General features: G+C 49.2%; 4 protein-coding genes across 15 annotated transcripts in view; 1 reads left to right on the top strand and 3 right to left on the bottom strand.

The window, feature by feature from the left end:
• MEIS3 (Meis homeobox 3) overlaps positions 1 to 2,840 on the top strand; it is a 12,761-nt gene extending 9,921 nt beyond the window's left edge. For all 11 annotated transcript variants that reach the window (XM_061172827.1, XM_061172829.1, XM_061172836.1 and 8 more), the window contains one exon: positions 2,375 to 2,840. The gene's annotated coding sequence lies outside the window, so the exon portion shown is untranslated. The remainder of the gene's footprint in view (positions 1 to 2,374) is intronic.
• Positions 2,841 to 11,565: 8,725 nt separating this feature from the next.
• Positions 11,566 to 40,735, bottom strand: DHX34 (DExH-box helicase 34). Of its 2 annotated transcripts, none has more exons than XM_061173340.1 (17): positions 40,649 to 40,735; positions 36,486 to 37,478; positions 33,762 to 34,073; positions 32,254 to 32,508; positions 29,132 to 29,234; positions 27,959 to 28,176; positions 24,615 to 24,789; positions 23,078 to 23,271; positions 22,269 to 22,370; positions 20,444 to 20,686; positions 20,010 to 20,183; positions 19,518 to 19,650; positions 18,217 to 18,323; positions 15,570 to 15,851; positions 14,605 to 14,781; positions 14,251 to 14,389; positions 11,566 to 13,520 (listed from the first exon to the last, which is right to left on the bottom strand). In XM_061173340.1, exons 2-17 carry the CDS (start codon positions 37,188 to 37,190, stop codon positions 13,387 to 13,389), a joined length of 3,453 nt encoding a protein of 1,150 aa, XP_061029323.1. In that variant the 5' UTR covers positions 37,191 to 37,478; positions 40,649 to 40,735; the 3' UTR covers positions 11,566 to 13,386. The 2 variants fall into 2 exon arrangements, with proteins under 2 accessions (XP_061029323.1, XP_061029324.1); XM_061173341.1 differs by having other exon boundaries at positions 19,533 to 19,650.
• A 1,763-nt stretch (positions 40,736 to 42,498) lies between these two features.
• Positions 42,499 to 50,742, bottom strand: C5AR2 (complement C5a receptor 2). The gene is made up of 2 exons (XM_061173065.1): positions 50,553 to 50,742; positions 42,499 to 45,265 (listed from the first exon to the last, which is right to left on the bottom strand). Exon 2 carries the CDS (start codon positions 45,248 to 45,250, stop codon positions 44,237 to 44,239), a length of 1,014 nt encoding a protein of 337 aa, XP_061029048.1. The 5' UTR covers positions 45,251 to 45,265; positions 50,553 to 50,742; the 3' UTR covers positions 42,499 to 44,236.
• Positions 50,743 to 59,800: 9,058 nt separating this feature from the next.
• On the bottom strand, positions 59,801 to 69,861 carry C5AR1 (complement C5a receptor 1). Its single transcript, XM_061173507.1, has 2 exons — positions 69,819 to 69,861; positions 59,801 to 61,228 (listed from the first exon to the last, which is right to left on the bottom strand). The coding sequence occupies exons 1-2, from the start codon at positions 69,819 to 69,821 to the stop codon at positions 60,179 to 60,181; spliced, it is 1,053 nt and encodes a 350-aa protein (XP_061029490.1). The 5' UTR covers positions 69,822 to 69,861; the 3' UTR covers positions 59,801 to 60,178.
• Between the last annotated feature and the right edge of the window lie 492 nt (positions 69,862 to 70,353).

Below are 70,353 nucleotides of genomic sequence, written 5' to 3'. Positions count from 1 at the left end.
AGACTCCCAATAGTGAGCCCACACAGAGCAGGGTCAGCCTGTGTCCCTGAACTGAGGGTTCTCCAATTCATCCATCCATCCATCAATTCACCCATACATATATTTATCCATCCATCAATCATCCACCAACCCACCATCCATCCAAACATACATTCACCCACTCATTCATTCATCCATCCACCCACCTAGCCACTCATCCGTCCACCTCCAAACTGATCCACCGACCCACACATCCACTCACTTATTCATGCATTCATCCACCTACCTACCTACCTGCCTACCCATGGATCCATCCATGTATGTATCCACCACCCTTCATCCATCAGAAGATACATCTACCCACTCATTCACCCACCTCCACATTGATCCACCCACCCACATGTCCACCCACTTGTCAACTTACCCATGCATTCACCCACCTACCTACCCACCCATTCATCCACCTATCCACATATTACATACATTTCCAAACATATATTGACATGCCTCAGGTAGGGTCCAGCTCTTGAGAAGATTCTGGGCTCATGAGGAAGTGGACATCAGAAACCAATGGCAATCTAGTCCAACAGTTCAAACAATAAAACACAGCTATCATCAGCTATCTCTGAGATATCAGGGAAGACTTTGTAGAAGAAGTGGCTTCTGGGTAGGGCATTGAAGAATGAATAGGAGACCACTGGGCAGAAGGTTGGGGACAAGGTAGCAGGGTGCATTCTTTTACTCTCCCAGGTCTTAAGTCTAGAGTATCTTCTCAGTCTTTACAATAACCCCAAAAGAGAGAAGCTATTATTATTTTCATTTTACAGATAAGAAAACTGAGGCTCGGAGAGAAGAGTTCGCTTGTGCAGGTTCACTCAGCTTAGAAAAGCAGAGGGAACAGCATGTGCAAACGCCCAGGGTTGAGAGGCTGCCTGGAGTTTCTAAAGCACAGATCAGATCTTGACTCTCCTTGGATTAAAACCCTTCTGTGGCTCCCTAGTGCCCATTGGATGAGGTCCAAACTCCTTGGTTTGGCATCTATTCATTCACTCATTCCATACACATTCCCTGAGCAACTGTGTGCCCAGCCCTGTGCTGGGTGGTGATGGGGACACAGCAGTGACCATGACAGCCCAGCCCTGTGCCCATGAGGCTCACAATCCGGTGGGGGAGACAGATCTGTCCCCAGACAGTAATGACCTACAGTGGGCAGGGCTGGGAGGAGGGAACCCAGGAACTGGAAGAACCCAGAGGGGGCATCGGGCCCAGGCTGGGGGGTTCAGGGAGGACTTCCTGGAGGAGGGCACTTTGGAGCTGAGACCAGGAGAATAAGAGGAGTGAGACAGGAGAGGAAGGAACAGTATATGCAAAGGCTATGAGACAGTCCCTCACTACACACACACGTACATACAAAGAGACTGGGCTGGGCTGAGGCGGGTGAGTAATGAACTCAGGGCCCACAGAAAGGCTGGGAGATGAGAGTGGAGACCTGCGAGGGCTTAGGCTTGGAGAGCACTGGAGGCCTGAGCCTGGGAGGAGAGGTTTGTTCAGTGCCCGACAGGTCCATGGGGGGTCTCAGCTCTGCCCTGACCAATTGCAGACAGGTGAGCCCTGGTCCAGAGTCAGGGGACCTCTGGGACCAGGAGTGATGGAGGGAGCTTCTTATCCTGCTCCCCAAGCAAGCTGCCTTTTTTCCCTCCACTCTTTTCTGTCTCTCCCCAACCCCTGCCTTTTCCTCTTTGTCTCTCCCTTTATTTCTGTCTCTCTCATTCTTTCTCTTTCCACATCTCCATCTCTGATTATCTCAATGTCTCTTCTCTGTCCTGCTCTATCTGTCCCTCTTGCCTTATCTTTTTTTTTTTTTTAATTTATTTATTTTTGGCTGCGTTGGGTCTTTGTTGCTGCACGCGGACTTTCTCTAGTTGCAAGCGAGCGGGGGCTACTCTTCGTTGCGGTGCGCGGGCTTCTCATTGCGGTGGCTTCTCGTTGCGGAGCACAGGCTCTAGGTGCGCAGGCTTAGTAGTTGTGGCTCACAGGCTCTAGAACGCAGGCTCAGTAGTTGTGGCGCACGGGCTTAGTTGCTCCGCGGTATGTGGGATCTTCCCAGACTAGGGCTTGAACCCGTGTCCCCTGCATTGGCAGGCAGATTCTTAACCACTGCGCCACCAGAGAGGTCCTCCTTATCTCTTTCTTTGTCTTGACTGTCTCCTTGTCTTTTTTTCATCTCTGTCTGTCTCTTTCCCTCCATTTCTGTTCTGATTCTCTGCCTCTGTCTCTGCCTCTCTCTCTCTGTGTCCCTCTCACTGTGGGGCTGGTGGGGATAGCACAGAAGGCCTGATGTAGGTCCAGACCCCCTCCCCATCTCCTGACTTGGCCTCTCCTCTCCTCTCCACAGACCCCCACCTCTGGACTGTGGCTGCCAGGCTCATACCTGCTTCTGGTCGACACCTGGCCCTCTGGCTTCAGGACCCCACCTCCTACGGCCCCCCCCAACTCAATGCCTACCTCCCTGGGGCCCTGCCGGGACACGAGGGGCCTGAGCGCCCACTCAAGGGTCTCTCAAGGACAAAGACAAGGCCTCCAGGCCCTGTGCCCCACTTCTGCCCTCACCTCTGCCTGGAACCCGAGCTGAGATCCTGGGCCTGGGTGTTCAGAAGATGGCGGCTGGGTACCCCCACCACCACCCCTAGGACAGAGAAGGGATTGGGGGTGGGCTGGGGCCATCAGGGAAGGAGGGTCACCCAGATCCGACATTTAGAAAGGTTCCCTTCATCCTCCCAGCCCACCTTCTTTCCCCCTCCCCCACCTCCCTCTTGTGTTGTCTTCTACCTTTTTTTTTCAAGCATAAAGTCTTAAAAACAAAAGGCCACCAATCTGAGTTCGTGGGTCTCTTCCAAAATTCAAATTCTCATCAGTTTGAAGCTCATGAATCACTAATTATAATAATAATTGATGCTCTTTATCCTGCTCTCTCCTCAGGCCCTCTGTATGTATCAGTTAGCTATTGCTGTGTAACAAACCATACCAAAGCTTCATGGTTCAAAAGACCAATTAATTTTTAGCACATTAATCTACAGGTTGGTGTAGTAGGCTGAGCTGGGCAGTTCTCGTGGCTTCAAAAGGCCTCTCTTGTGTATCTGTGGACAGCCACAGGTCAGCAAGGGGGCTCTGCTGGCAGGCAGTGGGGACAACAGGAGTGACTGGGCTGCATGGTAACATACACCAGCAGGCTGACCTTGTTTGTGGAAAAGGACCAGCTCAGTCCCCCTTCGGGGTGTCTGTCCTGGCTGTTCCCTTTGCCTGGGACACCTTCCTGGCTCAGAGGTCACCTCTGCAAAGACACAGGAACAGCCAAACCAAAGCACCCCACTCTGTCCACCACTCTCTCTCACCTCATCCCCTGTCCCCCGTCACCCCCTCCCTGGAATTCTTTCCATCACTTATTTGCCTATTCATTATTGGCTGGAACCTCAGCACTTCCAGAAGGCAGGAGCTTGTCTCTCTCTGTCACCGTGGTGACCTGGGGCCTCAGACAGCAAGCACCCTATACCCAGCAGGTGCCTGGGAAACAGGTGGAGAACGGAGGAAGAAATTCCATAGTTCTGAGACTCAGCCGCCTTCACCTCGTCATTCATTCCTCCTGGCCACGGGTATGCCCTGGACATGCACCCTCTGCTCGTCCCTGCACTTGAGTGAACAAACCCAAGACCCTGCCCTGGGGGAGCTGACGTCCTAGTGGGGAAGACCCACGATGGACCAAATAAATGAGCACATCATTTAGTCTGTTAGAAGCTGACAGTGTCATAAAAAGCAGAGCAAGGTAGGGATGGGAGTACAGGTGCCTCTTTTACACATTTATTTACCCTTTCTCTAGTTCGTGCTGTGCCAGGCTCTGTTCCAGGAGCTTTATACCTATCAATCTGGTAAACGCTTACCACTAAGCCCCAGGAGGAGGTATGATCACTGGCCACATTTCCCAGATCAGGAAACTGAGGCCCAGAGAGGTGAAATCGTTCGCCCAGGGTCACAGAGCTGGAGAGCGGGTGTTCCCATTAGAACCCAGGCAGGCTGTGAGCTAACCACTTGCCTCACAACCTCTCATTTTTAAAAATAGAATTCTAAGAGTCTATGATTTCTAAAGGGCCTATATCACCAACTGTTTTCTGAGTTACATATTGTTTTGGTGACTATGATTACAGTTTGTCTCTCCCCAAACTCCCGGGGGCTGAAGTGGGATGGATGAGGGATATACAGCAAGAAGGACTTCCAACACCTCTTCTCCCCACTTTTAAAGGCGGGTGGGGGAGGGTTATGGGGGAGGGGGCAGGGCTGGGCCAAGGCCTGAGGTCTACATCAAGGGGAGGGCTTTGTATTCCTGCAACCTGGCCTGGCTGGCAAAGGGACACTGGCAAGTGGGGGAGGGGAAGCTCTCCTCTCCCCCTCCCCCACCTGGTTGAAAATACCTCTCATTTAATCCTCTCTAATTAAATCAATCGGCTGTGCCATGGGGGAGGAGGGAAACTGGGCGGGAGGTTAATTGTAACTAAAAATACCTCCCCCACTTCCTGGGGCGAGGGAACAGCTGAACCTGGAGTTCTGAGGCTGCCTGCGCAGTGGGTGGGTGTTGCTGAGTGGAAGGGGCAGAGAGGTGGGGACTCTGATGGGTCTGCAGGGTGGCCCGTGTGGGGCTGGGTGGCAGGGCCGGGTGGTCACCGGGGTTGGTGCATGTGCGTGTGTGTGACAACTGCATGACTGCTGAGGCCATGGACTTAGGATGCTGGGGTCGACGTGCCATTGTGGGGAGGGGCATCGGTGCAGCGGCCGCCTCCAGGAGTGTGTCCGCCACCGAGCCTACTACTGAATGGGACGTATGTCACTGAGGAAGGGCTGTGGCTGTCACGCTGTGCCTCATAGGTTGTATGTCTCCGTGTGAGTGCGTGTCCATGACTACAAGACAGTGGGTCTTTATAACTGGGGACCAGCTTGAGTGTGTCCAAAGCCTGGTTGTGTCTCCACGGCCGCTCTTCTCTCCAGACCAGACCTCACGGTGGCCGCGCCTGAACTGGGAAACAAGTGCAGTGGGGATCATCCGATCCCAGGGCGGCTGGGGCTAAGACGCGGCACTGAGCCGCCAAAGGCCAGGTGGGCGTGGCCACCACGCTGTGGGCGTGGCCACCACAAAGGACAGCCCTGCAAACAGCAATCAGAAGAGACCATGGCGCTGGGAGTTGATCATGGAGCTCCTAGGAGGGAAATAGATGTCCTCTCCACTAAGTTCTGGCTTGGTCTGTATACGCGGAAGAGTTCTGGGTCTAGTGAACGAAAGTCTAACCTGAATCCTAAAATCAGAGAGTCATGGGCCCTCCATCAATCCCCAGACTTGAGCCAGGTTACAGACCCAAGGCCCCTTGAATGAGGGGAGGCCGGGTCCCCTCGAGGAAGGACCCCAGTACACTGCCCAAAATTCATACTGTTAATCTTTCTACGGGTCTTCCCCAAAGGGACCTACAGCCTTTGACCAGGGTCACTGCGCACTGGGAAAAAGGAAATAATCAGACCTTTTGGGGACCGCCAGACACCGGCTCTGAACTCATGCTGATTCCCAAAGACCCCAAACTTCAATGTGGCCAACCAGTCAGATGGGGTGCTCATGGAGATCAGGTGACTAATGTTTTTTTTCCACTCAGGTCCGTCTCACCGTGGGCCCACGGCATCCCCGAATCCATCCTGTGATAACTTCCCCAATTCTGGAATGCACAATTGAGATAAACATACTCAACAGCTGACAGAATCCCTGACAGACACCACCTTGGTGTCTGGCTGGGATGGTGGGCGAGGCCACTGGGCCACCTGGTACGGTCTGGGGATGTGTCTGGGTGGGATCGTGTGTCAAAGTGAGTCATTATAACTGGGGGCCTCCTTATATGTGTCCATGGCAGTGTCTTCTGTGTGTGGCTTTGCAGCCTCTTGTGTTATGTGTCCACAACAGTGTGGGGTCATCCAGCGCGGATGCACCAGAACGTGGGGCCGGGCAATGAGGCAGGGCTCTTCCAGAGGGCGCTGGGGAGCCAGGGAAGTTGTTTGATAGCAGTTTTTTTGAGATATAATTCAAATACCATAAAATTCACCAATTTAAAGTGTGTAGTTCAGTGACTTTCTTATCTTCACAGAGTTATGCATCCATCACCACTATCGGTTCTAGAACATTTCCATCACACCCAAAATAAACCCTCTACCTCTTACCAGTCACTCCCGATTCCCCCTCCCCAACCCCAAACCCCAGGCAACCACCAATCCACTTTCTGGCTCTGTGGATTTGCCTGTTCTGGATGTTTCTTATACATGGAATTATACAATACGAGGTCTTTTGTGTCTGCCTTCTTTCACTCAGCATAATATTTTCAAGGTTCATCCGTGTCATGGCAGTGCTTCATTTCTTTTTAGGGCTGATAATATTCCATTATCTTGGAAGAACTTTGAGCAGAGAAAGGACAGAGTCGGTTTGTGCTTTGCCCCTCGGGCTGCCACATGGAGGGTGGAATAAAGGGGGGGTGTTATGAGTGGAATTCTGTCCCCCAAAGAGATATACTGAAGTCCAAACTCCAGGACCTGTGAATGTGACCTCATTTGGAAGTAGGGTCTTAGCAGATGGTCAAGTTCAGATGAGGTCATCGGGTGGGCCCTAATCCAATATGACTGTAAATATGTTCCTTATAAAAAGGGAACATTTGGACATGCCCAGACATGCCAGAAGGAAAAGACAGCCATGTGAAGACGGAGGACTGCAGTGATGTATCTACAAGCCAAGAAATGCCAAAGATCGCCAGCAAAGCACCAAAAGCTGGGAGAGACAAGGAAGGCTTCCCTTGTGGTTTCAGGGGTGACAGACCAAGGCAGGGACGTGGGGAAAGAATATGAGGAAACAGGGCCAGACTTTTTATTTTTTATTTTGTAAAATAAATTTATTTATTTATTTATTTATTTATTTTTGGCTGCGTTGGGTCTTCGTTGCTGCACGCGGGCTTTTCTCTTGTCGCGGCGAGCGGGGGCTACTCTTCGTTGCGGTGCGCGGGCTTCTCATTGCGGTGGCTTCTCTTGTTGCGGAGCACGGGCTCTAGAGCGCAGGCTCAGTAGTTGTGGTGCACGGGCTTAGTTGCTCCACGGCACGTGGGATCTTCCCGGACCAGGGCTCGAACCCGTGTCCCCTGCATTGGCAGGTGGATTCTTAACCACTGCGCCACCAGGGAAGTCCAGGGCCAGACTTTTTAGAGATGAGAGTGCCATCAAATTTCTACATGGTATCTCAGGATATCACTGTGCTCACCCCCACAGCTCATGGTGTAATTGCAAACACTCAACAATGCCTACTGTGTGCCAGGCACCGTTCTAAGCACTTTACATATATGGATTCACTTAATCTTTGAAACAACCCAGCAAGATAGATACTCTCATTAGCCTCCATTTTGCAGAGGGAGCAACTGACACCCAGAGAGATTGGGTAACCTGCCCAAGGTTGCACAGTGAGTATGTAGCAGAGCTGGGATTTGAATCCAGGCTGTCTGGCTCCTGAATCCATGCCCTTAAACATGATTCTATGCTGCGTGGAGAGCTTGCTTTTTCTACAGCCAAGGAGAGCTCCGAGGCATAACTTATTCAGCCATCACCCAACTGATGAGTGTCTTTGTGGCTTCCAATTTTCTGATATAATTGGGTGCATGCAGGTTTTGTGGGGCCTGAGGCTCATACAATTCGAGGGGCCCTCTTTTGGAAAAACTATAGAACTACCAACACATTAGGTGCAGGGTCTTGAAAAAGGCCTGAACAAGTGAGGGTCCTGAAGCCCCGGCGGCACCATCATCACAGTAAATCCCCCTCTGCTAACTGTACTACAGAAACAGTACTAGCTGTAGCAAATAGAAGCACAGAATAGCCACATGCAGTCTGCACGTGTGTGCGAGTGTTGGGGGAAAGCTTCCTAGAAGTGAAGTTTGGACTTTCCATCCCCAATGCCTAGAGCAGTCGTGCCTTCGACATAGCACGTGCTCAACAAATAGTTGTCAGATATCTTTAACAGGACACAAAAACACTAATTGTACAGAAAAACTGGACAAACTGAAGTATAAGATGAATAACTCCTGTTCGTCAGCAGACATCATTAAAATAGAAAGGCAAGCCACAAATAAGAAGATACTGGTAGTACAGACATTCAACAAGCATTTGTATGCAGGATATATAAAGAACTCCTACAAACCAGGAAGAAAAAGACAACGCAATAGAAAATAGATCAAACACTTAAATGGACACTTCACAAGAGACCATCCAAATAGCCAATAAGAACATGAAAAGATGCCCGAGTTCATTAGTCATCAGGGAAATGCAAATTAAAAACCATGAAGTGGATCTACCGGAACCTTTGAATTGTGAGCGGGAAGGTAAAGTGCATGAACCACTTTGGAAAACTGTTTAGCAGTTTCTTTTAAACATAAACATATACCTACCTAAGGCAGCAATTCTGCTCCTAGGTATTTACCCAAGAGAAATGAAAACATATCCACATAAAATCTTATACATGAATGTTCACAGCCACTTTATTTCATAAATAGCTCCCCACTGGAAACAACCCAAACATCTAGAGAATGAAGAGACTGCAGAATATTCAGACACTGGATTATCACAAAAAGGACATGCTGTATGATTCCATTTATGTGAAATTCTAGAAAAGGGAAATCTAATAAATGGTGACAGAGAGCAGATCAGTGATTGCCTGGGGCTGAGGCTGGGGTAGGGCATTGACCCGAAGAGGGGGAAACCATGAGACTTTCTGGAGTGTTGAAAATGTTCTGTGTCAAAACAGACTCACAGACTTAGAACAAACTTACGGTTACCAAAGGAGAAAGGTGTGGGGGAGGGATACATTAGGAGGTTGGGATTAACATATACACACTACTATATATAAAACGATAACCAACAAGGACCTACTGTATAGCACAGGGAACTCTACTTAATACTCTGTAATAACCTGTATGGGAAAAGAATCTGAAAAAGAATGGAGATATATATATGTATAATTAAATCACTTTGCCGTACACCTGAAACTAACACAACATTGTAAATCAACTATACTCCAATATAAAATAAAAATTAAAAAAAATAAAATGATGAAATAAAAAAAAGAAAGAAAATGTTGTGTCTTGATTGAGATGGTGGTTACACAGGTGTGTTTGCCAAAATGTATTGACATTTTATTATATGTAAACTAGACCTCAATAATTTTGATTTAAAAAGAAAAATCACCCTTTCCTGTCTTCCGTCCCCACCCCTCCTATCCCCTGCCCTTCCCTCCATAAAGATGACCATCATTCAAGTTTGCTGTGTATCTATTGTATCTGGTGTGTAATTCTATTCAATTATGTGAGCATATGGAAACATAAATGTCAATTTTTTAAAAATTGGGATATCACACATGGTTCTGCAACTTGCTTTTTTTCCACTTAGTATAATTTGGAAATATTGTTTGTATCAATACAGAGCCTGCTCGTTGTTTGGCATGGCTGCATAAGTGGTCCATTATATGGATGGGTTTTATTTAAGCAGATCCATATGGAGAGACGTTTACGCTGTTTCCCATATTTTGCTCCTACAAACATAGCTGGTGTGAATATCCTTACACACGTCATTTCCAGATATATGTGTATCTGTAGGATAAATTCCTGAAGGTGGAATCACTGGTCCAGGGGAAGGGGCATTTTTCACAGGTCATCTGATAGATTCTCCCAAATGTCTTTCCAAACAGGCTGTACTGATTTACATTAATTTCCCCTGATTGCCAGTGAGTCTGAGCATCTCTGCATATTATTCTGGGCCATTTCTATTTCCTCTTCTGTGTGGGTTCAAATCTTTTGACTGTGTCCTTCCTAGGCTCTTTATCATTTTCTCATTGGTTTGTAGCAGCTCTTTATATATTTTGGATTTTAAGCTTCATCATAGATATTACAAACACTTCTCCCAGTTTGCTGCTTGTCTTTTGGCTTTATGGTAACTTTACCCTCTCAAAATGTTTCCATTTTTTGGTTGTCAAATCTCTATCCCTTTTCTGTTACGGCCCCCGAAAATGACTTCCCAACTCAAGGTATTAAAAAGAGAAATAAATGGAAGAAGGGAGGAAACTCTAAATGCCCAGAGACAGCCATCAGGGCATCTGTCAGAATTGAGGGCCCAGAGGTCACAGCCCCTCAGGGGTGAATTCTATGGCCCTTAGCAGTTCCAGAAGCTCTTACTATCCATTAATTACCTGTGGAAACGTGTCTGTTCCAATACGTGCACAAAAATTCCAGGTGGGGCTGTGCCTTTGCCGTTCTCAACTGCCTTAAATAACCCTCGTTGTGACATTATTTTTCACCTATCAGATTGACCCAGGTTAAAAAGATGACGCTCACTGCTGGCGAGGCTGTTGGGGAAATGGGCACTTTCATCTTCCTTGAGGGGAATTTGTACAACTTCAATTTAGCAGGATCTTTCTAAATACAAAGTGGGTAGGCATTCATTCAATAACCTTTTAAAACTTTCTCTTGAAGCTTAATATACAGAAAAGTGCACAAATCATTAGTTGAGTTTCCCCAGAAAACGAAACATACCTGCGCCACCAGCATCCAGACCAAGAAACAAACCCTGAGCAGCCCCCGACAGCCAGGCTGGTGCTGCCCCCGCCCCCATTGCGTTGCACGGAGCTGTGGTTTAGTCCTTCTATTGTATGAATTCATCACAATTATTTAACTATTCGTCTGTCAATGGGCATTTGGCTGGGTTCCAGTTACAAATAATGCTGCTGCCAACACACCCTGGCTTTTGGTGGACACACGTGCATTTCTGTGGAGTGTGTGTCCACGAGCGGAACTGCCAGGTCACAGAACATGCCCAGGTTCGATTTTAGCAGATTCTTTGAATTTTTTCCCAGAGTCGTTTTACCAATTAATGCTCCCACCAGCAACATATGTGAGCTCTGATTGTGCCACATATTGACTTAGTATTGTATTTTTTTATGTTAGCCATTCTAATGAAATTTATTGTTATATTTATTGCAGTTTTAATTGCATCTCCATGACAGCTAATGATTGCAAGTATTTTTTCATGGGCTTATTAACCATTTGTTTATCTACTTTTTGTAGTTTATATTCAGTATTTTGCCTCTTATAAAGCAGTTGTCATTGATTTGAAAGAATTCTTTGTATAGTTTATATATTTATGTAATATATATAGTTATTATATATGTATTTGTTAAATATACATATACAGTGAATATTTTCTCCAAGTCTATACTTGCCTTTTCATTTTTTCTTTTTTTTTGTTGTTTTCTTAGTATCTTTTGCAAAACAGATTTTTAATTTTGATGACGTTCGATTACCATTACTTGCACTTTTAATTTTTATTATTTATTGATTTTAATTTAGTAATTTATCTATTTATTTTATATTTTATTTTTATATTTGTATTTCTATCTTATTTTTATATTTATTTTATTATTAAATAAAGTTAAACCCAAGATTTCTATATCAAAATGAAACCTCTGGGGAAAATAGCTTAGCTGCGTTCATTTGTCAGAGAAAAGAAATGTTGGAGCAGAGAGGTCAAGGGGGTTTACCCAAGGCCACAAGGTGTTGTTAAAATTTGTCAAACGCATTTTCTGTTTTTAATACGGTGAATCACACTGATTGACTTTCCAATGTTAAACCCACTTTGTACTCCTAGAATAAATGCCACTTGGCCATGACGCACGACTGGTCTTTTTATATGTTGCTGAACATGCTGCTAAACTTTTAGGAAGGAGTTTTGTGTCTGTGTGTCGTCTGAGTCAAGTTTTGCATTAGCGCAATGCTGGCCCAGAGGTGTCGCCTTCCACACTGTGAATGAGCCGTTGTTGAGTTCCTTCCCCGTCTGCTGGAGGTCACCAGTGAACCCACCCAAGCCTGTCCTCTGTGTTTGTAACTATGAATTAAATTTCCGAATAGGTTCATAGCATTGTGCAGTTTCTTCTTGAGTGAGCTTTGGTAGTTTGTGTCTTTCTCTGTTTCTCTCTTGCTGTGTCTCTTGTCTCTTGTTCTTTCCTCTATCCCGCAGCTGTCTCTGCCTTGGCCACGTCCATCCTGTTGTCACCCAGATTTCAACTGAGTCGTGGAATTTATTGGCATCATCATCGTTCACAGCGTTCCCTATCCTTTTCATGTCTGTCGGGGAGACGTGGCCAGGGAGTCCAGAGGGGACGGCTGAGGACTGCCCACGGATCCCGCAGCAGAACGACCCTGGTGAACAGGCAGCCTGTGGGTCCACAGGAACACTGAACCCACCCCGTCCAAGTCTCAAAGTGGCACATGTACATGGGCCAACGCAGCATCTCCCGGCTTCAAGGGAAAGCAGAGGCCACGAGTACAGACTCAGGAGAGAGCAGTCGCCAGGGCCGATCAGATCCTGTACCTGGAAGCTGAGGTCCCTGCTCAGCCTTAACTCCCCGGATCTACCCCAAAACACCTCAGATGGCCTGCTGCAGCAGGAGGGATGAGAGCCAGACCATGAGGAGGACCAACAAGAGGCAGCTGCTACTTTCTGGATGGGCAGGAGCAGGCTGAAAGATCTGAGTCCATCGGTGAGACTTTTTTTTTTTTTGGCTGCGTTGCGTCTTCCTTGCTGCGCGCGGGCTTTCTCTAGTTGCGGCAAGCGGGGGTTACTCTTAGTTGCGGTCCGTGGGCTTCTCATTGCGGTGGCTTTGCTTGTTGCGGAGCACGGGCTCTAGGCATGCGGGCTCGAAAGTTGTGGCACGCAGGCTCAGTAGTTGTGGCTCGCGGGCTCCAGAGCGCAGGCTCAGTAGTTGTGGCAAACGGGCTTAGTTGCTCCGCAGCATGTGGGATCTTCCCGGACCAGGGCTCGAACCTGTGTCCCCTGCATTGGCAGGTGGATTTTTTGTTTTTTTTAATAGAACTCTTTTTTTTTTTTTAATTTATTTATTTATTTATTTATTATTTATGGCTGTGTTGGGTCTTCGTTGCTGTGCGAGGGCTTTCTCTAGTTGCGGCGAGCGGGGGCCACTCTTCATCGCGGTGCGCGGGCCTCTCACTGTCGCGGCCTCTCTTGTTGCGGAGCACAGGCTCCAGACGCGCAGGCTCAGTAGTTGTGGCTCACGGGCCCAGCCGCTCCGCGGCATGTGGGATCCTCCCAGACCAGGGACCGAACCCGTGTCCCCTGCATTGGCAGGCGGATTCTTAACCACTGCGCCACCAGGGAAGTTCCATCAGTGAGACTTTATTCACATATTTATGCTCCCTCTCCGCGGGGCTGGGCCCAGACCACAGCTCCGCGTCTAGGCCGGGGGCTTGGGCGGGAGCCCTGGCCCTGGTCCTGGCCCAGGACTGGCTGGGCTCACACATGCTGCCTCCTGTGCCGCAGCACCTCCGTGGGCGTGAACGGAAAGTCCTTCTGGCAGGCCTCGCAGTGGTAGGGCCTCTGCAGGGCGGATGCCTTCTGGAGGGGCTCGGGGGCAGCTTCCTCAGCCCCTAAGGGAGAGGAGACGGGAGGCTGTGAGGGGCACGCGCCATTGCATGCTCTCACCCCCACCCAAATCCCAGAAACCTGGCAGGGTTAGGCTCTCTCCTGGCCTCTGGGGACTCCAGCTCTGTGTCCTCCAGGAAGCCCTCCTTGATCAATACACACACAGAGGCGAGTCTTTACTCTGTGTCCCAGGGGGTGAGAGAGACACAGAGAAAGACACAAGCAGAGACACAGAGACTGAAAGAGACAAATAGAGCCCAGGGGTGGGACCACGTGGCCCTACAGCCATCTCCCCAGCAAGTGCCAGCGTGTGGTGTGTGGGGCACCACAGCAGACTCTGTGCCCGGGTCTGCCCACTGCAGCGTCCCCTGGCTGACAACAGGATGGACGTGGCCAAGGCAGAGACAGCTGCAGGACAGAGGAAAGAACAAGAGATACGGCAAGAGAGAGACAGAGAAACAGACAGGAACACAGAGGCCGACCGGACAGGCGGAGACACAGAGACCAAAGAGAGACAGACACCACGACCTGAGAATGAGGTGGCTCCAGGGCCTCCTGGTCTCAGGCTCTGGGTCCTTGTGACGGAGTTCGCACGTGGCCCCAGCCAGGGCAGATGGCTGAGGTCGTGAGTCCCCAGAGTGTCGAGCAAGTGCCCAGAGGCACAGTCAACAACCACAGGCTGGACGGACAGCTGGGCAAACACAGGCGCCCCGGCCGCCACCGCCCCAGCCTCACCTGGGGAACCGTCCTGTGGGGCCTCGGGGCAGGTGTTCTCGTGGGCGATGCGCTCCAAGGGCGTGAAGGGCATGTGCAGGTCGCAGTGGGGGCAGGTCCAGAAGGTGCGGAGACAGTCGCTGTACAGGTCCGCGTCGCTCTGCGACAGGCAGGTTGTGTCAGGCCTGGCTCCCCCCCGCCCCCCGCCGCCAGCCTGGGACCTTCCCAAAACCCCTCGGGGCTGGCAGGCCCCTTTCTGAAACTGCATCCCTGGACTAAGCTGGAGTGTGGTTGGGGGCAGAGGGTGGGGGGAATCACTGAAGTCACATTTTCAGGGGCAGGAGGATGAGGGGCCAAGGTGGGGTCCGTGCTCACCGTGAGGCAGCTGTAGGTGAGGAAGTCAGTGACTGCGTAGCCCCCTTTGGTGGGATGGGGGGACGGGGTAGAGCAGCCAAAGAGGCCAGGGAGGCTGGGGGCAGCAGTGATGGTCTGGGGTCCCACATAGAGGTTCTGGATTTCCAGCCCTGTAAGCCGCCGGAGACTGTAGGAAACCTGAACAAAGAGAGACAGGAAATAGGGGAGAGAGACTCAGGCAGACATGATCGGAGCACCTGGATCCAGCCGTGCCGAAAGTCCACCCCTGGACTTTTCAGTTATGGGGGCCAATTGCTTAAGCCAATCACAACACGGTTTCAGATACTCATGACCACAGGCTTGTCTAGAACATTCCCTGATGCCCCATCCCCCATCTCACCTGCCTTCCCCAGACCCCTTCTCTCCTTATGACTGCTGGGAACACATCCAGACCTTAAGTCTGACCTGCAAGTCTGGCCACCTTGCCCCTTCTCCTCCAGCACATCAGCCTGTTCCTCTTTCCCTGGTCCACTGGGTCGCACCCCATCCACGGGTAATAGCAATAGAATCAGGAGCAATTCTCAACTCCCCACCACTTAAAGAGGTGGGAGATCAGTTTCAAATCTGCTCCGTCCGAATTCTTCCTGTCTGTCCTCCACAAATAGACAGATACCTTACAGCTTCCCTCTCACACCCTGCACGCCCTTAACTGCAAACGAAGGGTAACCTGCACCACACATGCAGTATGTATTCATGAATATCTGTTGAATGAGGGCCGCAGGGGTTAATGGCATGGCTCCTGGGGTCAAACCCTGGCTCCCCCCTTACCAGCTGTGTGACATTGGGCTTGTCATCAACCTCTCTGGTTTGAAAACCCCCAAATGTGTGCATACTGATGAGCTGGAAGCCAGGCCTTCCAGAGCTTTCATCCCTATGGCTGACGGCCCCTCTGGCCAAGGGGGTGCAGGTGCCCCGGAGGCGGGTACCTTGGACGCCGTGAACTGCAGCAGCTCCCTGCTCAGGGCCGCCACCTCCTTGCGGTTCACTGGGGCCTCCTCCTCCTCATCTCTGTCCTCCAGCCGCCACCGGGCCTGGTGGGCCAGCTGCCGGTCCAGGGCGCTTTCCCAGTGGGCCCGGAGCCGCAGGGAAGCCGCCAGGAGCCGGACAGCACTCTCACCGTCCGCAAGCTGGAGCTCCAGCCAGCCGTCGGCCACCAGACGGCAACAGTCACCACTGGTGTCCAGGGACCGGCTGAACAGCAGGAGGGACTGCAAGAGAAGGGGCAGGAGACGGGCAGTGGCAGGAGGGGCAGGACGCCATCGCAGAGAGGCCCCCCGCCCGGCTGGGCTCCTGCCCACCCCCCACTCTCCCACCCACCCATCCAGACGTCCACCTGTCTCTCCAAAGCATCCAGCCACCCGCGCAGCCGTCCACCCAGCCCTGCAACAAATACTGACCACACGCCTACTCTGTGCCAGACACTCTTCCGGGTGCCAGAGACACAACGTGAACAAGATGGACGCAGGCCTCGCCCCACGGAGCTGAAATTCTACTCGGAGAAAGAGACTAATGAAGACTAAAGAGTAAAACACAGAGCAGGTTCCGAGAAGTCAGGGGAGTCGTCACCGGCGCTGGGGGCCAGTGGCTGTCTCCATCTTCTTAGGGTTGCGGCTACACGTGTGTGTCCTGTCAACACTCGTCAAATGGCGTGCTTACTATGTGCACGTGTCACTCTCTGTACCTTTTATCCTCAAAATATATACACAAGTATTGAGTGCTAGTTAACGGGAAGCACGCTCAAGTGCTTACAGGTGAAGGGTACTGATGTCAGCAACTTACTTTAAAATGCATCAAGAAATTCAAAAGAAAGCCCACCTATTAAAATAGATTGATGAGTGGAGAGGTGATAAAGCAAAGACCGAATGTTAGCTGTAGGACTGGGGAGTGGGAATATTGAGTGTTCACTCTACACTTCTTTCATCTTTTCTCTTTGAAAACTGTCAAGATAACACGTTGGGGAAAATTCTATGGGATGGGGCGGGGGTGAGTGGATAGGGCAGGACTGGCCACGGGTCGAGGGTCTGTGGGGCTGGTGATAGAATATGAGAGTTCAGTGTGCTATTCTGTCTACTTTTGTGCATGTTTAAAATTCTCCATCATCAGAAACTGTACGGGGCAGGGGCCGGGGGTGGGGATTGAAATATCAGGCAGCATCTCGGCCAGCAAAGCCGTGTTTCCGTCCTGAGGTCCTGCTGACCACCAGGACTCCGGCCCTCGCCCCACCTCATTCCTCCGTCCGGCACTGGTACGGCATCTGGTGTGGTCTCTTACACTTGTGCTTCTCTTTACCATCTGCCTCCCCCACTTATACATGAGCCCCACGAACACAGGGAATCTTGTCCGTTCTGATCACGACTGCATTCCCAGCACCCGGAAGAGTACTTAGCGGCCGGTGCCAGGTGGCCACTCAGTACATGTTTGAACGAAGACATAACGGAGCAGATCAGAGTTCACTATCTTGATGCCAGTGGAAATCAGCATCAACAACATCTCCCAGGGCTCTAGGAAGGGTTTCTCTCCTCCCTCTATGTTCCCTGGGATGGAAGCGAGGGGGTCGGGGTAACGGGGACACCCACCTGATGGGGGGAGGCCTTAGGTGTGGCCTGTGACCCTGAGCTCAGGCTCAGCCACTTGCTCGCTGTGTGGCTTAGTCAAGGGACACGCCCTCCTCCTCACTGCCCCCTGCCCCCAGCCCCATCTTCTCCCCTATGAAGTGAGAATTGTGGCCAGGCCTGGAACCACAGGGTGGCCACAGTGGGCACACAGGTGTGGCAGCTACTGCTGTCAGGAACCCCCCTTGCTGGCTGCAGACACATATACACACGTATATCTGCAACCTGAGTACGTCCTCAGCCTCCAGCGCCATCCGCTCCTGCCCTACGACCGCAGTCGCCTCCTTGCTGGGCTCCTGGCCTCTGCCCCGTGTCAGACCCAGTCCCAGCTCTGCTCAGAACCCTCTGGTGGTGGGGCGGAGGGGGATCCAGTCTCACCTGCCTCCCTGACCTCTTCTCCAGCCACGCTCCCCCTCACTGACTCTGCTCCAGCTGTCCCGTGTCCACACCAGGCACGTGGTGCCTCAGGGCCTTTGCACTTGCTCTTCGCTCTGCCCAGGACACTCTTCCCGCAGAGATCCCTACGGCTCCCTCCCTCCCTCCCTCAGGTCTTTACTTGACTGCACCTTCTCAATGAGGCCCACCCGCATCGCCTAATTCCACACTAGAACCTGTCCCCTCCCCTCCCCCCTCAACCCACCCCTCCCCAATCACCTTTCCTGTTCTTCTCATTTTCCCCGAACGCTTGTCGCCCTCTACCCTATCATTTAGTGCTGCACTGCGTTTAGTGCTACTGCCCGCCCTCCCCCCGCGAGATGTGAGCTCCTGGAGAGCGGGAACCGGGTCTTGCCTTGTGCACCTTCCACAGGTCCTGGCACCCGGCAGGCACTCAGCGAGTAATGAATGGCAGCAGCCAGCCTGGGGGAAGGCGGCTCCTCCAGGCCCACCCGGGGCCCCCTGCCCTGGGACACAGCCATGGCACTGGGAGCCGGGAGGCAGGGAGGCTGGGGCGGGGACGCACCTGCAGAGCGGGGATGCGGACGCAGTTCACCAGGTACGGTTTGTTGGTCTCCAGCAGGGACACGAAGGTGAGGAGCTGGTGCTTGCTGCTCATCTTGTCCTTGTCATCTGAAAGGGTCGAGGGGACGGCTCAGCTCCCCCCCCCCCACACCCGTCATCCCCCAGCGGCTGCCTGCCCCACCCGGGCCATTCACACATCCACACAAAGAACACGCTCACGTGTGTAACGATAAAATGCCTGTGGCTTATTCTTAAATACTTTGCCAGGCTGGATGTGATTTTGGCTATTCACTGATACTAAGAACTATTAATTTTGTCAGGGGTGATGACAGCATTGTGGTGATGCAAAAAAACAATCCTTAAGAATATGATTTTTATTATTATTACTAACTGGTAAGATGTCTGGGACCTGCTTTAACATGCTCCAGCAAAAAGGAAAAAAAAAAAAAAAAATCAAGGGAACAGAAGAAACAAGGATGGAAAAATGGTGACAGCTACAGCTAGGTAAGAGCACAGAGGGTTCCTCACACTCTCTCTACTTGGAAGATGCCTGGAACTTTCAAAATGTTTTCAAAAAGGAGTAAAACAATGTAATAGGAAGAGGGTAAATTCACTTGGAATTTACAGCACTTAAAGATTAGAGAGAAAATTTCAAATTCTATCTTTGGTATTTAAAATCATAAACCTTACCTTTTGGGGTTACTGTTTACCATTTTAGTGCAGTGTGTTACTTTCTTTACAAACAGGAGAAGGATGAGCTGTGTTTCAGCGCTCAGGCAAAGCACACAACTAGTCCTTCACGTTGCAGACGTGAAGCCCGCTCCTGAGTGCAGGGCCTGCGCCTGGGGAAGGGCACCCTGGTGGGACTGGCCTGGCCTGAGTGCAGCCTCAGCTGAGGCGACTTCTGTGGCCTGGATCCCACTAGAAGGTAGACCGAATCCAACTGCCTGAACGCTGGGGCTGGGGGGCCCCCCCAGGCAGGACCAAGCCCTAAAGTTCACGGGGCTCCCGGGACAGGTCTCCTGGCAGGCACTGCTCTAACTGCTAAAACCTCAGGCCTTGGGACGGGCTCGGGGCTCGGGGCAGCCAGCACCTAGTGGGAGGGCGAGGCTCAGCAAGGGGTAGACTTGCCAAGGCCACCCAGCCACATCTGGCTCTTGGGAGCTGCAGGTCCCACGTCAGAAGCCCCAGCGAAGCTGAATGAGGGGAGGAGCGAGGGGGTAACCCCAGATGGCAAGGGGCACACTGGGGTCACTGTCCCGCCCCTCACGTCCCCGATGGAGGGCTTCTCCCCACCCCTACCTGGGCTCACTGTACCTCGGCTCCCATCGCCGCCCCTGGCCTCCTGTTCCTGTGTGTGCAGCACCTCAGGGCTGTTGGCGAAGATGCAGGTGGGGTGCAGCACGGCGCCCTGCTTGGTCTCGGTGTGGAAGATCTGGAGAAGCCAAAGGCGGGCGCTGGGTGACAGAGGCCCTCAGACTTGCTCTTCCCGCTGCCAGGTTCCCTCCTCCTCATCTCAACTCAGAAGTCTCCTCCTCCAGGAAGCCCTTCCTGACCTCCTCCAAGGCTGATCAGGTCCCCCTCCGCCCCTGGGTCCCCATCCCGACCCCAACCACTCTGGTCATCTGTCTGGGAACGAGTCTATCCCCCAACCCCGCCACTAGACTGCAGCCCCACAAGGGAATGGCCAAGGCTGTTTCAGTCACTGCTGTATCCCCAGCACAGAGCAGGTGCTGGGAAGGGGTGACAGATGACAAAACACACACGGGGACGGGGAGAGGGAAGGAGACCCACCTGGTCCGAGTCCTTGCGGCCGCTGTTGAACGGGTCCGGGATGGCAAGCTGGGGGTAGAGGCCCCGGCCCAGCACCAGCTTGAGCAGGGCCATCTGGTCCCGAGTCAGGGCCTGGGCCGCGCCGGCGGCCGCCTGCAGCTGTTCCAGGTTGTGCCGGAGCTTAAACTTCACATCCTGGTGGCAACACGGGGGAAGGTGGGTTCCCGAGGGCCCTCCCCGCTACCCCTGGGGCTTGTACTGGAATCTGTGGATCCAAGGGTTTCTGTAGACTCCTATCCATGGAAACCTGCCTCCTGAATGAGGGCAGGGCTGTGTCCTCTCAGACCCCAGAGCAGGGCCATGTCCCATAAGACCCCCAGGGCAGCCCACATCCCCACTCTGATCAACTCCATCCCCACCCACCCCAGGCACCAGTCAGCCCCACGGCGCCTCACCTGGATGTCCACGTTGTCGCCGGCCCCCTGGGAGGCTGTGCCGCCCCGGTCCTCATCGCTGGAGCCGCCGTCCTGGTCCTCCTGGAGCCGCAGCACCTTGCGCCTGCGCCCCTGGCCCTCCTCATGCTGGCGCTTCAGCTGGTAGAGCGCCTGGCGCTCCCGGCGCTGCCGTAGCCGACTGTAGCTGTCCCTCGGCTTCGAGGCCTGGGCCCTGGCCAGCAGCCCGTGGTCTTCCAACAGCTCCTGGGGGCGGGTGGGGCCCAAGTGAGGGACACGGGGCAGGCCAGGCGTGCTCTGGATGCAGACGCACGTTCCGGTCTGGGGCCTGCTGCTGGCTGGCACAAGACCTCACCCTTAGAGCCACACTTTTCCTCAAATGAAAAACGGGGCCCCTCCTGGCACCTCCCTGCTAGGGCTGTTAGGGCTGAAAGGGGCTGTATGAGAACAACTCTTTGCACGGTGCCGGGCACATGACTGCTCCGGGAAAGAGCCGTCTCTGTCATCGGCCAACGGAACACCTGGGCCAGCCGCCAGGAGGGAGGAGAGGAGGCCAGGCGATCACCACCCAGGGTCCTCCGCGGGGCCTCCTCTCCACACAGTCATCAGCAGGCTCCGGGTACGCTCAGAAATGCCAAGACCTGGGCCCCATCCCAGAATGACTGAATCAGAATCTCATGGGGGTGGGTGTGGAATCTGGATATCACGGACCCTCCCCATGATTCCAATGCACATTAGAGACCTACTGCCCACGCCTTTGGAAGCAGTCTCCCAGGGACCTACTGGATTGGACCTTCTGTTTCTCATCGAGCCCCGACCAACGAGGAGAGATAGGATATCATATGTGACTCAGAGAGTGAGAGAGAGAAAAGGACCCACACTTTTCATTAGTTTCTCAGCGTCTGGGGCTCAACAAAGGTTGAACCGTCGCTCTTTAGAAAGTCAGAGATGTATAAAAAAAAAAAAGAAAGTCAGAGATGTTGAGAGATGCCGAGAACAGCTGGGATGTTGGTGGTCCCCAACACGGAGACCCATGCGATTGCGTGGGAGGCCTTGGCGGTGACCGTCCACTCTGGGCCGCAATCTGCCCTCCTGTAGCCGAGAGGAACGGTTACACCGTTATTTTCGTTCCGTGGCACGCTACACGACCGCAGAGAAGTCCTTGGCACTGGATCTTTTTGTGCTTGAATGGAAAGATGCCCGTGGAATATTAACGACACAAGCAAGCTGTAGAACCACATCCTCATAATGACGATGAAAACTGCAAACACTTGTATGGGAACACCTGTGTGTCAGGCCCTTCTAAATGCTCTACGTGTATTAACTCGTTTAATCTTCATGGGAACGCTGGGAGGCAGGGGCTGTTTTTAGCCTCCCCGTTTTCAGAGCGAGAAGCTGAGGCCCCGAGAGGCCCAGTAACTCGCCCAGGGTTGCACTGCTAGCAAGCGGCAGAGCTCAGATTCACTGCTAGGACGTCCGGCTCCAAATCTGGTGCCCCGTGCAGCCTGCCGGCACTCGGCCAGCTCGGCTCCCCCACTCCAGAGAAGGCGGCTTTTCGTGAGGATGCGGCTTGTGACCCTGTCCACCCCTCCAGGAAGCCCTCCTGGATCTCCACCCCTTTGCCCGGGCCCCACCCCACACCTGGTGATGTGACGGTAGGGGAGGCACGTGTAGGGTGGGACTCATGACTGTCAGAGGATGGGAAGCCGTGCCGCAGAAGGTGCTCATGCACACCCCACTCCAGCGCCCCCCACCCCCACTCGCCAGGTCTGTTCCTGGCCCTGTCTGCCTGGGCAGGCCGGCCCTCACCCCTCCTCCCGGGCCTCACCTTGAACTGGCGCCGCAGGTTGGCCATCTCATACAGCCGATGCTCCTCTATGCCCCGGTGGCGGCACCACCTGCGAGAGTTTCTGCTCCGTTCAGATTTCACCTGGGTGGAGGTCCGGCCACCAGAGGGTCAGGGCCTGGCCAGCTGGGAGGAGGGATGGGGGTGCCGACCCACTGCCCAGACGAACCCAGTGTGAGCCCAAACACCAGCCTCTGGGAGGATGGCAGGCAGGCCTGCTGGCCCTCCCTCAGCACCACCTGCTCTCCTCCTTTTTCCAGGTCTCAGCCCCACTGCCCCCTCCTACAGGAAGCCCTCCCAGACACCACATGGGGTCAGACACCCTACCTGGGCTCTCCCAGCCCCTTAGACTCCCCATCACAGCCCAGTCTGGGTGGTCACTGTCCAGGGACGGTCTCTCTCTTGCACTGAACTGGGAGCCCAGGAGGGCCGGGCCGGGTAGTTTTAGTCACCACTGGGTCCCCAGCACTACCCAGAACAGGACCCGGCCCGGTCAGGGAACGTGTGCTCGAGATAGAGCCCCCACCCTAAGGCATCTAAACTCTCTCCAGATGGCACTGGCTTTCGTCAGCGCTTTAGAAACCGCAGGCTCCCCCTCAGGCGGGGGCCTCTGCACGTGCTGGTCCCACGAATGGAGTCGGGGTCCTCCGCAGACAGGCCCGGCCTGCGGAGGGCTCAGTGGTCGTCCCTGGGGTGGGGGTGGGGCGCACAAGGAGGAGCCACAGCCTCAGGGAGGTCCTGGCCCCGTGAAGAACGACAGTCAGACGGGGGCACCCTGCTGTCAACCTCACCTGCACCCAGGTGTTGAAGACGTTGAAGAGCGTGAAGGGGTCGCCCTGGTCACTCTCCAGGGGTCGCCGCGCCGCCACACACTCGGGGTTGCTCTGGGCACCGCGGGTGAAGGGCGACTGGACGCTGAGGGCGGCGGCGATGGTGAGCACAGGCTCCGCCAGGTGGAACATGGAGCCCAGGATCAGCATCTTCCCTGGGGGCAGACACCGCGCTGAGCCTCCTGGGCGCCTGACAGCATCCCCAGCCCTCTGGGACCCCTGACCCACCCTCCACCTCACCCACAGAGGGCCTCGGGAGCCAGAGGGACAGAATCAAACCCAGAATCGGATCCCAATGTGATGGAAGACTGTTTCCACCTGCCCCAAGGTCAGTGGCCTGCATGTCATGCATCTGACTCACCCTCACTGTTCCCCTTGCCTACGTTTCCAGAAAGTTCCTGTTACACATGTAGCCTCATAAGATAAAGTAGGGCAGTAAAACAAGGCTGTCCCAGAACCCCCTAGCTCTGTCACCTCAGGCAAGTCCCTCCACCTCTCTGTGCCTCTGTTTCCCCATCTGTGAAATGGGTTAACTGCAGCATGTACCTGCTGTGAAGATGAACTGTGTTTCACCTGTGAAGCACTGGAAGCTCCACCTGGCACAGAGCAAGAACGGTGACTGAGCCACCTGGGCCCAGAACTGCCCAGCACTGCATCATCTGTGTCTCCTGCTCCGCAGAGCCTGGGGACCGATGGTGCCAGCCTGACTGGGGCGTGCCTCCCTGGCGAGCGAGGGACAGCCTTTCCCTGAGCCTCGTTTTCCTCAACTGTACAACGCGAGCGCCCAGAGGCCCTCCCCTCACCAGGTGAAGATGAAATAAGGGCCACAAAGTCTTCCACTGACACAAAGCAAATGCTCACAGACTGTTCTCTTTCTTCTCAGATCTGATTCTCCTTGCACTAGCCCTGTTTCCTTCTAAAATAAACAAAAATAACCATTTCCATAGCTGTGGGTGGCCCTCAGGGTTGGTGGTATCCAGCCTGCTGCCCGTACTGACGCTCCAGCGTGTCGCAGTGATGGAGACTTTAACGACACTGACACAGGCAGAAAGCGCCCCTGAGCATTATGCTTGGGAAGTGGTGCCCCAGGTGGTAGAACTCAGCTAGGAATATTCTCTGGGCCGTGGATTGCTGGTAGACACAGAATGTCTCAAGTCAGGAGGATTGGGCAAGATGAATATGCCTCGGTCAGCAAGTTCCTCGGGAGGGGCAGGGATGACTCAGGATGAGCAAGAGGAAGAGGCAGGCGGTTTTGACATCCAACCGCAAGAGAGGGGGTACCACGGTGGAGCTGGGGACAGGCTGTGCAGAGGAGGGAAGTGTCTGTTTTGTTCACTGCTGTATCCCTGGCGCTAGAACAGGACCTGACACAGAGGACCTGAGAATGAATGGACAGGGCCCAGAGAAGGACCAGACTTGCCCCCGGGCCACTCAGAGCGAGCAGTGTCCCACACCCATTCCCAGGACCCTATGTGATCACCCACAGGGGGGTCCTCACCAATCACGACATCCACAGGCAGCTGGGCCAGCAGGGACCCGATGGGGGTGAGGGCCTCTGAGCTGTCCAGGGCCCCCTGGTCCCGGAGGTAGAGGATGGCCGTTTCCAAGCTGGTTGGTGGGGGGGGCTCGATGAAGGGAAAGGTTCGGGGGTCCCCCACGCTCATGCCCTTCATCTGGAATGAGAACCAAACCCTGTCAGGAATGGGGAACACATGAGCCGCTGTGGAACACTGGGGGACTCAGGGATCACAAACTTGTGATACTTTAAAATGCCCAATGTCAAGGCCCATTGTACGGAAGCAGGGAAGGAGGGCCATTGTCTGTCTGTCTGCCTAGCAGCTCTTCTCCACACCCTGGCCATGGAGTGAGCAGACAATCTAAGCTGGACCAGTTGAGGTTTCTCAGCCTCTGGTCAGAGCGACTGACTAAGGAATGAGCACATGACCTGAGCTGGGCCATTCAGAATCCTTCCCTGGGACTTTGCAGACTGGAGCTGAGAGAGAGAAGCTCCAGCATCCTCTCTGGTTGTGAGGGGCCAGGATGGAAGCCCAGAGCTATTGTGGTTAGTTTTTCCACTGCCTGGAAATTAGCCCATTCACAGCAGATGGAGAAATCCTTAATTTTTCCTAAGCTAGACCCCCCCCGCCCAACATGGACACACAAATCCATAAAATCCCATTTTCTGCTAACAACAGTTTGAGTTGGGTTTCTCTCACTTTTGACCAAAGCATCCCAACTGATTCAAAGGCCCAGAGGGGTAGCAGGTCATGGGGAGGAAGCAGTGAAACAGGTACCGTCACCAGGTCTGGCATGGCATAGGGAAAGAGCACCTCTCTGGTGAGTGGATGAAGGAAAGGCTGGCACGCGGCTCACATGACCATGAGAGGGTGAGAACAAGGCTCAGAGAGCCTAGGGGTTCAGCCAAAGTCTCTGGGTAAGGCGCCCTGCTCTCCTGGGCCTGATCTGGAGGGCACCGGAAGTTCTGGCATCCACCCAGCAACCAGTGGTACCACCTTCCTCCCTGCTCACGAAGCTGTGGTGTTGTCTGGGAGATCACTAATACTCATTAAAAGACCTTTGAATTAGAAGCTCTGGGTGAGGGGTAGGGCACGGATGTTTTCTGTTTTTTTAAGCGCTCTCGTGATTCCAACGTGTAGCTGGGACTGCGAATCACTGCTCTGATCCAGTCGGGCAATGCCACCCCCCCCCCCACCGGACAATTACAGGTCACAGAGTGGACATGTGACCCGGTTCTGCTGACAAGACAGGATGGGAGACCAGCCGGGGGCTTCTGGAAAAGGTTCCCACGGCCTTAAAAATGAGACCCACAGATTGGGAATTCCCTGGCGGGCCAGTGGTTGGGACTCCGCACTTTCACTGCCGTGAGCCTGGGTTCAATCCCTGCTTGGGGAACTAAGATCCTGGAAGCTGCTTGGCATGGCCAAAAAAAAAAAAAAAAAAATGAGATCCACAAAGAGGGGCAGTTCATCACCTCTGCAGCCAGATAGTAAAGAAGGAGGAGGTGCTGCCCATGGCTACCAGAGCCAGGTGGCATTCATGAGGCACGCTCTGGAGCTTGAAACCTCAGATGGAATCCGGGCTCTGCCACTTGCCAGCCATACCACATGGATCAAGCTACTTAACCTCTCTGCATCCTTTTTCTCATCCATAAATTGGAATAAGTTTACCTACTACAGAGATTGTGTGAGGAGCAAAATTTATATACATAACTCAGGCACCTAGAACAGAGCTAGCACACAGGAAGTACTAGGTAAGTGCTTTTTATCATCATCATCATCATCGTCATTAGAACAGCTGCTGCTAAGCTGAGGCTGGAAAGCTAGAAAAAACCCTGGTCCTTTATGACATCACCATTCTATTTAAATAACCAAGCCTGGGGACTTCCCTGGTGGTCCAGTGGGTAAGACTCCACGCTCCCAATGCAGGGGGCCCAGGTTCAATCCCTGGTCGGGGAACTAGATCTCGCATGCCACAACTAAAAAAAGATCCCACGTGCCGCAACTAAGACCTGGCACAACCAAAATATATTAAATAAATATTAAATAAATAAATAAATAAATAACCAAGCCTGGTACTTCCCTATCTCAAGGTTTCTTGTTATGTGAAACGGTACATTTTCTGTATTGTTCAAGTCAGCATTTTTCAAACAGCAGGTTATGTGAGTCAGGAACTCCATGACATGGGTCACAACTGGCATTTTTTTAAAAGGAAATCAAATGAATAGAAACAATCAGTGTGCATCACCCATAAGAAAGGGGGCTGGTTCATGCCTCTCTCCCACCTGGGCACGTGTGAGCCTGAGGCAGATGCCAACTGCTGTTCCCCACTTTCAATTTTGCTTCTTCCTGAGCACAGAGACTACACTTCCCAGCCTCCCCTGCAGTGAGGTGTGGCCACAGAACTGAGCTCTCACCAGGGTGAGTGGAAGGGAAGTACACTGCTTGTGGACCTGGCCCTCACACCCTCCCAAACGTTAAGTCCCACGCTCTCTCCCCATCGCTGGCTGACACACATGATGAAGAGGCCCCAAGGAGATGATGGAGCCATGAGAGGAAAAAGGCCCAGGTCTCTGAATAAAGGAAACTGCCCACCAACCCAAGCACTAATGTTCTGCTGTGTTGGCTGTTATGTGAGTGGGTCTATTTGTCACAGCAGCCTTATTAAGCAAAACTAACTACTGAGATACAAGCCATGACATAAAATGTACTGAGAAACCCCGGTTTTGTGTTTGTTTGTTTTTGTGTTAATAAATTTATTTATTTTTGGCTGCGTTGGGTCTTCGTTGCTATGCGCGGGCTTTTCTCTAGTTGCAGCGAGCGGGGGCTACTCTTCGTTGTGGTGCGAGGGCTTCTCACTGCAGTGGCTTCTCTTGTTGCGGAGCACAGGCTCTAGGTGCACAGGCTTCAGTAGTTGTGGCATATGGGCTCAGTAGTTGTGGCTCACGGGTTTAGCTGCTCCGCGACATGTGGGATCTTCCCGGACCAGGGCTTGAACCCGTGTCCCCTGCATTGGCAGGCAGATTCTTAACCACTGCGCCACCAGGGAAGCCCGAAACCCCGGTTTTAAAAGCCACTTCTTGATGGGTTTTCTGTTACAGCTGAAAGCATTCTGATTGAGTCACAAGGTTCTTCCCATGACCCTGTGGATTTGGGGGGACAGTTCTCCCCTCAATACGGGATCTGACATTTGGAAGGAATGAGTTCCACTCAGTGGCCTGGCCAGCCCTGCCCTTCCTGACCCTGAAACCATGTCTAAATGCCTCCTGGGTTCCTCTCTGGCACCAGCACTCAGGATCCAGTCCCCTACCAGCCCCTGCCTCACCTGCAGCACCAATGCATCCAGGGCGACCCTCCGAATCTCCGGGACAGGGTAGGGGGCGAAGGCATCGTAGTCCGATTCGGCATAGAGGCGGAAGCAGACACCAGGGCCCGTGCGGCCCGCCCGGCCCTTACGCTGCTCAGCACTCGCCTGACTGATCCAGAACTCCTGCAGCCGCTGCAGTTTGGCCTGCGGGTCATAGCTCATCTCCTTCACCTTCCCTGGGTGGGCAGGAGGGTAGCAGGGAGGGAAGGGGATGTGTGTGCAGGAGCCACGTGGGCCCTCCATGCGCCTGGCCCTCTACCCAGCCGTTCACTCACTGACACCCTCACTTACTCCTTTGTTCCAGTAACACTAACTGAGAGCTTACTCTTGGCCCCACCCTACCATTTTGTTAATGTATTCTTTAGTTTCCTCATTCACTTATCTTTTCATTTATTTTCTCAAGCCTTTTCTTACTCAGAGGTTCAGTCATCCAACATAAAATCACGGAATCTTTTATCATCAGTGGCATCAGATTCAATACAATAAGATAACTGCCGACATTTATTGAGCATTCACCCTGTGCCAGGTACCAGCCTCAGCCCCCAAATGTATTAACTTCTTTAATCCTCACAACCTGAGGGAGGTGCTGTTATTATTGCCATTTTACAAATGAGCAAACTGACGCACTGAGAGTCACACAGCCAGCAGTGTACCTGCAGGCTGGCCCCAGTGTCTCCTCGCCACTAGGCTATGCTGACTTTCCAGAGAACAGTCTAGTTGGGAAGACAGACAATAAATAGATTAAGATATATAAAATATAATGCCCATACTATGAGGAAAAATAAAGCCTCATAAGGGAAGTGACAGTGAAAGGAGATCACTTAGATAAAGTGAACAAGTGGGCTTCTCTAATGGGGAGACATTTGCGTAGGTCCTGAAATAAGGTGAGGGAGTGAGCCGTGTAAAAATCTGGGGAGAGACAGCTCTCAGCAGAGACGACGGTAAGTGCAAAGGCCCTGAGGCAGGAGCAAGCTAGGAAGGCCTGAGCAAGATTAAGATGCTGCCACTGCTCCACAGCCCTAAACACTACCTCCTCCCTGCTGTGGTCCGGAGTTCCCTCACTACATGTGCACAGCTCCAAACCCCACACTTCTCACCAGATCCTTGAGGTAGCTGGGGGGCAGCGCTTACCAGAATCTACAACAAAGCGGATCCCATCAATGGTGACTGAGGTTTCAGCGATGTTGGTGGAGAGGATGCACTTCCGGACTCCAGGTGGGGCCACGTCGAACACCTGGGGTATAGTGAAGAGGCGGCATCAGTGCCTTATCTTTCTCTCACCCCAGGCCCTTCACACAACTAACTCGGCACTCACTAACCCACGTGTCCAGTGGCCTCCTGGATGCCTCCTGGATGTCCCATGGGCACCTCACAGCTATATGTCTAAAACAGCCTCAGCACCTTCTACTGAACCCTTCCCTACTCGGGCCCCCATCTTAGAGATGGCTCATCATCTACTGCATCACCGGGGCCAGAAACCTGGGCTGTCCTGGGTGTTCCCTCCCTTCTCACCCACCCAGCCACACCTGATCGTCTTGAACATCTCATGAATTCACTCCCTCCTCCCCAAACCCACAGCCCCTGCCCTGCTCCACGCCCCTCCTTTCCCATCCCAATCCCGCTCCAGCTTCCTCCCTGGGCTCTAGTCTCATCCCCTCCCATCCAGCCTTCACATGCAGCAGAGGGATCTGCTAAAGCACAAACTGGCACTGCCCGCCACCTTGCTCAGAACCTTCCCATGACCCCCCCAGTGCCCTCAGGACAAAGCCCACCACCACATTGGGTCTTCAAGGTCCCTGGTGGTCTAACCCTGCCCACCTCTCCAGTCCCATCTCTCCTGACTTCCCCTTCACAATCTGGACCCAGCCACTTTGAGTGCAGTTTCCCAGCTGTCCCATCTTTCTTTCACCCCAGGCCCTTTGCACAAGCCCTTCTCATGGACCCAAGAGACAGCCAAGCACAGTGGTTAAGAGTGGCTGTCAGCAACTGCAGCCTGCAGGCCAAATCCACCCTGCCACCTGTTTTTGTAAATCAAGTTTTAATGGAACACAGCCTCACCAGGTCAGTCTACAGCTGCTTTCTACCTGTAATAGTAGAGTAGTTACGACAGAGACCAAAGAGCCCATAAAACCTAAAACTTTGCCCTCTTCACAGAAAGTCTGCCAACCTCTAGCTAAGAGTATGGGCTCTGGTACCAAATTACCAAGTTCTACAGCCTGGCTCTGCCAATTATGTGACTTTGCATAAGTGCCTACGCCTCAGTTTCTGTATCTATTGAATGGGGACAACAGGACCTGGCAGACAGGGCGGCTGTGAAGATTAGAGACAACGAGTACACAGAGCTCAGGACTCTGCCCAGCACAAAACAAGTGCTCCACACACTTCAGCTAGGACACGCTTCTCCTTACCCCCTTCCTAGAATGGGGCTTTCTCAGGTCTCCACGTGCAGAGTCCCTTCCTCCAGGAAGCCTTTCCTGAGTCCACCAAGACTCTGCTCTCAGAGTATCCAGAGTTCTCCTCTACCACTTGTTGGATTGTCAATTACTTGTCTATCCCCCCTCAGCAGACCAGCAGCTTGAGGGGAAGAACCATATCTCAGCTCCCACTGGGTCCCAAAGAGGCCCCTGGGAGCAAGGGGGGCACTAAGGAGGTGCTCAAAGGTTGTTTCTTTAATCACTAAACAACCAAGTCTGACCTGAAGGGATTCTTCCGGAGATGACTATGGTAGTCAGCCTCCAGGACAGCCTGGGGGAGTCTCAACTCCCGGGATTCACACCCTCACCCAGTACCTTCCCCCTGAACAGGGCAGACCGGGTTAAAAACTAAGGGATAAGGCTTCCCTGGTGGCGCAGTGGTTAAGAATCCACCTGCCAATGCAGGGGACACGGGTTTGAGTCCTGGTCCAGGAAGATCCCACATGCTGCGGAGCAACTAAGCCCGTGCGCCACAACTACTGAGCCTGTGCTCTAGAGCCCGCGAGCCACAACTACTGAAGCTCACGTGCCTACAGCCTGTGCTCCGTAACAAGAGAAGCCACCGCAATGAGAAGCCCACACACTGCAACGAACAGTAGCCCCCACTCGCCACAGCTAGAGAAAGCCCGTGCTTTTCCCAACACAGCCAAAAATAAATAAATAAAATAAATAAATTTAAAAATAAATAAATAAAACAAAACTATCTACTATCTGGAAATTAAAAAAAAACAAAAAACAAAAAACAAAAAAACTGGGCTTCCCTGGTGGCGCAGTGGTTGAGAATCTGCCTGCCAATGCAGGGGACACAGGTTCGAGCCCTGGTCTGGGAAGATCCCACATGCCGCGGAGCAACTAGGCCCGTGAGCCACAGCTACTGAGCCTGCGCGTCTGGAGCCTGTGCTCCGCAACAAGAGAGGCCGCGATAGTGAGAGGCCCGCGCACCGCGATGAAGAGTGGCCCCCGCTTGCCACAACTAGAAGAAAGCCCTCACACAGAAACGAAGACCCAACACAGCCATAAATCAATAAATAAATAAATAAATTTTTTAAAAAAAACAAAAAAAAACTAAGGGATACTGTAGAAATGATGGTTTGTGATTTCCAAAGCTAGGTCATAAAAGATGTTGTGGCTTCTACTTTGGTCTCTTGGGAAGAGCCAGCCACCATATTGTGAGGACACTCAAACAGCCCCCTAGAGAGGCCCCCAGCCAACAGCCAGCTCCATCTGAGAACACAATCCTCCAGCCCCAGTCAAGCCTTCAGATGAGAGCATCCCCAGCTGACATCTGACTTCAACCTCATGAGAGAACCTGAGCCAGAACCATCCAGCTAAGTTCCTCCCAGATTTCTGATCTACAGAAACTATGTGAGATAATGAATGTAACATTAAACGTGCTGCTAGGTTTGGGGGTAATTTGTTACACGGCAATCAATAACTAAGACAGTGACCCAAAGGCCTCTCTCCCAGCACCCTTCCATTCCAACCAGGCGGTCTCTTCACCTTTCCCCACACCCTACTCACAGGTTCCCACCTCCAGGCCTTTGCTCAAGCTGGTTCCCCCCACCTGGACTGCCTTCCTCCCTCTTCTCCTACTCAAAACCCTCCTTGTCCTCCAAAGCTCAGCTCCAATGCCTCCCACCTCATCAGGAACTCAAAGATGGGAGCAGCCCCTCTGCAGCCCACAGCCCTGGCTTGTGGGGTCACATCAGTCCTGCATTAGCCGCCCTCAACCCCTCCTAGACCCCCATCTGCCCCACGCGGCCTGGCTGCATGCGCCACCTTGTCCTGGTCGGCCACAGAGAGGGCACTGTGCAGCGGCAGCACCGCCCAGCGCTGGGTGTGGCTGGCGTAGGTCTGGGCGGCCTCGAGCACGGCGCTGATCTCCGCCATGCCACTGAGGAAGACCAAGAGGTCACCCCGCTCCTCGGGTGGGTACTTATTGTCAATGGCCTCCAGCACCCTGAGGAAGGGCCGCGGGTCCAGTTTTTCCGACTTGGATGTTGTCGGCTCGGCCTCCTGCGGCTGGTACACGACCTGTGAGGAGACAGCCCCAGGCAGGAGCATACCTTGTCACTCCAGCTCCCGAGCAACGGGGCGGGGAGGTCACAGGCTGACAGAGAAGACACAGATCAGTCAGGCAGCAGACAGCACACTCAAAGACGATAATTTGAGGAGGATGTAATAAAAGGTCAAAGTATCAAGGTAATTGGAAGGTTTCTGGGGTGCTGGTAATGTTCATGTTTTTTAATCTGGGTGCTGGCTCTATACAGGTATTTAATTTGTGAAAATTAATTGAGCTGTACACTTATGATATGGGTACTATTTTGTATCCAGAGTGTAACTCCAACAAGAACAAAATTTTAAGGGGCAGAGTTGGGATTAAAACTCTAGAAATCACTTCTCTGAAAGCATCCTCACTGTTTCTAATGGCTACTTAGAAGACAGACTGATGGGCATTTAGACCCAGAAACCACAAGGGACAGTGCATCTCCTGGTGCTAGGAACCTCAGAGCTCTTAGCAATTCCTGGGCCCAAAAACAAGAGGAAGTAGTGGTTATCAAAACCATAAAGGAGAGAGCTGTGTGGAGAGACATCTCGAAAAGGAGCTGTGACTTCGGGTGAGGGTCACAGTTCACTGGAGACCTCGGGGGAGGGGGCTGACTCTCCTTTTCCCACTAGCCAACCAGAAGGCAGAGGGGAAAGGGGTCCGTTTGTGCCTCCCAGGGAAGACAGGAAGGTGGGGAAGGGACAAGGAGATCTGGAAGGGCAAACAGAAGCTATCGAGCACAGGGCCATGTCTGTCTGTGAGTGGGATTCAAGTCCTGGCTCTGCCACTTCTGAGAAACTGCTAAACACCCTGTAATGCACAGGGCAGCCAAGAATTATCCAGACCCAAATGTCAAAAGCGCTGAGTCTGAGAAACCCTGCCCTATGAGATGGTAGAGCAATGAGAAAAGAGGAGCCTGGGTCCCTGAATGACCACGTAGAACAGAGCTGCCCATCAGCCTGGACCAGCCACATTTGGCTGGCTTGGGTTATATATGAAAAATTTATTTCTATGTTATTTGAGCCTTTAAATTTTGGGGTCTCCTCTAACAAGCACTTAGCACTCTATCCAGCACACTGTAAATGCTCCAAAAACAGCAACTTTAAAAAAGAGAGAGAGAGAGAGAGAGAGAACATCATTAATCAAAGAGATGGGAAACAGAGAAGAGAAGAGAAGGGACATGTCCAGGGTGGCCAGAGACCAGGTGGGAAGTCTGGGGAGGGGGGAGGGGGGCACTGACCGTGATGGGGAAGAGCCTCCCGGGCACCTGTACCACGGGGGCATTGCCGAAGTAGCTGGAAAAGAGCGAGATGTTGATGGTGGCTGACATGAGGATGACCTTGAGGTCAGGTCGCTGGGGCAGCAGACGCCGGAGGATACCCAGGAGAAAGTCGTTGTGGAGGTGCCGCTCGTGGACTTCATCCACGATCAGGACCTGGTACTGCGGCAGGCTGGGCTCCCGCTGGATTTGCCTCAGGAGCAGCCCCACTGTCAGGAACACAATCTTGGTGGCCGCCGAGCGTGTGCTCTCAAAACGGATCTGGTAGCCGACCTGGGAGTGGGGGGCAGTGGGAGCGTGTGGTCAGGAGAGGACCTGGGCCTGGGCCACAGCCCCTCGCCCTCCCCAAATTGAAAATCTGAGCAAATGTCCCACATCAGACTCTGGAGTCCAACAGGTTTGGGTTCAAATGCCACCTCTGCCACTTAGTGCTGTTGACTTGGGCAATTCCATCCCACAGATGCATATTTTTTCCTCCTAGATGCTGTGAGAATTACATGTGCTAATGCACATAAAGTACTTGGCACAGAGCCTGATGTATGATACTAATTAATTATAATAGTAATGCTTAACCTTTCTTTGAGTCCTTTCTATGTATCAGGAACTACTTTAAATCTTTATGTATATCAACTCACTTCATCCTCACAACTACCACACAGTATAAGCACTAGTATTACCCTCACCTCAGAAATGGAGAAACTGACACCAGTCATCCAAAGTAAAACCGCTAAAAAGTGTTATTGAGAGGAAATGTATCTTAACCCCTACCTCACATCATACACACATTGATTTCAGATGAATTACAGTCCTAAATGTAAAGGTTTTTAGAAAAAAACAGGACATCTTCATGACCCTAAAGTATGCAAAAATTCCTTACACAGAACCCAAAGAGTGGCAACCATGAAAAGAAAATGACAGACTGTATTATATTTAAATGAAAAGACACCATCATCAAAAGACACCATTCAGAAAATGAAAGGAAACTCACAGAATAGAAGACAAGATTTACAATACATAAATTCTACAAAGGCCTCATATCCAGATTCTATAAAGACATATAAATCAAGAACAAAAGCACAGAAAACACAAAAGCGAAATGGGAAAAAGACTTGAACAGACCCTTCACAAAAGAGGATCTCCAAATGGCTAATACATACATGAAAAGGCACTCAACGTCCTTAGTCATCAAGGAAACACAAATTAAAACTCACAATGCAGGGACTTCCCTGGTGGTCCAGGGGTAAAGAATCCGCCTTCCAATGCAGGGGACACGGGTTCGATCCCTGGTCAGGTAACTAAGATCCCACATGCCGCGGGGCAACTAAGCCCTCTCGCCACAACTAGAGAGAGAAAAACCTGCATGCCACAACTACAGAGAAGCCCGCGTGCCACAAGGAAAGATCCTGCATGCCTCAACAAAGATCCTGCATGCCACAACTACTACCCAACGCAACCAAAACAAAACAAAACTCACAATGCAAATTAAAATGTGGTATCACTACAGACCCACTGGAAAATCTAAAATGAAAATGATTAACCATAACAAGTATTGGTATGACCCAGTGATCCTACTCTTAGATATATACCCAGCAGAAATATGTACCAAAACACACCAAAAGACATGTTATAGGATGTTCGTAGTGGTACCATTCACAAGAGCCTAAAACTAGAACTCTCCCCAATTCCCATCAACAGTAAAAGGAACCAATATCTGTGGTGCCTTCACAATGGAATACCATACAACAGTGTGAATGAATGGTGTACATCTACATGATAATACTATCAGTGAGTCTCACAAAGCTGATATTGAGCAACAGAGGCCATAATTGGCCATAGTGAGCAAGAGAACATACTTTTTGATTCCATTTATAAAAAGTAAGAAAAAGAGGGACTTCCCTGGTGGTCCAGTGGGTAAGACCCTGCGCTCCCAATGCAGGGGGCCCCGGTTCAATCCCTGGTCGGGGAACTAGATCCCGCACGCATGCTGCGACTAAGAAGTCCGCATGCTGCAACTAAAAGATCCCACGTGCCGCAACTAAGACCCAGCACAGCCAAAACAAACAAATAAATAAATAAATTTTCAAAAAAGTAAGAAAAAGAGGAGAAAATAATCTGTGACATTCTATCACTAACGCAGGTCTGATAATCTAGCACTAAAATGACAATCTATCCCTAAGAATAGTGATGACTCTTGAGACCTCAAGGCAGTAACTGGGAGGCGAAACGAGAAGGTTTCTGGGGCGCTCGTAAGTTTGATTTTTTTACCTGAGTGCTAGTCACAAAAATGCAGTCAACTTATGAAAATTCACAGAGTTATATACGTATGATACGTGCATTCTTCTGTATTATGATAACTTCAATAACAAAAATTTTTAAGTGGTCGAGCCAGGATTAGAACCCTAGAACTCATTAGTAGGAAGCATCCTCATTCTTTTTTTGTGACTGCCTAGAAAACGACTGGTAAACACTGAGGCATTTCCGATTTTTGACTGTTAAAGTCCTACACTGGGTAATGTTAGTGCCTCTGTCATTTGGACCATCTCCAGGCCAACTGATGGATAAATTTCTAGAAGAATCATCGCTGGGTCAAAGGGTAAGTGCTTTCGTAACAATACTGCCATAGGGCAACCAACTTATTCCGCAAGGTCACTGGGAAAAACTGGAAACCTGTTCTGTCCCACTCACCTGTGAGCCATACTGACTGAGGCTCTCAAAGCCAACCCGCTTGGCCAGTGAGATGCAGGCGATTCGCCGGGGCTGGGTGCATGCCACGTGACTGAAGCCAGCGGCCAGCAGGTACTGGGGCACCTGAGTGGACTTGCCGCAGCCCGTGTCACCTGCCACCACCACCACCTGGTGCTCCTTCAGCGTCTGCAGGATGCGGTCCCCGTACTGGGCGATGGGCAGCGCCACGCGCTCACGCTGCAGTTTGGCCAGCCGCCCAAACGCCTGCTTCTGGCCAAAGTCCAGGTAGTGCAGCAGGGCCTGGCGGAACTCAGACACTCTCTCCGGGGCCAGGCGCCTGCCTAGCCCCCGAGAGCGCCGAGTGTCGGGGCCAAGGACGGAGAGGTTGATGCGGTAGCGTGGGTCGTAAGCGCGAGGTAGGTCGGCCAGTGCCGGGATGCTGTGCTTGGGATGCCTAGAGTCTTTCTCCTCCTTGCTGGTGGTCTTGAGATTCTGGAATCTCTGCAAGCGTTCAAAGAAGGTCCAGAACTTCTGGCACTCCTCAGAACCCTGCCGGATATAATCCTCATCACCGAAGAAGGCATCCTCAAAGAGGCGACGTGTCTCTGGACAATTCCAGTCCCATTTCTCCGGGTCCTCTTCCTGACTGGGAGCTGGGGGTCGGTCTCGGGGACCCCTGCCCTCCCTTGTTCTGGGAGGCGGCATGCCGTGGCTAATCCCAGTATTGTCACAAAACTGGCCTCAGTTCTGATCACCTGGACCAGATATTCTCAGCCATTCCCCACCTCCTGCGGTGAGCGGCCAATGCCTGCAATAAGGAAGCACTTTCTCTTCAAAGAGCTAATTTCCTCCTCAGGGGTGGGATAGGATCACAGCAGGTGCTGGCAGAGTAAATGGCCTGCGGCCTGGGTCAAGCTGGTGACACACAGGGCACCTCATGACTCCTGTGGTGAGCTCTGGGATGGACACGAGTTCATCCTGGGATTTCGGGCCCTGAATGTTTGCGGGAGAGAAGAGAAGACATTCATTCATTTTTAGAAACATTTACTAAGAGCCTGCTGTTGGGCTTCCCTGGTGGCGCAGTGGTTGAGAATCTGCTTGCCAGTGCAGGGGACACGGGTTCGAGCCCTGGTCTGGGAAGATCCCACATGCTGCGGGGCAACTGGGCCCGTGAGCCACAATTACTGAGCCTGCGAGTCTGGAGCCTGTGCTCCGCAACAAGAGAGGCTGCGATAATGAGAGGCCGCGCACCGCGATGAAGAGTGGCCCCCGCTTGCAGCAACTAGAGAAAGCCCTCGCACAGAAACGAAGACCCAACACAGCCAAAAATAAATAAATTAAAAAAATTAAAAAAAAAATTCTTTAAAAAAAAAAAAGAGCCCGCTGTTTCGCAAGCACTGGACTAGGGGGAGGGGCAGCGATGAGTACGAGCACAGAGTCCCACAGGTGGTCATTTCGCCAGACTCGGACAATCCCGAGATGGAGGCTGTGATAAAGGAAGCCCAGGGGGCTGCGGCAGCCTTCCTTGACCGTGCTAGGGAGTCAGGGAAGGATCCCCGCAGGAGGGAATGTTTGACCTGAAGGAATGTAGGCCATGTGGCCAGTCAATGGCAGAATGTGGTCCTGAGAGGTAATAACATGAGAGAATTGTGGTCCACTGAGTTTCAGGACCCCTGGGAACCCTCTGAAATCAAGTGCACAGTTTTGCAAGTGTTGCATTATGTATGTTTTGTTTCTGCCTGCCCGGCACTTTTTTTTTTTTCAGAAAAACGTATGCACTTTCCTTTGGAGAGCAGCCCTTCTTGGAACCCACATGGTTCCCACTGCCTTTAAGTTAAGAGAATTCCTACGGGTTGGGCAAGTGACAAAGGCCTGGCCAATCACAGTAACCTACTCCCCCTTTAACCAGTGACTGGTCTGAGGAGTGGACACATTGGCCCGAGGAGGGCCAATCAGGGTCTTTCCCTGGAATTTACACTATGTTATTAGGAGAGAAAAGCTTATTTACTGTGGCTAAGCAAGGACGATATAAACAGGGAGTTGTTTGTAGCAGCTCTTAAATAGTCTTTCCTAGAAATCTATCGTACAGAAAAGCCTGCACGTGGGCACAATGAGGCACACACAAGGATGGTCACCGAGCAACTACAAGGAGAGAAGTGGAAGAGGGACGGGGAGAAGCTTGGCAACATCATTTAGTGCCTGAGGCTTAGTTCCCTCCAACCCTCCACTTCATGGCTACACAAGAAAATGTCTTTTTCTTAAGGTTTGGTTTCTGACTCTTAGCTGATAAGTCCTAACTAACAAAGCACATCCCCTCGTATGTGCAATTTTCTGGAGGGAAGCCCATCACTCAGATTCTTAAAAGAGTTTATGATCTTAAAAGGGTCCCGAGACTTCCATGGTAAAGACTTCATGGTCAGGCAGATCTGGGTTTGAATCGCAGCTTTATCATTTATCAGATGTGTGACCACTGGCAAATTAAACCCTTTGAGGTTTTCTTCATCTATAAAATGGGGACAATACCCATCTCAAAACACTGCAATGTTTATCACCTAGTCTGGCACAGAGAAGCTAAATAGGTAACTGGTATACAAGTCCAGCGCTTTCTCTCCACCATGACTAATAGCGAAAACAGTGAGAGGAACCACGGGCATATAACCTGGGAAAAAAATTACACTCAAATGGCCACAATTCACCTTGGTTCATTAGCAGTGCTTTCACCTACTCTGCCTTCAGTCTCTGAGGGCCATCACAGAAGAGTTCAGAGGTTCCATCTCTGTAGCCTCAGAGGGACCCAGACCAACCCTGGGAGTTATTAGAGCCAGGGGAGGGTTTCAGCTGAAGAACTTGTGAACTGGCAGAGCTGTTTCCCACAGAAGCAGTAGCCATGTGTGGGGATGTGTGGGGAGTGCACATCAATTCCTGGTAAACACCTGGGCTGCGTGATGCCACAGCACCTTCAGAGGGAATTCCTGTTCTAGAAGGGAAGGAAAAGGCCTTGGAAGACTGCTGTGATGCTGAGCCAGTGTTCCTCAGAAAAAGGCAGGGACAATTAGACGGAGGAGAGCATTCCTCCCAGACTGCTGACTGCCTATCCTTGCACGTGGGCCAGAATGAGAGCATCCTCATGACTCTCAAGGAATCCATTCATCTTAAGACTGCCTTTTAGACTTCCTGGATCTACTAGTTTCTCTGTAACTGTGTCTCGGACCATCTCTTGGTCTCTGGGCCTGTATTTCCTAGGCTTAAGGCTTTTAGAGGTTTTCTCTGCTTCCCTATTTCTCTCCTGTCTGGCTCTCCATCTTCAGGTCTCTTGTCTTTTTTGGTCCATCTTGCTCACCACCCTCATCTCTCTTCCCTTTCCTTGCCTGGTCCCATCTCTTTTCACTTATCTAATGCTCTCCCATTCTGATTCTGTTCTTTAGTCTGATTTTCTCTCCAACTGTCTTTCTCCATTCGATGCCACTCCACTTCAGTTTTCCATCTGTCTCATTTTCTGTTCGAATCTTTTTTTCTGACTCTCCGTTTTCGTCTCTCTCCATCACTCTCTTCCTCCATCATGACTCTCTCATCTCTCTCCACTTCTCCCTAAAATTTTGTCACTCAGTTGTCTGAAGCTTTAACAATAGCTAACATTTACTTAGGGCTGACACATATACCAGGTACTATTCTAAATCACTCATATATATTTATATGCATACATATACATCATACACACATATACACACTTTTCTCGCAACCCTAGTTTTCCACTCTCATCTTTCTACGTTCCCCTCCATTTCCCAAGTTCCCGGTGCAATCACATTTCTCTCGTAGTCTCTCTGAACCTCTCTCGGTTGGACCCATCAGCCTCTTGCCCTCGACCTCTCCAGTTTTCAGCTTCCCTCCTCTCTCAACCTCCCCGTCTCTCGGTCCCTCAGTTTCTCGAAGCTTCTTTCCGTGCCTCCATTTCTTTCAGCCTCTCTGACCCTCAGGTTCTCTCAGGAACGCTCAGGTTCCACCTCGGTCTGTTTCTCCCGGCTGCTCGGCCTCCTCCAACACACTGCCTCATCTCGGGATTTCCCTCCCCCCCTCAGCTCGCTCCCAACACGTTCCCGAACCCGATCGGACTCCGGTCGCCGCCACCGCCACCGCCGCCCTGCGCAGCCGCCCCACCCCCTCACCTCGTTAACCGCCGCGAACGCCTCAACTTCCGGTCTGCAGGGTCCCTCACGCGCCCGAAACCGGTCCTGCGCCTGCGCACGCCGTCCTCACAGCCCAGCCCCGCCCCACTGCAGACATGAACCAGTGAGCAGCTGCGAGCGCCCAAGACTCACTCTGCGCCTGCGTACAGCACGCTCAGGCCCCGCCTCGCTTCGGGCGGAGCCTCGGGTGACGCTGCGCCCTCTAGGGGTCGGTGGAGGCGTGACGGTGGAGACTTGTTCTACCTTGCGCTAGAACAGCTAGTACTTGCATCTGGGGATCGCCCGGACGCTGGGGTTTTAGCCGAACTAGGAAGCTGGCCGGAGCCCAGACACTATTAAAACAGTCCCGTTATTTACTTATTATGATTCATAATTATTAATACATAATTCTATCAATGTATAATTCACCCTATCAACTCACTAATGAATAATACAACTCAACTTCCCAGCTTTCTGTCTTGGAGGTCCTATGTTTTCCAGCGACAACCACAAGGATTAGATAGTCGTTAAGTGTTTGTTGAATGAATGACTAAATGAACGAGAAAAGTCAGTCCTCTTTAGTCCTAGATGGGCCAGTCATTGCAGCACTGAGCCTCAGTTTCCCTATTTATAACACGAGTATAATACCTACTTTTCAAGATCGTTGGGAAAAATAAATGCAAAAATATACATAAGGTACATAAACTTTTTTCACTACTGTACATATAGGCGCTTCATAAATGTTAGATTTTTCACTTTTATTTTTATATCCTTCCTGTCATTCTCCTCTTACCTTTGGATAACTTTGCAGTTAAGGAGGTACAACCTTCATTTCTGGAATCAGTTCTAGGCACTGAGGATACAGAAATGGACAAAACAAAGGAGCTCATATTTTGGCGGGGGAGGCTGACACATAGATTAAAATAAATAGACTGTCAAGCAGAACTGCATCCTCTACGGAGAAAAACAAAGCAGGGAAGGGGCAAGGAGTGATACTCTTTGGCCCAGTGACAGTCAGAGAAGACATCTCCCAGAAAGTAGCATTTGAGCAGAGAGCTGAAAATAGTGGGGCTGCAAGCCATGGGGATCCCTGGGCGGGGATGTTCTAGGTAGAGGAAGCCCCAGAGGCAAAGACTGAGATGACCACAAACTTGGAGGGTTCAAGGGCCAGCAAGCAGGTTTGTGTGACTGGATGAAGGATAGGGGAATAGTAGGGAGAGAGGAAGAGGATAGATCGTACACACCAAAGTGAGGACTTTGGCTTCCAATCTGAGTGAGATGGGATCCTTGGGCAGAGTTCCATGTGACTTAGATTTTAACAGAATCCTCTGGGTCCCATGTGGGGAACAGACTATAGGGAATCAAGATGAGAAAAGGGGACCAGAGAGGAAGCTACTGCAATAGGTGGCTGGACCAGGACGATGGCAGAGAAGATGGATATTTTAAGATAGAATCTGCAGGATTGGCTGCCAGATTGGCCATGGAATGTGAGAGAGAGACGGCAAGGATGACCCCAAAGTTCTTGGCCTGAGCTCCTGGAAATACGGAGTTGCCATCAACTGAGATGGGGAAGATGCAGGAGGATGGCTGAGAGAGAAAATCCAGAGTTCCATTTTGAGCATATTGAGTTATTTATTGTACATTGAGTTGGGATGTCAAGTGGGAAGTTGCATGTAACTATCAAACCCTTGGGAAACAGTTTGAACATAGGCCAATTCTTGCGTCATTATCAAAAAAAGAAGAGGAAGAAATTGACTAACATCTGCTTAAAATGTACAAAAGAGAACTACAGTTTTTTTAAAAAAAAGGAAAATGGGAGGAAGTAAACAACAAATATGAAATCAGGAAGAAAATCACAAACTACCGACACTAAGATTGAGTAGCAAACTTGAAACTAGTTCTTGGAAAAACTATTAAGACCTGGTTCTTCGGAAACCTAAGGAACTCGATATACCCATGCTAACAATAAACAAAGGAACAAACTTGAGAACAAAAGGGGGAAGTTACAACAAACAAAAAGCAGGATTTTTCTTTTTTTTAATAAATTTATTTATTTTTGGCCGTGTTGGGTCTTCGTTGCTGTGCGCAGGCTTTTCTCTAGTTGGGACGAGTGGGGGCTACTCTTCACTGTGGTGCACGGGCTTCTCATTGCGGTGGCTTCTCTTGTTGCAGAGCACGGGCCCTAGGCACATGGGCTTCAGTAGCTGTGGCACGCGGGCTCAGTAGTTATGGTTTGTGGGCTCTAGAGCACAGGCTCAGTAGTTGCGGTGCACAGGCTTAGGTGCTCCGCAGCATGTGGGATCTTCCCGGACCAGGGCTCGAACCCATGTCTCCTGCACTGGCAGGCGGATTCTTAACCACTGTGCCACCAGGGAAGCCCACAGGATTATTTTGAATGATTAAGGGACTTCCATGGAAAATTCCACAGAAATACATCTGAAAGCTTTCATGAAATTGATTCTTCTTAACAAAAAATAAGGCTGATGCAATAAGAAAGGAAAATAAAGTTCAAAAAACAGAAAAGACTCTTTGTAAATGTATCAAAGAAGAACTCTCCTAAATGGCACCTGGCCCTAATGGGTTAACAGCAGGATTTCTCCCAACTTTTCATGAAGTTATATAAATTGTCACAGGACATAATTCATTCTACAAGGCAGTCTTGGTCTTAATAATTCACGTGTGAGAGTTCTGAATAAAATATCAAAAAATAAAATGTGTCTTGTTGAGGACCTACTAAGTGTCCCTGTATCAGATAAAGAAAAAAAAAAGATAGCAAGAAAGAGATCCCCCCCCCACAAAAAAATAAAAATAAAAAAATTAAAATGGGCAGTAAAAAAAGAAGGAAAGAAAGAGATCCCCACCAGTGGGAAGCTCACAATCTAGTTGGAAAAAAACAGGGTGTAGACAAATATAGTTTGTCTCTTTTTAAGGCTTGGGATGGGTGGAGGAGAGACAGAAATTAAATTGGCCCAGATGTTGTCCTTAGGAAATTTACAGTTTAGCTGGGAATTTTTGTTCCAGAAACTTGCAGAACTGAACACTACTTCCTCCCTGGGAGGGGAATGAATCAGGGAGAGCTTCCTGGAGGAAGTATTATTTGAACAAGGCATTGAAGGAAAATTTTGGTGATCAAGAGCATGGGCACTGGAGTCAAGTAAACATGGGGTCAAATCTCAACTCTATAACTTCCTTGCTGTGTGATCTTGGGCAAATGACCTCTGCTCCCTGGGCCTCAGCTTATGAAAAGAAGCATCTCCCCCTGCTTGCCTGGGTTGTTGTAAGAATTACCTTAAAGGAGAAACTATGTGTAAAGTGCTATCCTGGAGTAATGACTCTACATGAAGGTGTCACTGCTATGTGATTTAAAAGATCTGAGCAGGTGAGATTCTAGAGCAGTCCTGTCCAATAGAACTTCCTGCAATGATGGAAATGTCCTATATCTGCACTGCACATGGCAGGGGGCATAATGAATGTTTGTTGAATGAATCAAGGAATAAATGACAATATCATTAAGCCCCTGGATCCAGCTATGCCTGAAGCCAGTCTTGTAAAGTGGGATAGGAGGATACAAACCAATTTCCCTCTAGCTTACACTTCCATCTCTGAGACCAGGTCTTGGCCAGTGGATTTCTTGCTGACCACGCTTCCATCATTGCTCTGTGACTCCTTCAGGGCCCAGCGACATGAAGCTGGCAGAGACTGTCGGAGTTGAGACCGCCCGAAATACAGGAAAAGCATGGGATTGAGACAGCTGTGCGCAAGGGCCAGGCCCACGACCAAGGGTTCAGCCCGCAGGGCCCGGGCCAAGAGCACGGAGTGTGGGGCAGCCAAGGTGAGTACCAGCCCCAGCGTGTGGTAGGGGGACCAGCAGACAAAAAACCCTACCACGACGGCCATGCCCAGTGGCCAGCGGCGTCGGGTAGCACAGCACAGGAGGGCACCATGGCAGCTGGCCACGACCACCAGCGGCCCCAGGAAGCCGAAAATAAACCGGGTGGCGGTCACTGAGTTCTCGGCCACGGTCGAGCCACCATAGTCCACCACGCACTCCAGCCGGTGTGGGAAATGCTCCTGATGCAGCCGGCGGTAGATGGCTGAGGGCACGGTGAGCAGCAAGGCCAGCGTCCAGGATGCCCCACAGGCTACCTGCACCCTGCATGCCCTCCCAGCTGCACCCCACCAGGTGGGCCCGAAGGCCAGCAGGCAGAGGTCAGCGCTCAGAGTGGCCAGGAGGAGGACGCTGGCGTACATGGACAGCAGGATGATGGCGGGCAGGGCCCGGCAGCCCACGGCCCCATACAGCCAACGGCCCCCGTGGGCGACGGACACCGCTAGGATGGGGAGAGACAAACAGCAGAGTAGGTCCGCCATGGCCAGGTGGAGGAACCAGGTGGCACCGACCCTCCGGCGGGCCTCTTTCCAGGTCACCCAGGCCACCATGGCATTGCCTGGCAACCCCACCAGGAAGACGGCGGCATACAGCAGGAGTGGGGCCACGTGGAGGGGGTCAATGGAGACGCAGGTGCCATCAACACAGTCCACAGGGAGATCTGGAATCTCGTCGTAATCCCCATACTCGTAGCCGAGAGAAGAGTTCTCCATCCAAGCCCCAGACACCTGGACGGGCGAGAAATGGCATGAAACCTCAGAGATAAAAACTCTCAGGCCCTTGGAATCCTAGATGCCAGGATCCTAGCATCTCGATCCTGGATCCTAGATCCTTGGAATTCCAAGATGCTAATGGGCTGGGACTTGGGCTGGGGTCCCAGCGCATTAGCATCTTGGAAACCAGAATAGAACAACGTTAGAACTCCAGCGCATAAGAATCTTGGAATTCTAAAATATTCCAGTGTTAGAACCCCAACTTCTTAGCATCCTGGAATTCTAGAATATTACAGTGTTAGAAACCCAGCTGATCAGCTTCCTGGAATTCTAGAATATTACAGTGTTAGAACCCCAGCTTATTAGCATCTTGGAATTCTAGAATATCAGCTTACTAGTATCTTGGAATTCTAAAATATTACAATGTTCCATATCTACTGTCCAGTACAGTAACTGCCAGCCACATGTGGCTACCGAGTATTTGAAATGGCAGCCAGTGTGACTGAGAAACTAAATTTTCGATCTTATTTAATTTTAATTGATTTAAATAGCTACACGTGGCTAGTGGCTACCTTATTGGACAGTGAAGTTCTAGAGCATCAAAATGTTAGAACACTAGCCCATTAGTAACCTGGAATTCTAGAATCTAAACTATTGGAATCTGAATATCCATCAAGATGGGAAAAGGTTAATATGTCTTCACAGCAAAAGTGTTTGTCTTGGTTCTTCCTCATCTGGATTTTTGAATCTTGGAACAACAACAAAAATGTACCTCTGAAGCAATTTTGTCACCTTTGGTTTTTTTAATGTAAACTAGATCATAGTAAAACATGCAGATGGCAAAGTGTACACATCATGCAGGCACACCCACTGAGTTACACCCCAACACATCTGTGTCACTGGCACCCAGAGGGGGGAACAGAACATTTCTAGAATCCTGCTAGAGCAGTTTTTAAAAGTAATGACAGTGTTAGGAAAACAAGAGGAATAAAATTTTGAATTCTCTATAATTCATTCATTCATTCATTCATTCATTCATCCAGCCATCCTTCCAGCACAGTTGCTGTTCCAGGCACTAGAAGCACAGCGGGGGCCAAGACAGACAAAAACCTCTCTCCCTTTGGAGCTGACATCCTGGTGGGAGGAGTCAGACAGTCCAGGAATAAATAAGCAAAATACACAGTATTTTAGAAGGTGATCAGTGCTACGGCAGAAAGAAAAATGAAAAAATAAAAACAGTCACACAGGGAATTTTTAATTCCCTATGTTGGAATTTTAAATGAGGGGTCAGGGAGGGCCTCTCTGAGAAGGTGATATTTGAGCAAAGCCATAAAGGAGGTGAGGGAGGGAGCTGTGTGGGGATCTGGGGGAAGAGAGTTCCAGGCAGAGGGAACAGCCAGTGCAAAAGCCCTGAGGTGGGCACATGATGGTCATGTTCAAGGAAGAGCAAGGGCACCAGTGTGGAGTAGATGGGAGGTAAAAACAGAGAGATATCAGCGGCCACATAGGTATTGTAAGTTCTTTATCTTTTATTCTGCATGAGATGGGAGCCATGGGAGGGTGCTGAGGAATGATAATCATAACTATTACTACTGTTATTATTATTATTATTATTATTAATATTATTATTATTACTATAAGCCACCATCTATTGAGACTTTGTGTTATGTGCCAGGCCTTGCTCCAAGCCCCTTTAAATGTTATATCGTTTAGTCCTTATTACAAGCCTCTAATTTTCATACCATTGTTATACCCATTCTGCAGATGAGAAAACTGAGGCACAGAGAAATTAAGGAACTTACTGAGGATGACTCAGCTAAGCAAGTAACAGATCTGAGTTTCAAGCTGTGTTAGTCCCACTCTGGAACTCTGGGCCCTAGAACATCATCATCCAAAAATCTGAGGTTCGGGAGAGTCGGAAGGCAGGACAGCCAGTGACCCTAAGCAGAAATGGGCTCTGTGACTCTGGGTGAGCAGTTTCAGTTGGCTTTCTCTCTCTGGGTTTCCTCATCTGAGAAGTGAGTCACGGAGGTGAGCCTACCTCACCAGTTTGGGGAGGCCTTGAAGGGTTAATATGTATAAAGCACGTAGCACAGAGTAAGGACTTGGTAGATGGTAGACCAGTCCCCGTGATGTCCCCATGATGTCATAGTAACCTGACCCTGCAGCTCTCTGCTGCCCAGAGCACCAGCTGGAGTTGATACAACAGGAAGGGCAGAGAGGAAGTTGGGGCACTCCTCCCTGCCAAGCAGATGCTAAGGAGCCAAGTCATTGTGTGTGTGTGTGTGTGTGTGTGCGTGTGTGTGTGTGTGCGTGTGTGTGTTTGGAATTTGGCACTCCGCTTTCATATTATTTTCATCACTAGAGTGAAACGTGTGCAGGTTTTAAAAATTCAAACCCTCATCAACTGTGTGGCCTTGGGCAAGCCACTGAACCTCTCTGTGCCTCAGCTTCCTCATTTGCAAAATGAGAATAATATACTCACCTTGGAGGGTGTTACAAGAATTCAAGTTACTAGGCGTGAAGAGCTGAGCACGGCGCCCAGTCCATTGTGAGCATTAGACGTGTGTTAGCCACGGGTACAGAGATACACACACACCCTCTCCCCCGACCCTGAGATCCCGCCCTTTCCAGCTCTTTCCGGTTCAGATCTGAGTTTTCTGTGTGTAAGCACCTCAGTCGGTCTATGGTATTTCCCTTTTAATACATTATACAGAAATGGGAAAGTTCAACATCCCCTGTGCCGTCTCTTAATCTTTTCAATTTAATGTCTTAGATCTGTTTCCCCAACCGGACACACCGACTCCTTTCTTCACAATAACTTCAAAATCAATCCACGGTCTGGGCGTTTTGTGCTTATTAACTAGCCTCAGACTAAAGGACATTTAAGGATCATATGGGTAGCAATATTATCTTCTTATTATTTTATACACCAAATAAATTATATTTCTATATGTACGTCTATAGATAAAACAATTACCATTATTATTATTTTATAAGCATTCAAATAATAGATGACATTTATCAAGCTTCTATCATGCACCAGGCATTCCCCTTAGAACAACCTACAAGGTAAGTACAATTATTATGCTCATTTTCCAGAGCGTCAGCTGTTCCCTGCTTTGGGCTCTGCTGTGTCCCTGACACCTGGAGTTGCATGTGGCACACAGCAGGTGCTTAGCTGATATTTATTAGTTGAGTAAAAGAATGAAGAGAGAGAATCTGAAAAGAATATATATATATGTATGTATAACTGACTCACTTTGCTGTACACTTGAAACTAAAACGACATTGTAAGTTACCTATACTTCAACAGAAAAAAGAAGGAAAGGGAGGGAGGGAGGGAGGAAGGAAGGAAGAAAGGAAGAAAAGAAGAGTTAGTTTTGCCTTTAATGGAAGAAGCTGAAAAATGCCATCATTTTATTTTTATTTTTAACGCAGTATGTAATGATGTATGTATTAACATGAAAATACATTCACGAAATACTATTTTGTGAGAAAAGTACGTAACTAAACTTCTAATATTTTTAAACTATGCATTCGTTTTATAGCCAGAAAATCAACAATAAAGATACTGTCATTAAAAATACAAACAAAGGGCTTCCCTGGTGGTGCAGTGGTTGGGAGTCTGCCTGCCAATGCAGGGGACACGGGTTCGGGCCCTGGTCTGGGAGGATCCCACGTGCCGCGGAGCGGCTGGGCCCATGGGCCACAATTACTGAGCCTGCGCGTCTGGAGCCTGTGCTCCACAACAAGACAGGCCGCGATAGTGAGGGGCCCGCGCCCCGCGATGAAGAGTGGCCCCCGCTCGCCGCAACTGGAGAAAGCCCTCGCGCAGAAGCGAAGACCCAACACAGCCATAAATAAATAAATAAACAAATACTTAAAAAAAAAAAAATGTGTTAAATGTTTAAAAAAAAAATACAAACAAAAAGAATGAAGAGGGAAACTGAGGCACAGAGAAGCAAAGGGGTCACTTCAGTTCCTCGCGATCACAAGGGCCCTTGTGCATGCTCTTAGCACACGTGTGTTTGTGTATCAGCCAGTCTGGCTGGAACTTCTGCCCTGGGAAACCGTGGGGAGCATCTACTAAAGCCAAACATATGATAAATTTCCCCTTCCCAGAGAAGCATGCATATGCTCACCAAAAGACATGTACCAGAATGTTCCCAGTGGCCCAAGATGGGACACCATCCAAATATTCACTCACAGGAGAATGAATAAACATATCGTGGAATATTCTAAACAGTGAGAATGAACAAACCACATGCGAGAATGTGGATGGACTTCATAAATATGATGTTGAGGACAGAAAGGCAAACGCACAGGAGAATTTACTGAATGATCCCTTTCTCCTCAAGTTCAAAAATGGGCAAAAGAATTCTATGGGGATGGGGAGTGAGGGCAGGAGGAGGGAGCTCTGGGGCTGGGCTCGGGCTATTTCTTAACCCGGATGCTGGTTCCCTGGGTGTCCTCAGCTTGTGGAGATACGCAGAACTGCTAAAGTCTCATGTGCGTACTTTTCTGTGTGTGTGTTCTATGTGAAAATAAAGTTAAAGGATCTTTCTTAAGAAGGGGAATCGCTGCGTCAAAGGGCTTGTTTGGTGGATTCCCCAGAAGCTGCAGGTTTGGGAAGGGCTGTTTTCCTACACACCTGAGTGTGGCCGTGGACGGGACCATTTGACAAAGGCTTTTTCTGTTGGACTGCCCAAGTAAATTCCAAGAGTCTGGGATTCTGATGTGGATTCCAGTGCGATGGCAATAAGATTCCACTCCTGAAATTCTAGTTCTGATTCCCAGATTCTGAAAATAATGAGTCTAAAAGGCCAGGATTAAAAAATGAATAAATGAGGGCTTCCCTGGTGGCGCAGTGGTTAAGAATCTGCCTGCTAATGCAGGGGACACGGGTTCGAGCCCTGGTCTGGGAAGATCATCCCACATGCCACGGAGCAGCTAGGCCCGTGAGCCACAACTACTGAGCCTGCGCGTCTGGAGCCTGTGCTCCGCAACAAGAGAGGCCGCGACAGTGAGAGGCCCGCGCACCGCGATGAAGAGTGGCCCCCGCTTGCCACAACTAGAGAAAGCCCTCGCACAGAAACGAAGGCCCAACACAGTCAAAAATAAAAATAAAATAAATAAATTAAAAAAAAAAAAAGCATCAGCCTCAAATCCAACCCATTCCTTTCTTAAAAAAAAAAAAAATGAATAAATGAAAAAAATTTTAAATAAAAATAAAAGGCCAGGATTGGGAAATGCCCCCCCCACACACCATCATTCCCTCCCTCCTTCCCTCCATCCTTACCGTCTCTTGAGGAATGGTCCCCAGTTTAGCCAAACACCACTTGGGAGCACGATCCAGGCCCACAGCAGGACCTGGGAAGTTTGAAGTCTCTCCCCCGAGTCTGGCAGTTAGCGGATTCCTGCAAGCTGGTCCCGTTTGCCAGGGCTCCTAGGGAACTCCGCGGGGCACTGTCATCTCACAGGTCCCAGCCAATGCTCTTAAGCAGCGAAAAACAGGAATGGCCTCTTCCTACTCCCAGGGTGTGTTTGTCCTGGATTCTTCCCATGACTCACACATCCCAAAATTACCGGGCAGCAGGCAAGACTGGAGCGGGCTCGGGTGGGTGGAGGGTTGACCCAGTGTCAACAACAACAATCTCAACGTCGCCAGCTTCCTGGAAGCCAGATCTACACGTGGTGTGACCTTCAAGGTCTGGGGGTCTTGGCCTAGACTCACTGTCCCTGCAGGGCCCTCTGAGGTCTTCCTCACCAAGTCCCCACTGTCTGCTACCCCCATCCCCGCCCCAGACTCCAACTGTGCACCCAGCCCCTCCCTTCTGCCCTCTGAAGAGCCTTGAAGACAGATCAATATTCCTCCCACCTCACATGTTCTGAGGGAGACAGCTCAGGGTCACAGCCTCCACCAAAAGGCCAAGGGTGCCCAGCACAGGGCCTAAGGCTTCAGAGGCAGACAAAACACAAACAAGTCCTATCCGCTCTGTGGAGCCTCTGTTTTCCCTCTTTAAAATGGGAAGATTTGGGGAATTCCCTGGTGGTCCAGTGGTTAGGACTCTGCGCTTTCACTGCCGAGGGTGTGGGTTCGATCCCGGGTCAGGGAACTAAGATCCTGCAAGCCGCACGGTGTGGCCAAACATTTTAAAAATAATAATAATAAATAAAATGTGAAGATTTTGATCATAGTGGTTCCTAACCTCCTTCCAAGCATAGCACGGAGGCTGAGAACATGGATTTGAGAGCCACAGAGATAAGATACATATTCCAGGTTTCCCACTGATGAGTTTCTGGGCCTCAACCCTTCTGAGCCTCAACTTCCTCATCTGTGAAATGGACGTTTTAGCTACGGGTATTAAATGGGTAAAGAGATTTAAAATACACACAACAGGGCTTCCCTGGTGGCGCAGTGGTTAAGAATCTGCCTGCCAATGCAGGGGACGCGGGTTCGAGCCCTGGTCCAGGAAGATCCCACATGCTGCAGAGCAACTAAGCCCATGCGCCACAACTATTGAGCCTGCGTGCCACAACTACTGAAGCCCGCGGGCCACAACTACTGAAGCCTGGGCGCCTAGAGCCCATGCTCCACCACAAGAGAAGCCACCGCAATGAGAAGCCCGTGCACCACAACGAAGAGTAGCCCCCGCTCGCCGCAACTAGAGAAAGCCCACGTGCAGCAATGAAGACCCAACGCAGCCAAAAATAAAAATAAATAAAATAAAATAAATTTTAAAAAAAGAAAGAAAATCACCTTTAAAAATAATAATAATAAAATAAAATACACACAACAGCGCCTGGCACACAGGAGATGCTGTGTACATGTTTGTTAAATTAGCAGTAATAAAAAGCATATGCAAAAAAAAAAAAGCATATGCTATCAATTTTTTAAACTTACATTTTAGGAAGACAGACTTAGCAAGAGGAAGTGGCCCTTATTTATTCCAACTTCGGAACCCTTTATTCAGCAGTTTTCGGTGTTTGTGCCACTGTGTGTGTATGCTTTAGAGGTTGAGGGGGCACATTTATACATTTCTTTTTTTTTTTTTAATTTTATTTATTTATTTATTTATTTATTTATTTTTGGCTTCGTTGGGTCTTTGTTGCTGCGCGTGGGCTTTTCTCTAGTTGCGGCGAGTGGGAGCTACTCTTCGTTGCGGTGCGCGGGCTTCTCATTGCGGTGGCTTCTCTTGCTGCGGAGCACAGGCTCTAGGCGCCCAGGCTTCAGTAGTTGTGGCCCGCGGGCTTCAGTAGTTGTGGCTCACGGGCCCTAGAGCGCAGGCTCAGTAGTTGTGGCGCACGGGCTTAGTTGCTCCGCAGCATGTGGGATCTTCCCAGACCAGGGCTCGAACCCGTGTGCCCTGCATTGGCAGGCGGATTCTTAACCACTGCACCACCAGGGAAGCCCTATTTATACATTTCTTTTGTTGTTGTTTGGAGAATAAACATGTTGGTAAAGGAAGTTATTTTTCTGTCAAGAGACTAGAACTCGCAGCGTGATCTGGGGTGTCTCTGCGTGACCCAGTCTTGGCCGAGACTGGCCCCAGACCACCCCCTTCCACCATGTTCTGGGGGGGCCTCCTCATCCCCACATCCCACCAGCCCCAGACCCCTGTGGGAACCCACCCTGGTCAGAAAGAGAAACTAACATGGGACAAGCATTGGGGGGGGGGGCATTGGCGGGGGCGGGGCGGTGTCCAGTGAGGCACTGTCTTTTATCAGCTCAAACTTTCTCTGATCTTTTTGATCTGGACCATTTTTAAAGTCTTTATAGAATTTGTTTCAATATTGTTTCTGTTTTATGTTTTGGTTTTTTGGCCGCAAGGCATGTGGAATCTTAGCTCCCCGTCCAGGGATCGAACCTGCACCCCCTGCATTGGAAGGCGAAGTCTTAACCACTGGACTGCCAGGGAAGTCCCAGACCTTCTCTGTTCTTGAGTTTACAGGGGTGTGTTTCTCAGATCACTTGATCTTAAACTCCTCGGTCACTGAGTCTCGGGCATATGTTTCTCAGATTCTGGGAAGCTAAGGCTTTCTGGTGTCTCTGGAGCTGGGGGATCTTACCTGGGGATCTGGGGGATGCTGTGAACGGGGACGGGGACACAGCTGTTATAAAAAGTGAGGGGCTTTGGGGGGAGTGGGATCCGTTTTACAGATACCCTGCGAGATGCTGAGTACCAGCCCCTCAACAATGGAGAAACTTACAATGAGGACATCCTTAGAAGGTTATTAAATTGACCCATATGAAATTGCCAGTTTTGTGAGTCAAAAGAGGTTGAAGTCTGGCAAATCGTGCCAACAGAAAGCAGATTAATGATGGCCAGGGCCTGAGGGGAAGGGAGGACGTGAATGGAAAGTAACTGCTTGATGGGAATGGGGTCTTTATTTTGGGGTGACGAAAATGTTCTGGAACTAGTTACATAGTGGTGACAATTGCACAACATTGTGGATATATTAAATGCTACTAATGGTGAGTTTTATGTTATGTGTATCTTACAAGTTTTTTTAAGTAATAAATAAACTGTTATACCCCCTCACCCTAAAATAGGATGAAGTCTGGTAATTTCATGGAGTGCAGCCTAATGGAATTCTAGAAGCCCAAGAGAGTGAGTGGCCAAGATGGGGAAACCAGTCTCTTTTGAACAATACATATTATTACGTGATATCTGATGCATAGAAAAGAGTGCCTGTAACTTGTGTAAAGTACAAAGTACAACAAATTAGCATCTGTAAAATCACCATCCATCTTAGAATCTTTGAATATCTAGATCAAGGGTAAACTTTTTCCGTGAGAGAACTGAGAGTAAATGTTTTAGTTTTTCTGGTCAAGAGGTCATTCATCTCTCTGGTAGAATGAAAGCGGACACAGATTGAATGGCATGGCTGTGTTCCAATAAAACTTCAGTCACAAAAACAAGCAGTGGGCTGGATTTGGCCCACAGGCTGGAGTTTGCTAACGCCTGATCTAGTTCAAAGACTCTGAAGGCTGAATTGTTGGCATCACAGACTTTCAGAAAGTTGGAATCATAGGTGATTTGACCCAAGGGATCCTACAACATTAGCCACAGACTATTTGAATCACAGGATTCTAGAATGTCACACCAGAATCTTCAAGTGTTAGAAGTATAAAACTCCAGCTGTTAGATGTTACAATTTTGTAGATGATCTGAATGTTAATCAAGATATTCTAGCCCTGAGCTGTCCAATATGGTAGCCACTGGCCACATGAGGCTACTGAGCATTTAGAATGAGCCGGATCGCTCATGCAGCTCAATATTAAAAAAACAAACAACCCAATCAAAAAATGGGCAGAAGACTTAAATAGACATTTCTCCAAAGAAGACATACAGACGGCCAAGAAGCACATGAAAAGCTGCTCAACATCACTAATTATTAAAGAAATGCAAATCAAAACTACAATGAGGGCTTCCCTAGTGGCGCAGTGGTTAAGAATCCGCCTGCCAATGCAGGGGACACAGGTTCGGGCCCTGGTCTGATTCCACATGCCGCGGAGCAACTAAGCCCGTGCGCCACAACTACTGAAGCCCACGTGCCACAACTACTGAGCCCACGTGCCACAACTACTGAAGCCCGCGCACCTAGGGCCCGTGCTCCGCAACAAGAAAAGCCACCGCAATGAGAAGCCCGCACACCACAACAAAGAGTAGCCCCTGCTCACCACAACCAGAGAAAGCCCGCGTGCAGCAACTAAGATCCGAAGCAGCCAAAAATAAATAAATTAATTAAAAAATTTTAAAAAACTACAATGAGGTATCACCTCACACCAGTTAGAATGGGCATCATCAGAAAATCTACAAGCAACAAATGCTGGAGAGGGTGTGGAGAAAAGGGAACCTTCTTGCACTGTTGGTGGGAATGTAAATTGATACAGCCACTATGGAGAACAGTATGGAGGTTCTTTAAAAAACTAAAAATAGAACTACCATATGACCCAGCAATCCCACTACTGGGCATATACCCAGAGAAAAAGACACATGCACCCCAATGTTCATTGCAGCACTATTTACAATAGCCAGGTCATGGAAGCAACCTAAATGCCCGTCGACCGACGAATGGATAAAGAAGATGTGGTACATATATACAATGGAATATTACTCAGCCATAAAAAGGAAAGAAATTGGGTCATTTGTAGAGACATGGATGGATCTAGAGACTGTCATACAGAGTGAAGTAATTCAGAAAGAGAAAAACAAATATCGTATATTAACGCATATATGTGGAACCTAGAAAAATGGTACAGATGAACTGGTTTGCAGGGCAGAAATAGAGACACAGATGTAGAGAACAAACGTATGGACACCAAGGAGGGAAAGTGACCGGGGGGGGATTGGGATGAATTGGGAGATTGGGATTGACATGTATACACTAATATGTATAAAATGGATATCTAATAAGAACCTGCTGTATAAAAAAATAATAAAATAAAATTCAAAAAACAAAAAAGATAACCGGACACAGGAAGAAAAATGTTAAGTTGAAACCAGAGATGAAAATAAACAAGACAACCAAACAACTGTGTGAAAACAGAAATAGTGCAAAGAGGTAAAGAAAAAAGATTTATTATAATTAATAAATTATAATTAGAGAGTTAAAAGAATATATTGCATAAGAACCAGAAAAAAAAAAATGAGCTGGATCTGAGATGAAAGATGCTGTCATACACACCAAATTTCGAAGACTTGGCATGAAAAAAGAAGAAGGCAAAATTTCTCAATAACTTTTTATACCAATCACATATTGAAATGACAGTGCTTGAAATATCTTTGGTTCAATAAAATATAGCACCAAAATTCATTTTAACCTGATTCTTTTTGTTTCTCTTTGCTTGTCTCTTGCTTGTCTGCTGAAAAATGTAAAATCATGCGTGTGGTTTGCATTATATTCCTATCAGACAACAAGAATTTGGAGTAATACCATCCTGGAGGTTGGAGATGGGGTGCTTGGGAAGGTCACATGGCACAGATGCAGGGCGGGAGTCTCTGACCCCCCAGGCCTTGGGGAGCCAGATCTGAGCAACGGGTGGGGCCGTGACAGGGGACTTGGGGGGGTGGGAGTGGAGGTAGGAACACTGCCAACTCAGCCAAACCCATCATTCCCTTCCTTTCCCCACCACTTCCTCTTTAGAACTTGTTGACTTAGCAGATTTCCCAGGCTCCAGATTTCACAATCGCCTGGCCCTTCAACCCACTTCCCTCCTGGGCAGCACTGATCAACACCAGGCTGAGGATGCCTTGAAGAAGACACCTGGATCCCACATGTTGGCCTCCAAGTGTTTCTAGAAGACCACTATGGGGCCCAGCTTCTGGGAAGCATCTCCTTTCCAAATCAGCGTGAAGGAGGGACCCCACTGCCTGCAGCCCACTGCCCAAACCAGGAAAGCCAGAGGATGGCCAGGAACAGAGATGGAGCATAGGGGTGGGAAGTCAGGGAGGACTTCCTGGAGGAGGCTGCACCCTAAAGGAAGGTAGAATAGCGATAGGGGTGGTCTTTTAAAAACAGACCAAGCAGCTGGGAGACCAGGCAGGAGAAGGAGCAGGGATCCAAGTGGGAGAGGATGGAGGGCTTGGACCATGAAAGGCATGGGGTGGGAAGAGGGTGGCATCCAGCATGGGTCCCAAGTGCAGGCTTGGGTGACTATATGGACGGTAGGGCACCCCCTGGGTTGGGGAATGCAAAGGGAGGGGGAGGTTTGGGAGAAGATGCTGAGATCATTTTGGGCAAAGTAGGTACGGAGGCCATACCATGAAGAGAGAGAGAGAACTGTGAAGGTATTGGATGAAGTCACAAAAGTAGGAAGCCTGTTCAAGAGACCTCTAGAAAGCCAATATTTCAGGGCAGAGGAAGAAAGTCTGCAGAGGAGGCAGGGAAGGATCACACTGAGAGAGAGGATAACCAGCCAGCCTGGAACCAGCCAGGGAGGAGGCCCAAGCAGCTGGGAGGAGGGTGGAAGGAGGGATGTGGGCTGACCAGGTAGAAGGGACATCCAAGATCTCCAGCATCTTTACAGAGGGTATCAGACCTGAAGGTAGCTGGGGCTCAGGTCTTCCCCTAACGATCTTGCTGCTAGAGGGTCTGCGCAGGTACCAACATTTACTATCAAAAACCACACACAACCTCTTCTGGAAGTCCTGCAGAGCACCTGTCACTCTAGGTGCTCAGACAGCATCTTTAAATAAAAGTTGTCCCCAAGGCAGACATGAGAACACTGTAGTAGCAGGATTCAGCTATGTTTCCCATCGGAATTAGGCAAAATCCCAGCCCAGCGCCCCATGCTGAAGGCTGTACCCTGGACCCAGCCAGCTCTTGCAAAAAGAAGGAGGGAGTTGATATCTATGTAGTCGTCGGATTCAGGGGCCACCAGCTCTGTGTGGCTCCCTGGGCACTTGTAATGTGCCAGCCTGAATGGAGACGTGCTGTGACTGTAACACACCCAGGATTTTGAAGACAGTACCAAAAAAAAAAAAAAAAATGTAAAATGTAGCAGCCACTATGGAGAACAGTATGGAGGTTCCTTTAAAAAACTAAAAATAGGGTTATCATATGACCCGGCAATCCCACTCCTGGGCATATATCCACAGAAAACTCTAATTAGAAAAGACACATGCACCCCAATGTTCATAACAGCACTATTTACAATAGCCAAGACATGGAAGCCACCTAAATGTCCATTGACAGATGAATGGATGAAGAAGATGTGGTACATATATACAATAGAATATTACTCAGCCATAAAAAAGAATGAAATGATGCCATTTGCAGCAACATGGATGGACCTAGAGATTATCACGTTAAGTGGAGTAAGTCAGAGAAAGACAAATACCATATGCTATCACTTATATGTGGAATCTAAAAAAAATGATACAAATGAACTTATTTACAAAACAGAAATACTCACAGACATAGAAAGCAAACTTATGGTTACCAGAGGAGATAGTGGGGTGAGGGGATAGATACATTAGGAGGTTGGGATTAACATATACACACTACTATACATAAAATAGATAAACAACAAGGACCTACTGTATAGCACAGGAGGGAACTATACTCAATATCTTGTAATAACCTATAATGGAAAAGAATCTGAAAAAGAATATATGTATAACCGTATCACTTTGCTGTTCACTTGAAACTAACATAACATTGTAAATTAACTATACTTCAATGAAAAAAAGAATGTAAAAGACCTCAGTAATAATTTTTCACACTGATTACATGTCAAAATAAAAATATTTTCAATATATTGAGTTAAGCAAAATATATTATTGGTTATATTATTACTATTTTATCAATTTATATTAGATATCTTTATATATAGTAATATATAAATATATTAATAGCACTAATATTACTATAATATATTCATATATATATACATTAATATAGTATTGATATATGTTATATATTTTGTTATATTACATATTTATATATTATATAATTATAAACAAAATTATTATATAATATTATATACTACATAGATATTCATGTAACATATAATCATACAATATATAATAAATTATTATAATATAATTAATATAGCATTCATATCATTGTTAATATAACATATAATTGCATTACATTATTAAATATATTACTATTATTTCATCCTTTTCATTTAAATTTTTAACGTGGCTAGTAAAAAGTTTTAAACTACTTACGTGGCTCACATCATATTTCTGTTGGTCTGTACAATATTTCTAGCCAATGTGGACACACACACACACACACACACACACACACAAAGCACTAAGCAGGAATATTTCCAAGTCAGTTATAAACAATGCAACATTTCAACATTTATTATCTTTTATTTTCATTTTTCAACTGGTGCGTACTAGTTTTTTTGAAAGTCCAAAGGTTACATGCTTTGTATGTTATATATGTATGAGTCCATTGATATAACATTCTTGAAAGGACCAAATCACAGAGATGGAGAGAGGATTCGTGGTTGCTAGGGGTTCGGGACAAGGCTGGGGAGGGTAGAAGGCAGTGAGAGTGGCTAGAAAAGGGTGTCACGAGGGATCCTGGCAGTGACGAAAATGACCTGTATTCATGTCAACATCTTGGTTGTGATATTGTAATGTCATTTTGCAAGACGTGCCTATTGCAGGAAACAGGTCAAAGGTACCCAGGATCACTCCGTTTTACTACTTACAACCCAACGGCATGAGAATTTAAATGAGGTCAAAAGAAAATGTTTAATTTTTTTTTCAGTGCAAACAAAACAGCAGTTGACAACATAAAACAGCAAATTCCCCTGGGACCCCATTCCCTGGAGGGGCCCAACCAATGTTTCCCAACCCTAGGTGTCTTCCTCACTGCTTGCTTTTTGCCATAACCATATAACATCTTTTTACTTAATACTTTTTTTTTTAACCCAGTGAAGTAACATACTAACTTACTGTTTTTCTTTAAATCAACTCAATTCCAAAAGCTGAGATAGGTCCGTGGACTTTTGCTTTGTACTAAACAAGAATAACTTCTGAGATGCCAGTTACATTTGTTTTTTTTTGGCCAGCTCTCCATAAAATAAATATAGAACTCTTTTCTTCAAGGTTTGAATGTTTCTGTTTGTCTGAGTTCTATGTATCTAACGTATTCACACTCTCTGCACACGAACGTGTTGTTCTATGGAAGGACTCCAGGTATATTGGGTGCTGTTTGTTTTCCAAGGGCCTTGGATGGAAAGATTGGGGGTCCCTAGAAGGACGTGCTAATCTTGGAAATGACGAGTGATGAGAAGGGTTCGCCTGGAAGAGGAAGGACAAGGCCGGGAAAGATGGAAGGCATGGAGGCGAATTCACTCAACCGCCACCCACCTCGCCAAGATCCAATAAGCAAAGTGAATGGACCGGAAGTTTGGTGGAGCGCCGGAAAGATGGTGGCCAGAGAGGCCTCCCCTTACACCGCCTGGCTCTTCAGGGTCGGGGTGTCCACCGTGGAGAACGTGTTGGACTTGCTCTCCCTGCCCACGGACTCTTCGACCAACACATCCCGGATCCTGGAGGGGAGGGACTTGAGGAACCGGGCACGAAAGCCCTGGGCAGCGACCACGTAGATGATGGGGTTAATACAGCAGTTGATATAAGCTATGGAGACACACAGGGCATCCAAACTGGACACGGATTTGAAGTTTGTCTTGTGGAAAAAAACCAGCAACATCCCTGTCACCTGGTAGGGCAGCCAGAAGACAAAGAAGCTGGTCACCACTGCCACCACCACCTTGAGAGTCTTGGTGGAGCGGGTGGCACTGCGGCTCCACGCCCGGATCAGAAGGATGGTGTAACAGACTGTAAGTGTGGCCAGCGGCCCCAGGAAGCCCACGACCAGCCGGATGATGGCCACGGCCCTCTCTGTATATGAACCGTCCTTACCATAGTCAAGCACACACATCACCTTGGGTGGGAAGTGCTCCACATGGACCTTACGAAACACAAAGGAAGGTATGGTCAGCAGCAAAGCCAAGGCCCAGGCCACACCGCAGGCCACCCAGGCCAAGCAGGCCCCTCGATAGTTCTGGCACCAGATGGGATTAAACACCAGCAGGAAGCGGTCGGCGCTGATGGTGGCCAGGAGCAAGATGCTGGCGAACATGTTGAGCAGGATGAGAGAGGGCAGGATTCCACAAGCAGCGTCACCGAAGGGCCAGTGGTTTTGCTGGACAATGGATGCAAACAAGATGGGCAGCGCCAGGCAGGAGAGGAGGTCAGCCACCGCCAGGTTGAGAAACCAGATGGCATTGATGGTTCGCCTGACCTCGGACCCCGTCACACAGACCACCAGGGCGTTGCCTGGCACTCCCACCAGGAAGACGACTGCAAAGATAACCAGGGCGATCACATCTGGAGTATGCAGCCTGTGGGTTTGGGAATAGTCATCCACCAGTATGTTGGGGTTATCGGTCCAGTTGCTATAATCGTAGTAATCAGGGGTGCTATTAGTCATGGAGTCCTGGGTGGAATCAGAGAAGCAAGGATGGTATAAGTCTGCAGGCAGGTGGCAGGGGGGCCCATCAGAGCTACTCAAAGCCCATCACTCCACTTCTTTAAGTCTTAGGTTTCTCCCGGGGAAATGGGGATGCTGAGGGCTGAGAGCCAGCTGGGGTGTCATACCACTTATTAAAATGGTGAAAACCCTTCCATGCTAATGGATCTCCGTGCCATCCTGCCACCTCCCCCTGAAGTCCCTGGACTTCCCCAGAATCTAGCAACCGAATGGTTAAAGCCTAGGCCTGCTACAATACTGTGGTCACTATCCACTCTGACCAGTACCCATGACACACTGCTTGTTAGACACGTTTAATGTCACCAACAAACTGAGATGATATTACTGAGTAGGTAGTTCCCCCACCAACACCACCACCAGCAGCGTCACCCCCTTTTGCTGCCTCCCACCCTCTGAGGCAGCTCTGTGCTCTGCCTGGGAGCAGCTACCCAGAGTCAGCAGTGTTTCAGCAGGGCCTCATGTACTCAGGCATACGGGGTAGACAGGGACCACCAGTCATCAAGATACATAATATCTTTTTTTAAAGTTAATTCTGCACTTTAATACTTAGAGGAGAATAAGCTAATAATCATATGCACATAAATCCAAAATTGATAGCCCAAGTTCTGAGCTATTCCCTAAATTTTATTTACTTATTTTTTAAATTTTCATTGGAGTATAGGTGATTTACAATGTTGTGTTAGTTTCAGGTGTACAGCAAAGTGAAGATACATAATATCTTAATGCAATATTTTAAAGAATCAAGATGAATGCCCCCCCCCCAGAAAAAAAACCACAGTGGAAAAAAATTCTAATTTTAAATAAAGACAACCTGCTGCAGTTGTTTGTTTGATTTATGACCCTGCATTATTATGCAAGAGGAACCTTCAGATCAGCCCACAGTTTTCACTCCCAGCTGGGCGGGATTTTGCAGGTTGACAATGGCGTGCAAACATATCAAGCAATGTGGGGCTTTATGTATAGTCATGGGGTTTTAGGAGGGGTTGTTTTGGGAAGGGGGTTGGTAAAGCTTTATTTACTTTTTCTACTTGGTTCAAACAATGGAAGGATATTTTCCTAAGTGTAGATAGGGGCACACATGTGTCCTTCTGCCCTGGGTACCAGGATGGCTCAGCACGACACTAGGATCCAGATCCCGACTGTCCTACTTGAAGCCTACATGGCCCTCTGCAAGTTCCATTACTGCTTCATGCCTCCATTTCATTCCTGGTTAACGCCTAGCAGTCCTTCAGTTTTAGCTATCATTATTCCAAAACCTCAGTCTCAGAGCAGAGAGAAAATATTTAGGGGCAGCAAGAGGAAGAATAAGAAATAAGAATAAGAAATAGACTTGTACCTTGCTAGAGGCAGGGCAGAAGGGATGAAAGGAATAGAGAAGGATATGAGTTCAAGAACAAAGGGTATCTTAGCACACAGATTATGGTCTTTAATTACCACCTGGCATTCAAAGGAACCAGGGCTCCTTGGAGAAAGGCTGATTCCTGTTCTGGGACAGAAAATATACAAGATGAGCCCAGAACAGCTCACACTAGAAAGTAAGAAAAAATTTTAAATAATGATAGGGACATATCAAAGAGACAGCCTGAAAAAGCTCTCACTAGTCAAAAGATGGCACAATTTGAGTATATAATAATTATAATAATAATAAATAATAACTGTGATGCGATAAAATACATTAATAATAAAGATCTATGAGTTCATAATGGTAATAAAAGCAAATAAACCCATTGGTCACATTTTTATTCTGGAAAGGGAATGAATCAAGCACTTATCCTGCCATTTCTGTACAGAGTATATTTCAGGGAAATAAAGAGTCAATGTGGGCGGGCCTTCTTTAGAGAAGAATCTACAAATAATATTTGCAGAAGGAATGATAGACTTAAGGAAACATGGGTCTGGATGACAATCAACAACATCTAATAAAACCATCAGGTGAAAAACTGATAAATATAATAAATAGGTTGAGCTGGCACCGCAAACCCTCCAGCCAGCTTCAGCACCTTGAGAAGAGAGACAAGTAGACATTTGCTCTATCTGACGTGATGCAGTAGAAAGGATACGGCACCACCTATGAAGTAATTTTTGCAAAAAAAAAATGAAGGTAAATCTAATCAAGATTCTAGATCTAAAACTACCAGTTTACAGGAAAAGCAGAGGAGAGATGAACACGATAAATAACACCACAGGGACAAAATCAGCCCAATCAGAACTCAGGAAACTCTACAGGACAAATGGTCTTGTTACTCTCACAAATAAATGGCATTTTTAAAAAGGAAGGGGAGGGACTTCTCTGGCGGTCCAGTGGCTAAGACTCCGCGCTGCCAATGCAGGGAGCCCAGGTCCAATCCCTGGTTGGGGAACTAAGATCCTACACGTCATGCAGCGCGGCCAAAAGATTTAAAAAAAAAGGGGCAGGGGAAGGAACGGGAAGTGTCATGGATTAAAAGAGATTTAAGAAGCATATCAACCAGGGGGGCTGTCAATGGGGTAAGGACACTTGAGGGGTGAGGTCTGTGGCCCTTGGAGCCCACCCCTGAAGGTGACTTTGTCACCAACCCAGGGAAAGGAGATAGAGAAAAATAGAAATCATTATTACAGAAATAATAAGAGCTGGATTCTTAGGGCACCTAAATTTGCAGGCTGAGGTTGATACCCACTAAACACCCAGCTCGCAGATTAAATAAGATGAAAAATGTTCAAGCACCTGGCAAAATGCCTGGTACACAATAGGGAGATGAGAAATGGCAATGCTCTTATTATTTATCGATCTTACAATTATTGAAGAGCTCAGATCTTTCTCTGAACAACTGTTTTTTATTTCTAGTTCCTTTATGTTACCCTAAGGTCAACTGGGTCAATCGGGCTGATGGTCCAGGGTACTTGCTGGTAGAGCCATAGTAGTGATTAAATTATTCAGAGGGAAAATGTCAGTGTCAGCTGATGAGTGGATGAACAGGGTAGCTATACCCATGCAGTGGAATATTATTTAGCCATAAAAAGGGATGAAGTATTGATACAAGCTACAACATGGATGAAGCTTGTAAACATTATGCTGAGTGAAAGAAGTCAGACACGAAAGGTCACATATCGTATGATTCCATTTACATGAGGTGTCCAGAATAGGCAAATCCATAGAGATTGGGAATTTGCTAGTCATTGCCAGGGACTGGGGGAAGGGAATCAGGGAGGGAGTGCTTAATGGGTACAGGGTTTTTTTCAGGGTGATTAAAAGGTTCTGGAAATAGATAAAGATAGTGATGGGACAACATCTTGAATGTACTAAATGTCGCTGAATGGTACACTTTAAAATGGTGAATTAGTGTGTATGGCTGATTCATTTTGTTGTGCGGTAGAGGCTAACACAACATTGCAAAGCAACCATACTCCAATAATAATTAATATAAATAAATTAATTTAAAAAATGGTGAATTGTATGTTACGTGAATTATACTGAATTAAAATTAAAATGCCAGTGTCATAAAGACAAGAAAGGACCAAAGGACTGTTCCAGATGAATGGGGACTAAAGAGCCAGGACAACCAAATGTAATGTGACATCCTGGACCGGAGTCTGGAGCAGGAAAAACAAATTCACTCTAAAGGGCATTATTTGGACAATTGAGCAAGTTTGAATATTATCTAGTATTGCACCATTTGGATATAGATAATAGTATCTCACCAAACAGTAAATTTCCTGACATAGATCATTGTGCTGTGCTCGTGTAAATGAATGTCCTTGTTCTTGAGAAGGAGACACCGAGACATGTGGGGGGCAAAGGACATGATGCCTGCAACTTACTCTCAACTGGTTCAGGACAAAAAGACAGTAGATGATAGATAGATAGATAGATACATAGATAGATACATAGATAGATAGATGATAGATAGACAAAGCAAACTTGGAGAATCTGGGTAAAGAGTATATGGAAGTTCTTTGTATTATTCTTGTAATTTTTCTATAAGTGTGAAAATGTTTCAAAAAAGTTAAAATTGTTGAATTATTTCCATTGATAATGAGCCCCTGCCCTGAGCCACCCACCTGTACCATCCCCACTCCCAGCACCCTGGCCTCCCATTTTCTACTTTGGGACCCCCACTCCCAGTTCCCATGCTCGGATCACGAAAGGGTTAATGCCAGGCATGGCAAGAGGCCCCAGACCCTGCTCAGGGGGGGCTCTGCACCTTAGCAGGATGTTAAATATTTTAAATGTCCACCTCAGACATGATACATGAAGCTAACTTTTGTCCCTGCTTGTTTCACAAGCTCTCGGCCATGCTTAGCTGCAGAATAACCCAGACCCCAAAAAGGGGAGCCTCCCCACCCCCTGCTCTCACGCTCACCATTACCCCTCTCATCAGCTGACAAGCTCCTTTTCTGGAATGAACTCACGAGGCCCTTTCCTCTCACTGACTTCACAAGTGCAGAAAAAAGATGCTGATTCTAACCCTTTGTGATTTCTAGGATGCTCCCGATAAAAAAGGCTTGCAAAGTTCTGCCATTGCAGCATCCCTACAAAGAATGGAAATAGCCGAAGCATCCAGCAAGAGGGGACTGACTAAATTAATGATGGCACATCCAGGCAAAAGAATACTATGCAACCGTCAAAAGAATGAGGAAGTTTACGTAAGGATGTGTGTGGAAAGAGCTCCAAGATCTAGGGTGAAATAGAAAAAGCAGAAACTGAACAGTGTGTGACGCACGCTACCTACAAAGAGGAATCTCTCTCTCTCTCTCACTCTCTCAGTTTTCCTCTCTCTCTCCCTTCCTTCCTCCCCCCCTCCCCTCTGTCTCTATCATTCTATCTCTCCGTGTGTGTGTGTGTGTGTGTGTATGTGTGTGTGTGTGTGTGTGTGTGTGCTTGCTTGTGTATGCACAGACTAGTTCCAGAAGCAGGCAGAGGAAATCTGTAACAGTGATTCCCCCTGGGGAGGGGAAGTAGTGGGTTGGAGGGCAAGCATTGGAAGGAAGCTTTTACCATATATGCTTTTGTTCTTCTTTTATGTAGAGCCATACCAGTGAATGCACCGCCCTTTCTCCCCAAAATGGATGTTATATAGACTATACAAAAGAATTCATTGTTCTACCATTCTAGGAGTCTAGGAAAGATTCTAATAATATTTCTTCATTGCACAAATATTAACAGGCTAGGGGATTTGTTCCTGACATACCTGGCACCTGCCCTTGGAGAGGTTATGGTCTACTGGGAGAGAGAAATTAATCCCCAGGGATGGGAATTGAGTGTGTTCAATAGAGAATCCAGCCTGGTGTGGGACCAGGAGAAGGGTCTTGGTGAAATAAAACCGCAGCACCATTCAACAGAACTTTCTGTACTGATGGAAATGTTCCAGATGTGCACCATCCAAGATGGAAGCCACCAGTCACCTGTGGCTGTTGAGTGCATGAAACATGGCAGATGCGTCTGGGAAGTGAACTTTTACTTTTCTGTCATTTTAATTAAATTTCATCAGCCACAGGTGGCTGGTGGCTACCGTCTCGGACAGCACAGGTCTGGGGCTCCTAAGTGATTCCTAAGTGCCGGGCGCTGTTCTCCGTGCTTCCCAGGTGTTAGTTCATCAATTCCCTAACCACAGTATTTATGCCACAACAACCCCAAGGGCAGGGTACTCTTATTGTTCCTAAGTTCACAGGCTGATTTCAAGAGCCCTTGTCTGGTGTGTGGAGAACGGGCTCCCGATCAGAAGCTGACAAGAAAAGGAGGTTGGGATTGTCTAGCTGCGGTGAGGGATGATGGTGGCTTGCACTATGGTGGTGGCAGTGAGGAGTCATGAATGGATCGGAGGAGAACAGGGTGAAGAAGATGCTTACGAGAAAAGAATTCAGAATTGCCAAGCTCTGTTCTAAGTCCTTTTCACATAACAGCTCGCTTATTGATTTATTTATTTAGGCCACGTGGCATGCGGGTTCTTAGCTCCCCAACTAGGAATTGAACCTGCGCACCTTGCGGTGGAAGCGCGGAGTCTTAACCACTGGACCGCCAGGGAAGTACCATGTATCATCTCATTTAATCCACAGGACGACCCTATGAGCATTGTTGCCATTGCAACACCCATTTTACAGATGAGAAAACTGAGGCTACAGAGAGCTTAAGAGACCTTTCCTAGTCCTCGCAGTTAGCAAGTGGCAGAGGTAGGAGAGAACTTCTGAGAGTCCAACTCCAGAGCCCTCTCTGAGAGGCTACCAGACCTCAAGTGTGTTGAGAGTGAGGGGCATGCATTCAAGGCAAAAGGCCACAAGGTAACAGGGAGGGAGTGTCCACACACCAGAAAAATGAACAAACATCAGCATGGCTGGCAGGTAGCCAAGACGAGGTTGGAGGAGCCAAAGATGCCATGTTAAAGGATATGTATTTTATCCTGGGGTAATGGGGAGCCATGGATGGTCTTGGAGCTGCAGAGGGACTAGATGAGAGTTTCTCTTTAGAAAGATCCCTCTGGCTGCTGTGAGGAGGTAAGACTAGAGGCAAGAGGACCAGAGAGGAGGCAGAGGCAGGGACCCAGGCCAGCGAAGATGGGGGCTTCGATGGGGGTGATGCCCGGGGGAGGAAGAAAAGTGGAAAGACTTAAGAGGCATGACAGGGGACTTCCCTGGTGGTCCCGTGGTTAAGACTCCGCGCTCCCAATGCAGGGTGCCTGGGTTCGATCCCCGATAAGGGAACTAGATCCAGCATGCATGACACAACTAAGACCCAGCACAGCTAAATAAATAAATATTAAAAAAAAAAAAAGAGGCATGACATGGCTACAGTCAAGCAGCTGGTGGGTGGTAAACTCTGCCCCAGCCCCTTCCCTCCCTCACTGGGCTCCAGTCTCACCATCCTCACAGCAGGAAAGTCCTGCCAACTGTCCCGTCCACTACAGTGGAAATAACAGACTCACATAGGAATGCTGTCAGAGCTAGAAAATACGCAGAAGGCACAGTCTGCTTTTTTCCGGAACATCCCTCTCCCTGTTCCTACATGGACACAACGTCTTTAAACAATCCACACACAGAACCACTTGAAACCATTATAGCATCCTCTGAGACATGGGATACAAGGGTGGAGGTGAGCATCTCGACTCAGATTTATCTTCTTGAATTTGCAATCTTTGTGACTCAACATCCCTGAGCACGAAGAAACATAAGCACTTGCGTTTTAAAAACCATGAGAAAAAGACAAGCCTTCAGATCCTTTGAGGATGCAATGAACTGCCTTTCAGGTTGGCAAAAATAAAAAAGTTCCATATAACTATGCAGATGGGGGTCTAGACAAGTAGATACTCTCATGCTCTGTAGATGAGGAATGTAAATTGGTACAAGTTTTGTCAATATCTGTTAAAATAAAAATTGCCCATGCCTTGGATTCAGCATTTGCAGTTCTGGAAACCCAGATGTGGGTCCAAAGATGTAATTTGGGTTTTGTTTTGGTTTGGTTTGGTTTTGCCACGCAGTTTGTGGGATCTTAGCTCCCTGACCAGGGATCTAACACCGGCTCTCGGCAGTGAAAGCACCGAGTTTTAACCACTGGACCGCCAGGGAATTCCCTAATTTTGGTTTTAAAGACAAAGTATTGGACAGCCTAAATCTCCTTTGATAAGAGATGGAAACTCCCACTGGCATATCACACAGCTGATAAAAGGAAAGAGGCAATTTCCCTGAAATACATGGGGATGATACCTTCCTCACAGATTGTTTAAGTCAAAATTCGTAAATGTCAAGTGCCTAGCACAGTGCCTGGCATGCAGTAAGCACTCAATAAATGCTGGGCAATAATATAATATGTTATTCATGAAAGAAAAAAAAAAAAGACGTAGGATAATGTGTAAAAGAGACTTCCCTTTATAGGGTGGGTGGCGGAGAAAGGATAGACACGTCACAAGCATTGAGGGCCAACTGTATGCCAGGCACTGCTGTAAGAGCTTTCTGTGTATTATCTCATTTAATTCTCTCCATGACCCTATGATGTAGATTCCACTCTGTAGGGTTACTATCCCCATCTTCGCTATAAGGAGAAGGAGGTTCAGAAAGACAGGTCTCGTCCGCTATTACACAGGAAAGGCAGGGTTTGAACCCCATTTCAGTATGACCCTCGTGTCAAACTACTCCTTACTTCGTTCCCTACGCTGCCCTGGAGCACCTGTAGACTGTTTCCAGAAGGATCCACCACAAACTGGTGCCCACCGTTGCCTCTGGGGGAAGCTACAATGAATCTGAAGCTCTGGGGAGGGAAGGGAGTTTCACGGAATACCCTTTAGGGATTTGGAGCTATTTAACAGAAAGAAAAAGAAGTTGAAGCTAATCGTGGGCCCTATAATCCCTTGACAATCTAACTCTTTAGCTGCCTCCCAGACCTGGAGTGGGAGAGTCTGAGATGAGGGAGAGGGGAGAAGGCGGGGGCTGGAGATCGAGGGCAGGGAGGAGGAGGAAGGAAAGGGGGAGAGGTAGCAAGAAGGGGCGAGTGGGGCAAGCAGACGGCGCCCAGAAGGGAGAGCGCGCAGGTAAAGGGTGTCTGCCCCCCACTCCCCCCGCCAAGACTCACCATATTCAGGTCTCTCCCAGGTTCTCCGCTGATCAAAGGTTCCCTCCCGCCTGAGGGCTGTGGTTTTTAAAGCCCCAAGTGAGTCTGCAAATAGGCAGAAAGGAAATGACCCATCTTTCCCCTCTGGGGTTCTCATTGGTCTAGGGCTCCTTCCGCGGGGCACACACCCAGAGAGCCCCGATCACCTCCTCCCAGCCACAGGAAGGAGGCAGGGGCTCCGAAACCTGAGGAAGTTCCAGGTCCCAGGAGGGAGGAAGCCAGACGAAAGAGACCCCCGCCCCATCTAGGCTCGGCCCCTCTCCAGGCCTTGGTTTGCCCCATTTGAGATGATCTCTCCCTTTCCTTCTATGGCCCCAGGTAGCAGTGGAAAATCTCAGGGGTCCAACTGGCTTAAACCTGGGAAACAGAGATTGTGAGACCCAGCCTCCCAACCAGGTTCCATTGAGGCCCAGAGAGGCAAAGCAGGTCTGTGGAGGTGGCCCAGCACTTGGGGACTGTTCCGTCTTCCTCCCTAGAGTTTTGAAGTTGGCACGCA

The sequence above is a fragment of the Eubalaena glacialis genome, chromosome 18 (assembly GCF_028564815.1).
Source record: "Eubalaena glacialis isolate mEubGla1 chromosome 18, mEubGla1.1.hap2.+ XY, whole genome shotgun sequence".
Taxonomy (NCBI): domain Eukaryota; kingdom Metazoa; phylum Chordata; class Mammalia; order Artiodactyla; family Balaenidae; genus Eubalaena; species Eubalaena glacialis.
The sequence above is the reverse complement of the archived record's forward strand: the minus strand, read 5'-3'. Positions and strand labels throughout refer to the sequence as shown.

What these genes read in the sequence shown, in the direction of transcription:
- DHX34 (XM_061173340.1), bottom strand. Translation starts at nt 37,190, where the DNA reads ATGCCGCCTCCCAGAACAAGGGAGGGCAGGGGTCCCCGAGACCGACCC. An exon ending in TCTTCAACACCTGGGTGCAG is followed by an intron (nt 22,371 to 23,077) that starts GTGAGGTTGACA and finishes ACCTCCACCCAG; the next exon opens with GTGAAATCTGAACGGAGCAG. An exon ending in CCCACAGGACGGTTCCCCAG is followed by an intron (nt 13,521 to 14,250) that starts GTGAGGCTGGGG and finishes CCTCTCCCTTAG; the next exon opens with GGGCTGAGGAAGCTGCCCCC.
- C5AR2 (XM_061173065.1), bottom strand. Translation starts at nt 45,250, where the DNA reads ATGGAGAACTCTTCTCTCGGCTACGAGTATGGGGATTACGACGAGATT.